Here is a 54,402-nt window from a genome sequence, read left to right as displayed (position 1 = left end):
TGTAACGAGTGCAGAATCATTGAAAAGATTAAGTTCTTTCTTATTTGATGATGACCTTATTTTAAAAGAAAAACAAAAGGCGCCTATCTGTCTCTACTTTCAGACTGGAATCTTATGTGAGAACAAACACATACACACACACACACACACACACACACACGCACACATACATAATAGGCCTATATATATAAATATCTATGTATGTATATATATATGTATATATATATATCATATATATGTATATATCATATATATATGTATATATATGTATATATATATATGTATATATCATATATATTTATATAATATAGGCGTACCTGTGTTTTGGTGCCTTGTCTGCTACCGGCGGTTTCACGCTGTCGCGATCTTCAGGTAGACTGACAAAGTGGTGTGTTTCTGTGCTCATGTGGGGCTTTGGATCGGTTTGACGCATGGATGGTTTTTCTTTTCCGGTGTCTGCATTTGGGTAAGAGTTCGGACCTTTTATTGAGTGCGTTTTTGTTTCGGATGATGATGGCCTTCTCATCGAGGCAGAGGTTGCACAGGCCATTCCTTCTTAAAGCAGAAATTTATAGAGAATCTAGAAATATGACAAGTTTGATATCTACGGAAAGCTAAGAAGCTAGTTAGCAAAACTGGATATCTTTTAGACGGTGTAACTTTACCCCCAAACTGTTTTCGCGATTGAAAAAACACCCAATTTCCATGACCACGTAGCTCCGTTCGCTACAAGAAACATCGGATTTGAGCGACGTCACCAAATGTGTATGGGCTGATATGCCGTACGGCTATATGAGACCCGCTCTGGCAAAACCCGAAACTTCTCGGCAAATGTGATTTCGCGCTACAGCCCGAAAAAGGTCAAAAAGTGACTTACCTCAGGGACCAAATTGATATTTTGATATCACGTTGTAGGGGAAATTTTCTAGTTTCTGAGTGATATCAACAACATTTCGAAATACAACCTACAAAATGTGGAATTTTGAAGAGAAAAGTGGGATGTCAATCTCAAAAGTTGGCCAAAATCTTACGTCTAAAGACCAAATCGCCTTCGCTTACGGCGAAAATGACTGTTCTTTTGGCGATCATGTCTTCGATATTCTGCGTTGAACCCTGACACATTTTGTACCTACAGAAAGCTCTATCTCTGCTTATTCCAAATATGGTCATGGCATGATGTCATGCTACTCACTTTCATTCATAAATTCGTCTGTAGCATGCGTAAGTTTATGCAAATCGTCTCCCAGACGCGTAAACAGCCTTGTTGCTTACCAAGACACGTGATCGAAATACGTGTTCACGATTGGTCAACTGTGCAGAGGACCCCCTTGTTTACAAGCAACCTACGTGTTATACTATGGGGATCGCTGCAGCAGCGGTGCATGCTTGCATGCAACACGTGTATCGTGACTGCTGCTCAGCACGGAAATGTTGCAGTTTCCCGCTTTGTTAGACTGTTGTTTTTTAGCGAGTTGAGGTAGAAATTAGAATTTAAACCAACACACAAGAGAAAAAGAAGTTCACATTTATCTAACAAACCTTCATCATGCCATTTCGAAGAAGAATCAAGCTGAAATCACGGCATCAAGGAATACCTCTTCATTGCCGATTCTGCTGGTACTGTTGTGCGTACACCTGATCACGGCAATCGCGAATCTTGGGCTGATTACGGTAGGTTTTGTGCTTTTCAAAATGATTTCCAATCAATTACAGCTCTTTGACTTAGTTATCATCCTTCATGAGTATGTAAGATCACCTCAGCTATACGCAATTCCGCCACAATGATCGATTTGTTGTGTCAATAATAACAGCAAATTGTGGCTATACGAAGGAACAGCTGATCACGACAATCGTGAATCTTGAGCTGACGATAGGTTTTGTGCTTTTAAAACTTTGTTTTTCCCTAAATTTATGGGTGTAAAAAAATGATTCCAATGAACATAAACAAACAAACAATTTCACGACGTGAATATATAGTTTTGGCGGACGATTTATTCTAGATTGACAACAAATTACACACCAATTTCCTGAAAAGTGCACAGAGTTTGCCTTTTAGATACGTAAATCCCAGTGGGTTGCATACACATTTAGTGACGTCGCAGATTTGGCACTTTTCGTAGCCGCATCGAACTTTTTCCAGTGCTCAAATTTGGTAAAAATAAAGATTCTTATATTCAAAGCAGAGACAATTTTATTGCATGATTTATGTCAGAAATTAATCAAAATAACATTAAATGATGGAAAACAATCCATTTATATGATAATATTTCCTATAAATTTCTTCTTTAAAGTTATTTTTTATTTTTTTGGATGTCCCATGTCAGTGTGAAGTTTACGCGTTTTTCTTTCAGGCTCCAGATGTAATTTGAGAGTTGGGTTTCGTTTTTGTATTTCTCGTTCTTGATGGATTTAACATGATTCCTACATCTGTCTTTGAAGGTACACCCCGCCAGCCCGTAGTAGCACTTCCTCGTTGTCATACTTGACGGTTGCCTTATACACAAGAGTCGTTTCCATGCATCTTCCTCTCAACGGGCATTGGTCTTTTTGGCGGCAGTTGCATTTGGGTATGGGTTCGATGTCACGTGACTTGGATTGTCTGATAACTCTTTGGTTGTGGGATTTTATGACTGCATCCATGTTTTTCATGCAGCTGTAGCTCACTTTTACCGTATTCTTATTGAATATTGGGTTCAGTTTGTGCCCTTTGGGAAAGTGTTTGTTGATGAGCTTCAAAAATCTACCCCCCACATTTGTCTTGGCCGCTGCATTGTAAGGTGTGTTGAACCATGTGATATTCGTATGACATAGGCAGAAACAATGATATATATATAATATATATATATATATATATATATATATATATATTCATTATTGAAATCAGTTAGTAGGCCTACATATTGTTTGAGTAAATGTAATGAATGCTCAATTTACCGGAAACTGTTGATTTTGTTGACGCGTATGACATAGGCAGAAACAATGATTAGGTTTTGCCAACTGATCAAATTCTAGGGGTGACACAGCTTGTGAAGAATTTCATGTTCTTGCTATACTACTTCTTTCTCCCTGTTGTATAATCAAAGAGTTGTCATAATGGGTATACTACATGTCACGCCAATTTACTACAAAATTATTGATCAATTGAACAAAAAAAATGTGTATGAATGCGTTTTATGGTTTTCCCGGAATCAGACCGAAGGGTTTTCACTGTTTTGTTTGTTTTATTACGTCGTACACTAAGACGAATCCCTTTCTGTCGACGGAAAACCAATTTGTCGATGACTGGGACTGACGTCATTGCTTTCAATCGGAGACAAAGTCTGCCTCTCATTATTTTTTCTCTGTGTTTGCCTAACGGAGAACGAGGCATGCTACCGCCAGATACCAGATAAACATTTTCTCTGTCCCCACCCCCTGTGCTCGTACTCACATGCTTAAACCTTTCTATGCCAGTGACAGTGTGTAGCCCCTACAGTGCTATGGGGTTTTCTTTGTCAATCTGCACTCAAGGCATACAAAGGGTTAACTGCCCGCAAAGTGGGAGCCCTGCTGGGATGCTCAACAGGGTTGAGTATGGTGGGGTGATCCCGGTGACCGGGTATAGTACACTATAGAGCGCTTTGAGCGCCTCTACACGGTGATAATGCGCTAATATCCTCTTCCTCCAGATGATCTAGACTGCCTTAATATTTTGCTCTCAAAAATTATGATAATTGAATTAATTTCATCATGATCAAAAAGTAAATGTACAGAGCATGCATAATACTGTGTCATAACTAGTCATGGGGCTATGAAGTCTCCTGTCTCAGAATTTCTTTTTTCCAATGATTGAAAAAGACGTGATTATATGTATGTACATTTTATAATGTATACACATTAAGATTTACATTAACATGTCTTCTAAATCATTAGAAAAGGGCATTCATTGAGATCCTATCCTATCCTGTACGATTGTCCTAATGAAGTAAAAACTTGAAAGGTGAATAGAATATTTCAAGATTTATAAATAAATTGGTTAGTTAAATCTTTGACAATGGATAATAGACTTGTTCAAGAGCTTGGACAGTCCTCAGATGAATACACTCCCAATTATATATACATATGATTTTGCACTTCTGGAAATATCTAATGGTTTAAAGGGATGGTACAGTTTCGGTTGAGATGGGGTTTGAGGTGTCCAAAGTTTTGTGTGGTTTTTTTTTTTTCTATGATGATCCTTTTTCGAGATAATGAGATGAAAGACCATATAAGAGGAATGCAAAGTTTATTTGATGAAAATTGGTTTTGATATGGCTGACATATCGAAAATAAAGCAATCCTAACACAAGATGGGACCCACCTTTTATCACTATCCCTCTGTTTTATTCTATTATTTTATTATTTCAAAGCTGTTCTTAATCAAACTTTGAATTCCTCTTTAATAGCAAAGGAGGCTTTTTAACATGATTATCATTAAGTGGCTTCCAGATATCTTGCAAAAAGTCACTTCAACCAAGACTACACCTTCTCATTAATCATTATCATTAGAAAACTAATCAAACATGGTTGATTTATCAACATACCAACTTGCCTGAACCATTAAAAAATTTCCTAGATTCGTGCATTTGAAAAAAAAACACACGATTCAGCAAACATGAATGCTATACTTCCATGATAATATTAGCTTTCGTGTTCTTATCTTTTTTTATGTTTTGAGTTTTTATTCTTTTATTTAACGGTTATGATGTAAAATCTTTGTTGAAAAGTTTGACTCACTAAAGTGGACACTTAGATTCAGTAGATTCAACTATTCCATTTATCGCTGTTGGATCACTTATCACTGTTGGGTCATTACAACGATCACAATGACTCACTGTTAGTTATGTAGATGTATGCTGACATCATCAGGAATAAAAGAAACTGTAATAAAGATTCTAAAGCCTATAACACAGCAAATCTAGGTCGAATTTAGACAGAACTTCCATCACTCTATATATTTGGTCAATTTAACACCAATCAAAAACGGAGGAAAGTGGCCAAGAATTCCAGAATAATGATAGTTGGCGCATCGTTATGCATTTTCTCCTAAGTATTGTTTTGATGTTGTTGTTGTTGTTGTTTTTTGTTTCGTTTTGTCTTTTGGGTTCACTTAAGTGTTTCATGCGTTGATGGTGATGTTCTAGAGGCAACTCACTATCAATGTCGACTCGGCTGAATAGTTTTTGACGTTTATTACCGAATCATGTACAAAACGACCCAGCATCAGTGGGCTCTGATTGACACTTATTGATGTTGTAATGTGTGCGGGGTTTGTTGTCACGTGTATACCGAGGGTTCTTCTCGGGCTTTCTGTTATTGTTGTTGTTGCTGTTGTTCTGTACTGTTTAATGCTTCTGTCATGTTGTCTTTTTGGAAAGACAGGGCGGGAGAGGGAGTTCCCTCTCTGTAATTAACAGGGACGATAGGCGAATTTAATTCTTGTACAGTCACGAACACCCTTCAGTATGTCCTTGTCAGTTGTATCATGCAAACGCTACACGCGAGATCATTTTGTGCAGCAGGTGAGTTTGGTTGTTGGTTTTTGTTTTTTACTCGACCAATGGGAGTTCCTGCATGCAAAAGGAACATTGACAGCGCTGATATTTGCATATGAGAGAAGAGAGAGAAAAAAAAGAGAGAGTAAGAGAAAGATACAGTGACACAAGAAAGAGGCGGTCATGAAAAACGTGTGAATTGCCTCTTCTTAAATATCACATGTTTATTGGGCGTGGTTTAGGAGACTTTGAGTTCAATATGTCACGTAAAGAGGACCCCACATATCAGCTGCTGATAGGCGTGCTGTGCTGTTTCTCACGTAGTCATGCAAGACAACATGGTTTGATTCAGGTTTTGTTTTTTTTTTTAACATTCAGACAAGTCTTGAATGCACACGTTTTGAAAGTATAAAAGTTAAATGAAAGCTATTCAAATCAAGAAAAAGCTATTGAATTATCATTATTGTGATATAAAATGTTCAACTAACTTTTTAGCCCAATGCTTCAAATTTCAAAATAAGCAATCAAATTAAACGTTGCATAAAAAAAAACTCATTAAACAACTTTGATTCAAGTTCAGGCATAAAGGTCTTTATCGCTGAACATTTAGTTAAAAAGAAATGGAAATGATTACGCCAAGATTTCTAAAATGTTAACTTGTACAAGGTGTGAAAATTTTGTTAGGAACAGTATGACTTGTGTGCCCTCACCATTTTTAAAGTCGGACGATCGTCACCCCAAATGGTACGTTATTGCGTAACTCTTCCGAACGACCGAAGTTTGTGCATGCAATTTCGCAATGCCAGACTGCCGTGCTATCCTGTGCTGCCACTGAGACACGTGTGTGTGTGTACGCATCATACACAAACATTGTGACCACGAGCTGCGGTGATTGGAGGAGAGAGGCCAGAAGACGCGTGGCTCTTTTGGCCTCTCTTCATGCGCATGCGCACTGTGAGTGTGCGTCCATTCGGCACTGATCGGAAGCTCTCGTGGCTCGGACAGCCACTTTTGGCCTGGTGATTTAGACTCCAGCGTGTGTTCGCTGACACATTGAGCCAGCGCTATTCTCATTCGGTGTCACGGCACATGATACAGAATGGGGGGAGACAGCGTGTTGCATTCGTCTCCGTGCCGCACAAACCACTAGCCACGATTGTAAGGCTTTAAGTTAATGACGGTCAAATTGCTTTGATTTTTCAGGAGCAGCATGATATTGATTTTGATTCATATTTTCATCATATCTTATATTAAATCGTATTTTCGATTAATTGAACGAATGAACGAAAACTGTAGAAAAAAAATTAATACCGAATTAAAGATATTAAGCCCTAGTATTGTGCGCTTGGTGTTGATTAGAACTACAGGAAAGATCGTTTTTTTGTTTTTTGTTTTTAATTCGCAGCACAGTCTTCAGCACTAGTATACCTATTGACAAAGATTTGTGTTCCGGGGTTATTGTCATATTATAAGATGTCTTTTTGGTGCGAACGGAACATTGCGAGATGGATAGGTTGCCCCTCGAGGTATAAGCAATGGAGCCATAGGGAGCTTTTAAACCATTGTCGTTTGACAGAACATCTCTCTCACTCTCTATCTGACTCCCTGATTCTTCAATGTGTTTTTTTATGGCTCTTCAAACGCCATCTAGTTATCGAGGGTTCGATTAAACTCAGTGATGTCGGATACGCTCCGGACCTCTTCGGGAGTTTGAAAAGTATTGCGACGACTGCGACTATTGATCAAAAAACAGCTGTGTGACTTCGTGACGGTAAACAGTATAGGAGTTTGACATTAATTCGCCATTGTTCCCCACGTTGTCAAACAACTCTATCCTGTTGCACGATTATACAGTAAACATGCTAAGCCAACTCTTTACGATCATGAATTCGTTATCGATAGCACGCTTTTTTTTTCCATCATCATCTTCTTCTTCTTCTTCTTCTTCTTCTTCTTCTTCTTCTTCTTCTTTTTTGGTGGTGGATGTTTCATTCAATTCCGTTTCCTGTGATTAGAATACAATTTCGAGTCAAGTCTCAGTGATGGATGGCACTTGAAATATCAAAAGGAAGAAGAAATTCCTATCTCGAGCAAAACAGCTGACTGAGGTCAGGTTCAAGAGGTTCTCCAAGGAGACAAAATGCACAATTGTCAGTATACAAACCCTTTCAGTTAAGACATGTCGTAAGATGCGGACGTGGCATTACGTTGCATTACATATTGTATTCCAGATTAGCGCGGGAAGTTGTTGGAGGTTGTCGTGGCGACAAATTCTAATCAAATCAAATCAAATCAAATTAAATCGAATCAAATCTTTTTCCCAATATCACATTTTGTTTTCGATATAATTTCAAGGAAAATCAACGATAGCCATACAAGATATATAAACCTATTTGTTTAAAGTAATAATTGTATAATTGAAAAGAAAGGCTCTAGTTAAAGACGAGCATGTAGATAATGTAGAATTTACAAATTGAATTGAATAACTGAAACTGCACTGGTCTTGCACTCGAGACACAGTGAACAGTTCCAACACGTTTATTTTCATATTTCTCTCGACATCAAAATACATCCAAAAAGAATACAAACCAAGCAAGATACACAACATGTCATACGTCGGGACATGAACAGAAAGTGTGTCAGCATTCATAATGTACATAAGACTAATTCTCTATAACTTGTGAAATATGATGGAACCGCAAAAGCAAAGCTTGTAAGCGCAGGTTCCATGAAAAAATACCGGTGTAAATTTGCTATGCAATCAATGGAGATAGGACACAAAGTAATAATGACGAAACGATATGAAAGCTAAAATATTAAAGTACAAAGGGAAAAAGAAATAAGAGAATAAAGAGAAAAAGTGAAAAAAAAAAAAAAACAAGAACCCAAAGAATAAGAACTGAGTGAAAATATGGCATATAGGTACACAAGTATATACGTGCACATTATCTATAATCAACTTCATAGTGAGTTCTAAATGTTGATACAAATACGGATGCAGTGATTATATAACGGGAGCATAAACCAGAAATATACATTGAACGAGGATACTGCGCATATAACATATTGAAATATTCTAATCAGACTGATTATATTCATTTATTAACATTAATTTCAATTTTTGTTTAAATGTAAACATACTAGAACAATTGATTAAATCGGCGGGAAGATCATTCCAGAATTTAGGTCCGGTAAAAACAATTATTTTTTGAGCAAGGAGTGTGCGGGTACGTGGAAGGTGAAATGATTCCCTTTGTCTTGTGGGGTAAGCATGGGTAAGCAAATGAAAAAAAAAGAAAAGAAAAAAAGAGTATATTATACATATACATATATATATACACATAATATACATATATTTATATATACATGCACATTATATACATACATATATATACATATATACATATATACATATACATATATTTATATATATATATATATATTAATTTGAAAGCGAGAAATCAAAACAAGTATTGGGGTATACAACTTCCTTTTGCAGATTGATTTCCTAATAACGTCTACATCAAATTACAACGTTTGCATCTGAAACTTTCGTGCTAAGCAAGTTGCAGGTAGGTACATGAACGCATTCATTTCATGATTATAAGGTTACATCATAGATGGTAGAGACGAAACGATATTTAATGGTGACAACATTATCAAAGAGTGCAAAATTCGATTGGCACTTAATAATGGTACACTGAGTGTCTTGGCACATTTGCCGAAGAGAAAATATTTTGAGACTCCCCTTTAAGGAAAAATATAAATCCAAAAATAAATTTCGAAGGGGACCATAGATTTTTAGACGTCAAGCTTTTAGGTGCGAAAGAGAGCCTTAGGGCAACATGGAACTGATACTCTTGCGGAAGAAAATAACTTGTTTAACACGTTGGTAATGTGGGGTGCGAACGGCAGACAATTATGATAGACTGTAATTAATGTGTTGAAAGTCCCGTTCTGACACGTTGGTGGCGTTATTACTCCCCTGGTTCATTCCACGTGCTTGAGCGGAACGAAGAAATCCATCAAGCCAACGCGGACCTGGGGGAAGTGTATTGTCAAGCGCATACGACTCGCAGAATAAGGAACAAGAAACTCTTCCTTATCATCCCTGGGATTTAGAAACAAAATCGATATTTTGACTGAATTTGTTAACCATTTTTTTTTCTCTCTCTCGTACAAAGTACTGAGTAGCGAAAAGACGAAAATATCATCCTATTATAGAACCGTCCTGTTCTAAAAGGCGCTGCAGTCCAGCATCGTAAATGTCTGATCCAATGAAATCAACGAATCCGGTATTGCGTTCGTGTATATGAATGTGTGCTTTTGCGGCAAGCAAGCCGTGAACTATTCAAAACGCCTGTATGCACGCACAGCTCTGGTGGAAAATATTATGCTGCAAACTCTAGAGCGTTACCCAAAACATCAAAGTTTCAAAGATGAAAGGGGGAAATCGCATAAGCCAGTTTTAACACTACTCTAACAATTCAAGAATATTTCAATATTTCAAGAAATAGAATATCAGCATAGGTGGGTATTTTAATGTTACACCTTCTAATTTCTGTCAACGATCTGCAATAAGCTCAACTCGTGTTCCGGCCGTGAGATTGTGTCATTAGATATGAAATTAAAAAATGCATGGGTGTACCTCAAAAAAAAATATATATTTTGATGAAATACAAATCAATTACCACAGTGGATATAGCATTCATCGATGGCCAATATCAGCACGGTTGATTTATACGTCCCTTCATGGCCGTTTACTCTATCCTTACGTCATGGGACACCTCTGAAGAAAGTACCTTTATTTTCAATTCACGTGAAATTTCTTTTCTAATATCACAATTCGTCCAGATGAAAAAAAAAATATATAGCAAATCTATTTGATATGCAATAATACATACATTACATTTGAAGGCGGAAGAAAAAAAAAATAAGTAAGTGCATATCCTATAGCATTTAACTGTTCAAGGTCATTGGAAAAGATAGGCCCGAGAAGAAGACAAGCGTGCATAGATATGTGAGCCACTCAATAAATTGAACTTACAAAAGAAAACAGAAGGTAAAGTAATGGAAGCACACAGAAAGACACTCACGCGCGCGCGCGCGCGCACGCACACACACACACACACACACACACATTCGTACACACAAACAAAACGCACATACACGCACACAAACGGGAAGCAGACGCGAAAGGTGACTCGCAAAATGACAATGTGCAATCAGAAAAACAATGATTAGATCTTCATAAACGTTAGAAATGATATATAGGCAGGAACGTTAAAATTCCGTATGCTTTAACAAGTGTATGCAAATGAGAAAAAATGACGTTATTACCTCACAAATTTAGTAATTTCCATATTTTGTTTTGAAATCAAGACATAACACACAATTAAAAGAAAAACTATTGGGAGAATTGGGTGATTACTTCATTACATTGTTTATATTGTATGTGAATATATATAATAGGCCTAATATATATATATATGTTTATTCAATTCATAGTTTAGATCAGACTTTCATAAAACTGCTACCATTCAAGTCGTCTTGTTTTACTCTGTTGATTTAAACATGGCGTTTATTGCACTCTAAGGGGAATCCCAGTACGATAACCATGATTTCATTACAGATGAAGTTTCCCCCAAACCGCCAAACACGGATGTGAATTCCGTGACAGCAGATAAGTTGGAGACAAAAATGTAAGAAAATAAAACAGAAAGTCCGTCCTGAAGTTATAAATTTCTACAGTTTGGGGTTATCTGTACATGGTTCTATATAGTTTATGACATTACAAACTGATACAGCGTTTAGATCCCAAAGGGAGCGGCGCATGGAATACACAAAATCATTAGAATTCATCACTTTTGAAGGGATCGTCCGACTTTCCTTTAAAAAAAAGATACACTGGTTGGCACGTTAATATTCTGCGTTCACCCACCCCACAATGATATTTAAGGATCCGTCATCTTAAAAGAATTATTTAACATTTGTAGATGAAGCAGAAACCCAGCTATGGTGCTTCCAAACAGTTCTAAAATGCGAGTTAGGAATAAAGCAATCAATGTAAAGATGTTAATCAGTATAATCAATGTTAAGTATTGTTACATATACAAAATGTTAATAATAGTTATATATAATAAACAGATCAAATTGTTCCTGGAATAAACTGTCTACAGTTATGGTTTATTGAGAAAAAACATGACATCATATTACATTTTTGGCGTTATTACAAAATGTTTGTATGGTAGGGTGTTTTGTGATACAACTGATCTACACATATGCATCATATATTATAACTCGAACATTTTTAAATCACCGCTCCCAATGGTAAACAATACCTTTATAAATTCACTTTGTGATATACAATCACAGTCATGAGATTCACAATTCGAGTCGGGATCTTTCTCACGCTCACACGCCTGACAGTTTTGTTTGTTGTTGTTCTTTCACATCTTAAAAAAGAAACAAATACATCCCCACCCACAAAAAAGGAGCAAAACATGGACTTCTATGTACCATGAAAGTCACATTTTGGAGACAATCTTCTTTTTCTTTAAGTCAACATTTCATGTTAAGTATGCAGCAGATTGCACGATTTTAGATGAAAAGACTCCTTACCGTGTGATGGGAAAGGAGCTCATTCTCGCCAAGAAAATTCGGTTGCTTCGATCACGCGGGAGACAAAAAAACAAAAAACAAAAAACCTTACGCTTACTTCCTGCTCTCCGACCTTGACATCTCTGGAAATATTGGCATCTCTAGGCCCTGTTGCATAAAAAGATGCAATCAAACGTAATTTAGAAAATCAACCATAAATCAGGTATCAGAATTGAGTATTCAAAGTGTTATGTTTGATTTTCTGACTTATGTTTGATCTCAATTTTTATGCAACAGGCCCTTGCCGCTTTTATCCGAATTGCAGATTTAATGAAGACAGTCATCTCCGCTTTAGTTGATCTTACATTGTAATAACACATAGGGCTATAATGTAAATTGGGACTTTTCGTTTCATCAACTTAACCAATTACAGTGGACTCCCGTTATATGAAGTTTTCTTTCGTTATATCGAAATTTTGTTATAACCGAACAAAAAAAAACAATTATAAATAAGCGGATAATATTGTGGCCTGATTTTTTATTTTGTTGTAACCGGGATTTCGTTGTAACCGTGTTAGTTACAACGGGAGTGCACTTTAGCGCCGTCGACTAACGCGGAGTTGACTGTACCTCATCACAACAGCAGCTGATGACAACGTCAAAATGAATGCACTTTGACCTTTTTCGTATTCACTCATGAGATCGACACAAAAAAAAATGTATAAACGAGCATATTACAAATACAATCACATGAAGGATATATATATATATATATATATATATATATATAGGCCTACATATGTATAAATATACATATATCTATGTGAGTGATACATCATTTTAAAGCTTAGAGTCTCCTCTTTCAGAATCTGCTCTTAACTAAAAATCCAAGTCTGGCAACTTTTTGTTGGTTTTGTGATGCAGGGTCATATATATATATATATGTTATATACATGCGTTGCTTGTATGTGTATGTGTGTGCGTGTATTTCATAATTTCACATAGTATCTACATGTATATATCATTTTGTATTTCATTTGATCTTTAGATGCATTTTATTATTATTATAAAAAGCTCTGCAAAACAGCACCGTCCTTTGAACTAATGAGCGATATCTTTAAGTAGTGTCTTTAAAAACATATTTGACATGGGGGGGGGGGGGCTCGCAGACAAATAAAGAATATAAATAGAGTGGAAAATGTCACACTTTATTGCATCAGTAATGAAATGATGTTAAAAATAATTGACAAAACAAAACACCTTTATGAAGACAAAATATTTGAAATCATATATTCACTACCGGGACAATGATAAGTATCCTTCTCCTAATTACCTGTTCCAAAGTGAACTATTGTTACACTTTGCTGTTTATGAGAATAACTGAGTATCGTGAATGAATAGGAGTTTTTTTAGGCATTTTTAAAGTATTCCACAGCATATTTTGATAGATTATTTTTCATTCAACATAATCATAAGAGACATATGTAGCGCACATAGAAAGACATGCAGCTCAAACATATCAAACTAGATGCACTGCAAAAAAAAAGTATGCCGCAATAAGCGGAAGAAAATTTATTATTTCCCAATTTCAAAGCCCAAATGCGATCCTGCATAACAAAACCACCACAAATATCGGCATTACGAGGACTATAAACAGTAAATAGTAACGTAAGTGATGTAAAAACAATCTTCGTCACAGCAGCGATATAGTGTATACACTGTGCAAAAATAAAGCTTTAAATAATGAAAAGCTTTTTCATCAACACTGGCTGTCCATTTAATCCAAAAATGAATAGAAAGTGGGTATTAACGAACCTTTGGAGTTAGGAATCTTATTTCGTTATTATCGTTATATTATATTATATCGTTATTATTAACGAATATTTGGAAAAACGAAGCTTATTTTTGTCTTCTTCTTTTGCATTTTCGTATGAACGAATCTTCGGAATCAAGAACTGTAACAACATTAACAGTACAAACGAAGTTCTAATTTCTGATAGTATTTAGTTATCATTTACAAGGCTATGCAATAAAATACTGTCAATATTATTGTTGTCATGTATTTTCTAGAACTGTGTCATAGCATTTGCTCTGTAACCATTATTCAACATTATAAAGTAGTCATTATCCGTTTTGACTGTGAGTGAATTTGTATTCAATAGAAGTTGCGTCTTTTGATGAAAACGTACACAAAACTTCCTTGGTGTTTTTGGTCTTGTTCAGTAATTAGTCATTTTTGTCTTGGCTTTTCAGCACGACTCCTTCATTTCCTGAAACTTTAATTTTCATTTAATATCATCAGAAAGTGACGGGTTAATTTCACAGTATTTTTATTCGTTACTACATTTGAATTGTATTGATATTGTGTTATTATGTGTATGGAAATGTTTTGTATTGTTGGAAATGAAATAAAATGAAAGGAATGAATGAAAACAGTTTTACAACTCTGGTGTATCTGATTGAGGGAAGGATGTCTTTACATTCTGCTGTTTTAAGCAACTTGTTTATGTATTATCATCCATCAGGGACCATTTAATAGTAAGTTATCCCCCACCCCTCTCCCAGGGGAGTAATGACCTATCCGATCATGATAGTTCTCATTTTTCTGATATCAATTAACCGCGTTGAAATCATCAGAGCATTAATGCATCGGTGATACGAATGGACTAAAAGTTGAAGGTATCAACTTAATCACGTTGATGGAGTCTACACTGCAAAAAGCCCGGTGTTAAATAGTGAACACCGAGCTGGTATTAAATTTTCGGTGCTCATTTATGGTGTTAAATTAACACCTCCGGGTGTCATTTCCAAATTTTAAACTGTTTTTGAAGAGTTTCTCAGTAACTGCACTTCTTGTTGATTTTTGATTTAAACAAGACAATCAAGAATTTTACATTAAAAAACTAGATTTTTGAAAAAGATAATGTGAAAATAAATTTATACTAAAGTAACACCAGCTGGTGTGGTCTCTTATTGAAGCTGGACGGGTGTTAAAACATTGATATTAACACCAACAAATATCAAATCAACACCATGTGGTGTCATTTTTGAATTAACACCAGTACAGTGTCAAAATAACACCAGGTACAGTGTCAAATTAACACCACGAAGTATCAGGTGAACACTTTTCAACACCATCACAGTGCATTTTTAACACCTGTGGGTGTGGTCCTTTAGTGAAGTTTGATCGGTGTTAGATTTAACACCCGTGGTGTTAAATCTAACACCGATGTTTTTACAGTGTATGAACATTAAGATTTTGAACGAATGTTGACGGAATATGAAAAGATAGCACAATACCCTGGATATCTCAAATATGAACAATTCATAAATTTTTAATCAAAATATCACTGGGCAATTAATTGATGGTTGATATATCAGTTGCAATATGCAGTAGGATATGCACTTAATGCTGATTTTTTTTTTTCAAAATAAAGATACTCCAAAATGTAAACACCATTAAATACTTGTAATAGACATAGTCATATATCATATCTATACTATTAGCTGTGTCATTACGTTACTGCGAAAGTTTTTAACATAGAAAGAAAACAAAAATCACACTTTTTACGATAGGCACATATAGGATTACATAGGGTGAAATAAGTATGTGTATTTGTGTGCGCGCAAATAATATGGGAGTAGAAAATGACAGAAGAATACTCGATCAATTTTATATATTGTTTTGCATTGTATCTCTTATTTTACCTTTTGATCTTGATTTTTAGTGCGGGTCAATATATTCTCATCTGAACATATGCATGTTCAAATCTCCGTTTTAACGCTTGTGTAGAAATCATCAGCGGGAAAATATCCTTCTATCCATCGTGGAAATTGCCATTTTTTTCCTTTTTATGTCGAATAGAAAGAGAAATTCCTTTCTTTATAACAGTTCATAGATGGTAGAATTTTTGTTTGAACAACTTTTCTCGTGTCCATGATTGTAGACGACTATCAGTTGTAAGTTACTACTTCTTGGTGTTCTTCTACAATTATTGCAGCATTTCTGATCTCGCTGTTCTTTTCTTTTTCTTACTAATGAGAGTTGATACGTCGAAAACGAATAATATTGGCTAGTAATTTCAGGTGATATCTATCTCATCACTTCTAAGTATAAGTGTAATAGCAGAGGCTACTGCTCTGGTATTTCGTAGTACTTATCTTATATACTTTCTCTAACTGGCTTGAAGCCAATCAATGTAAAAGTTTCACGAATGAGGGCACTTTCTTGAAGGCAATACTGTAGGAGAACTCATGACTGTAAAGGCAGAGGCGTAAGACACTGCTCATGCCCAGGAAGTAGGCAATTTCGTCGATGTGGCAGACGATGTCAAAGACGACGGGTGATGTCGGAGAAGCTGTCGAAGACGACGGTCGTTCAGTCGTCCTCGTCTTCCCACGCGCTGTCGTCGCTCGAAAACGTACTGCTAGTCTCCTCGTCAGAGCTCACCTCCATGGCGATACGGCGTCTCAAGATGGCCTCGACGCTGTTCGCTTCCGGTTCAGCCGCCCGCTGCTTCTCGACGTTCACGTCCACCTTTCGCAGCTTCATTCCTGTGAATAGTGAGAGCAAAAATGACGATACAGAAAGTAGCAAGCAATGTTTATACAACGTCATAGCTGTCAATTTATTTAAACCTTAAACACCGTAAATATTGCAATATGAATTAATCAAATAATAATCATAGTAAATATTGTGGAGAAAATAACTGTTTCATGAGGGTGGCGATATGAAACAGGTGTCATGGATTTTTTCAGCACTTTATAGATATTTTGTGGTCGATATGCAGATCTATTTATACTCTCTAGGGGGAAAAGCGGGTATAGTTTCACCGCTTTGCTCATTTTGCTGTCTTCAAACTATTCGAGCAATATTTTAAAATTTTACAATGGAGACATGTAGGTCTTCACCAGAAAGGAAGTAAATTCGTGGAAATTCAGGAACTTAAATTTGGTCCATGTTGTTTACAAGATATATCCCGCTTAAAAGATGCCAGTCTTTTCTTGAAGCTTGAAGACATATTCATCATCTTCTTCTTCTTCTTCTTTTTCTTCTTGCAGCATGAAGATAAGTGTGATCACGTACAAATTTGAGTTTTGAATCACCAAATCCACACATGACGTAGCGTCTGAAACAAAATCTAAATGCTTCAATTAAAGTACATTATCCCCCGCTCACTATAGAAGTTTCCCATCTTGAATATTGTTGCATCTCAATGTCATATTTGTTTTGACTGTGAATAATCATCTCCGAAATGTGCATATATAATCACCAGAGTCAAAAAAGAAAAATCAATGCATTGTCATGTATTTTCATCTGTGATTACTTCAAAGAAAACTATGATCTGATCGAGAACTAAATGAAATATAATTTAGAGAGAGAGAAAAAAATATATATATATATTATTTCATGAGACTGTATTTCAAATGGCATCGGTTTCATTCTAACTAGCTCTCCTGTCACGACAAAGTTTATATTTAATCTGCCGAACTACCTCATTACCTCATTGTTGGACAAAGAAGTCAAATCGCGTGAAAGAAAGAAACTCGATTTTTAATAGCAAAGCTCATTCTGCTTCAAGGAAGCCATTCAAGTCCAAAGCATTATGGACCTCCAGTGTTATAGAGAAAACACAAAATCGACATTCATATTTGAACCAGTCCTCAAAAAGATAAGGTCTCATGATTAATCGGGGTCATCCACAAGCTCAGCACACACGAGTCATACGGACCACGAGTTAGACATCGGAAAAATTGGTTCACAAGTCATACAGCCCACGAGCTAGATATTATAAAGCAAAACAGGCCCACCAACTAGGCAGTAATTAAAACAGGCCAATAATCTTGACACTAGGCAAATAGGGCTCACGACCTCGACACTAGGCAAACAAGGCCCACGAGCTCGACGCTACGTACAGTAAGCCCTATGATGTGATGTCGAGCTGTTTCTTTTTCTTTTTTTTTCTTTTCTTTTTTTAGTGTCGAGCTCGCGGGCCTTGCTTGACTAGTGTCGAGTTCATGGGAATCATCTGTCTAGCGTCTGGCTCGTGTACCGTATAGCTCGTGGGGCTTGTTCACTTAGTGATTAGCTCGTGGGCTGTATAACTAGTGGGTGTTGAGCTCGTGACGTGCACCCGTGTAATCAAATTCAATGGAAAGAAGCCGTTTCAGGTTTCTTTGCCTCGTTTTATACTTGCCCTGTCTGATGGCCGAGAGGATGTCGTCTCGCGTGTCTTGGACTACCGTAATGGGCTCGGGGATTTTCGAGGTTCGATCAATATGTAGAGGGTTTGGGATGAAGGCCGGTATGGGAGGAGGTGCAGGAGGGGCGGGGCCTGCCCTTTGGTTGGGTGGAGGCAAGTTTGGAGGAGGAGGCGGAGGCGGAGGAACGTTGCCAGGCAACGAAGAGGATGGTGGCTGTGGAAATGCCTGCGCGTCGTCCATTAAGGAGTCCATGTCGGAATAGAGTGCGTCTGACGGGTCTGAAGGAGGTGGGGGCAATAGGTCCTCCGATGGGGGAGGAGGAGGCATGGGTAGCTCGCCGGGGAACGCCTCCATAGGTGATGAGGGTGCGCTGAAGTCACCGCCGTCTCCTATTGGTAGCTGTGGTGGAGGCGGTAGTGGATCTTCTTCTAGTGGTCGTTCTGCGATCTCTCCGTTTTCTAGAGGTTTGGAGGCATCTTGCTGCTCCTGCCCAGCTTGCTCTTCGTGGTTACCGGTCGTACCCTGAGATGTTTGCCTACGGCGTGTTGATTTCGGGCGCTCCTGCCTCTCTCTGTCAATGTCATCAAGCTCCTTTCCCCTACCTTTCCCGGCTTTACGCGTCTTCACCACTTTGGTCGGTCCTTTACCAATGTTTGACACCGGCCTTTTCTATTAAAGTCATAAAAGAACAAAGAGAGCACACACTACTTCAGTGCACATTAACTTTCTTTAAGAGAGTTTCCAACGGCACCTCATCATTCCCTTGTTATTGTCAGAAAATAATAGTTATTGCAAACACAGTCGCTATATAGGCCTACAAAAATAATGTAAATATAATGTATAACATATCGGGCTTTACCTGAACTTTTTTTCTCTGCTGTCCCTTTAGAGCCAGTAATATCTTCAAATTTCAAATTTGGTAGCCACCAAAAGGCAACCTTTTTGGAAATTTGTCGGCCCACCATCAATTTTAGTGGCCCGGACCACCGCTAATACTGAGCCTGGTATGAATGCATTCATTATATGTATATTATATACATATATATATATATATATATATATATATATATATATATATATATACACACTATACAGAGAGAGTGAGAGAGGTAAGAAAACAGAGAGAGTGGGAAAGGAGATACACAGAATGTTACTATCTGCAGAACGCGTTTGTTGATGATCACTGATGAAAATAATGATACATGTGTGATATTTTGTTGATAACTATTATTCAATTCAATAGTGTATTGATTTCCATCATCAAAAAGAAAAGAAAAAGTTGACATAATCCAAAGTGATACAATTTTTTTTTCATTTTTCTTACACTCGTCTGTTAAAGGATTTTTTTTTCAAATACAATATATATGCACGAATGATATCATAAAAAGAAACAGTGGACTTTGCCATGGCAACAAAAATAGTAAATAATCAAAATGATAGAAAACAGTGTTCCACTAAGAAAGCCAAGCTTGTAAGACGTGGAACACTGAGATGAGGAAGAATTCTTCAAGAAGATGCCCTTGGTTTGTGTCTTTCCGTGTGTGTGTGTGTGTGTGTGTGTGTGTGTGTGTGTGTTGTGTGTGCGTGTGTGTGTGTGTGTGTGGTGTGTGGTGTGTGTGTGTGTGTGTGTGTAGCGAATACCATATACATTCTTTTTTTCATCTGATTTTGAAATAAGAGTAAATAGAAATGGCGTTCATAATCAATTCTTGAAGGAACTTTACAAGTTAGTAGTATCCGGCAAAACAATGAATTTACCATTCGCTTTTTCTTCTTCTTCATGATGTCTTTCTTCTGTTCAGTCAACCATCGCTCGAAGAAGAACTTGGGATCGGTGTAAAACTTCATCGCATCTTTGTCATCCTCTCTGCAATTGAAAAGAAGAAAAACAGTTTAAAAAAGGTGTGCTTTCCATGTGAAATTGCATTATCTCATTCATAATATGAATGAGAGCACTCTGATAGAGTTCAACCAGTTTCATTACGCATATTTTACCGGCAAGAATTTTCTATCGTATAGATATAGTGTGTGGTGAGTAGCAATAGTTGTTATCACGTTGTAGCTCGATTTGTAGAGCGGCTTTCCTTTCTCTATCTGCCTGTCTGTCTGTCTCTGTCCGTCAGTCTGCTGTCTGTCTGTCTGTCTGTCTGTCTTTCTGTCTGTCTATCTCTCTCTCTCTCTTTGAGGGGTCACCTGGGGTCAAATCGATTTATTTCTATAACAATCTCCCCAAAACATCGTGCTCGTTTCATGTGTTTTTGTCTGAAAAGTTTTAGTCTTGTACGTCGTAAGGCAGTGTCAATCTTATCCGATTGCCTGAGTTTTCACTTATCACTGCTGCAGTTGTGCAAACGCATTACTCGGTTAGCACTGCAGTGAGTAAGAGTATAGCCCTATCTTATCTTTTCTGTGGGTTCAATTTGAGTTCACTTGATCGCAAGGAAAGACTGAAAGCTAAAAATGGAAATGATTATAAATACATTGATTAATGGTATCTCGTAATATAAATCTCGACTTATAAATCATCTGTCATTATCTAGATCGGTTCTGCCTCATCAACTGAGCGGGAGCGAGAGGACTAAGGTGGAAGAATCCCCCTATATTGTGGATTAGGAGGACTGGGTTGTTCGAACCCCTTTCGGTGCTCTCATCTTTGAAGAAGACGTTTGAAATACCTCTGATGCCTCTATCGGCAATATTGGGGACGGTATTCATGGTGGCAGGGTCATCACGCGTAATTACGCGTTAATCAAATTCAGGTGACTCAAGTTCCACAATACCATTAATCAAAAGCATTGTCTTGACAAGGTTTCCATTCTGAAAATGATATGAGGTATATGTATCGCTGCTACTGGTAGCTTTGATATTGGTTGAAAACACAAACAAACACACAAATAAACAAACAACATCATTAAAATCTAATGAGATAAAGGTAAGAGATTATTAAGCAGATGGGAAAAGACATGTGCAATGAGTTTTCTGCAATTTGTCTCTGTACAAACGAAATTTGTAAGATTGCAACTGCTGACTCAATGTACGGAGGGAGACCCAAAAAAAAAAAAATCATGCCACAAGATAAAGAAACTTTGAATTTTGTCTATGAAGGTGGTAGGTTAGTTTGCAGAGTTCTATGTGTTAAATTCATATCTCACCATAATACGTGTCTCATCAACAATCATGGAGTCCTTCTATGCTTTATTCAGTTCTATTTGTCCTGTTGTCAATGGAAAAGGAAAACTTTCGTGTGTGTTTTTTTTCTTTTCTTTTTAATGCACGCGTGCATATTCGGGTGAGTGTCTGTGAGTGTTAATATATCGTGTTTGAATATGAAATGCGTGCGTGCTTGTTTTTGTTTTCATGTTTTGTGTAGGTTTTGATTGTGTTTTGTTTTGTTTTTTTGCCTGTCAGTGTGATTCCGAAAAAGGTTCGGCATGTCAACACATCGTTCTTTATGTGCCTTTTTCCCTTCCTTCCGTTTCCAGCTGGTTTCCTGCAAACCCCATCCCCGGTGAATTCAGGATGTGCGATCTTTCAGAGAGTATGAATTATAGAAATATATACTTATATATATATTCATAAATGTATACATATAGATAGATATACGAGTATGTAGGGCCTACCTGTATTTGCTGAGAAGGTTAAGAGGTGGCGGCTTCTGGCATCGCTCGTACGTCTCCTTCATAGCTGACGGCATGGTGGGCGAAGACACGACCTTGGTATCCATGATGAGGCCACTCTTGAAGTTTATCCGGGTGTTGATGTCTCGCATTGATACTGCAAATAAAACGAGGACGAGGAAAATTGTACTGAAAAAAAAATGATGTCAACTTATGTGTACAAAAAAAAAGATAAATGCAAATAGATACATGCATATAACGTTTATGTATGTACACACACACACACACACACACACACACACACACACACACACACACACACACACACACACACACACACACACACACACACACACACACACACAGATTTATTATATATACATAACCAAAATTTTCGGCCCGCCTCGGACCGTCGTCATTGTATACACTGATGAAGGCCCGAGGTTCGGTGGGTATAAGCAGAACTGAACAGAACGTACCTCTTAAAAGATGTTGTGAATAAAAAGATAAATAATAAGTAATAAATATGCATACTTGTCGTATTGGTGCTCAAGGGAATTTTTTTTCGATTTTCAAACGTGAGAAATCTAAATGAAACATCGAATCTGAATGACAGACTAGCCAGTCGATATCAGCTCCCACATGCTACAGTCATTTCGTCAGGTCACACAGTAAGAGTGCGTTGATACCAGAACACTATTATACATGTTAGATTAAACACACACACACACACACACACACACACACACACACACACTCATAAATACAAACAAAACAGGGTATAACAATTCCCATCAAGTCAACTTGAATTTCCTTAACACTTAGTGAACTTCATTTTGTTTTGTATACAAGTACAAGCACCAAAACATTTTGCGGAATTTCCTTTTTCTCCATGTGGTGGCCTAATAATCTGATTTCATTCTCGAGGGAGATTTGAGGGATTTCCCCGACCTCGCTTTATGTCAATAAGGCGCGAGCCTGTGCCGTTTACTCCTTTTTCTACACGTATTATATACTTCATCTTCGAATGATCCCGTAGACACTCTTTCCCACGGGAGTTTTTTAATTGCTCAATTGTGAATTGCTCTTCCTCTTCAATTTAGATGCACAATATTATTATGTGGGTCATGCTGCATAAAGACAAAGTGTGGTGTGCTTCAACATCCTATATAATAGCGGGCACATTTTGGCAGAGAGGTGGTGCAGTTATCACGTACAACTATAGTGGTATATGTCATGGACACTTGGTTCTCTTGGAGACTTTCAGTCTGAAAGTTATATCGTATAAAGGGTTTATATAGCGTCATACGTCGGGTTTTATTCCGTTGTTGTTTACGTGTTGTTGTCTTAGGGGCGCTGTGGGGGCGCTGTGGCATAGTGGATAAGACTCCCGACTCCCAATCGGAGGACCTGAGTTCGATTCTCGCCCAGTGCTTACGTCCTTGGACAAGATGTTTTTACCCACCATGTCCCTCTCGATACATGGGTACCTCCCTCTCTATAAATGGGTACGTGGCAACGCTAGGGTAATAATGATGGCAGGGCCCTATGGTCGAACAGTGGCAACTCTGAAAAGGCTACCCTGGATATTCAAAGCGAGACCTTATTATTTTTATCTTCAAGGCTCGTTCCGGACATGCGAAAAGCGACAAGCGATTAAATTCTGGCACATTCTAATCGAGAATGCATGGGATTCCGAGCAAATTGTCTAGACTTTTATTGCAGACAACATTATCACATTCTTATTCAACTCATCAACGGCGGCAGACGGACAGGTGTACTGTTCCTCGCCGCGATGTTAAATATCGAGCGCTCTGCTCTATTAACCGCAGAACATTTTCTTTCCTGTGAACACTGACAAGAAGGGGGAATGATCACGTGGTTTACTAATGAGAATGGCCCATGATGAGTAACGAAGTAAAATGTCCAGTGAGTGTTTCCTTTCAAGTGGACGAAAGGACGAATACCATCATTTCAGATAGGAATTCACTCTACAATGCCCTATGCTCGAGTTGATTCAATTGAACAGAAATAGTAACACTCAACTAAACCGAATAGTGGAGGTTTGGTCAAAGCCATCCATTATGGTACGAAAGTTTGTTTGTTTGTTTTTTTTTTAATGCTAATGTGACGCAGGATAAACGCACTCATAGGCCGAAGTTACGTTTCATCTCTTTTTATTCCGCTCAAAAGTAAATAAAGGAAAAACCTGTGTTTGGAGTAAACAAACAGAAAACAAGTAAATGAATATTTACAAGTTATTGAAACACGTTCATAAACACGTTCAACATAGAGAAAGATAAATAACATGAGTTACTGTACCAAAGAGGCATCATGTACTGTGAATAACAAACTGAACGTATGATGTTTACTCAACAATACATCATAGTATGTAACCATGTAAAAGAAAAGAATGATTCAATGAGAATTCTCAGCTAAGCCAGCTATCAAATCACAATGCATCACTGCATAAGTCCATATGAAACAGTGTATGTAAAAGACTATCAAACCCATCATTCACTCAACAGAAGTGAAGATAACAAAATACAAAGCAAAAAGAATGTGACGTCAAGAAGACTTCCATATCAGTAAACTGTAAACTAGGCGTTAACAATGTTTACCAATACATTATATTCAATATTCCATAATGATTGTATCTTTGTAGTCTGACACATCAACTAGTCTCTCCATACTAAACACTATTTCCCATTCATCATAGCTAAATGCAAGTAAAGCATGAGAAACCATTAAAACCATAGAAATAATCATAGCTCTGGATTACAGATAATCCAACTGAAACATAGACAAGTATAGAATTACAGAAACTCTACTCACTGTCTGGAAAATACATGTTGACACAAATGATCTAATAAACCAACAAAACATCTTTATGAGACTCACCCTGGCTACCTAGCCTGTGCTCATAAGGAATGTACAGTAACTGGCAAGTGAGTGTCCAGTTACAGAATTACAGGAATTCTGTTGGCCCCACGTTTGCAGAACCTAGTAAATTAATAACACAGCATGAAACAATAAACATATGGACAAACTACAAGTGGCAAAAGAACATCAAAACTCTAACAGAAATCGGCTTACAATATACCACTGTTTTGGAGATATAGTTTCATGTGTCGTAAACCAAATAAGTTGTTAAACAATCAGTTTGACAGAAGAATGCACAAGATCATATAAGTTAAGAAATGCTACAAAAAGCCATAAATCCAAGTTCATACTATTTCTTTGACCAAAAGCCATGCAACTTGAAATTTGCTTCATAAATACATAAATGGCTAATCTTATTCTGCACTCTTACCAAACGATGAATAATATACAACTAAGGTACATATGTGGCATCTAAAACACTATTAATGAAATTGGCAAACCGATATCCAAAAAAAAAGTATTAACTTCACCTGTCCACAACTCTACTTAAACAAGGAGAACTAAGGTAACAAAGTATTCAGCCATACAGTGCATGTGTACAAAGCACACTCCTTCCTTGGCTGTACTGAGTCTTATCTCGTTGCCATAGTAACAAGAGGGACTGGTCAGCGAGAGTAGGCACACAAAGTCACTGCACTCTGTGCCATTGCACTCTGCACTATGTCCTATTACCTAATTCCACAGATATATACAATGTATGTACAACGCCTTCCTACACACACGCACACTGAGGTAACCAATCTCTCTCCTTCTCTCTCTCCAGTCTCTCTCATCCTGTCTCTCTCTCTCTCCAATCTCTCTCATCCTGTCTCTCCCTCTCCACCTCACTCTTTCTCTCTCTGCCAGCTTGCACTCTCCACTCACATCCAAACTTCCATCTAATTTGCATATATATGCTTCCATGTAGTAATCAGTAGGCCTACACATTGCCCTATGAGGTGGAATATATACACACTCTCTTTCATACACACAGCCACACACAGCTTAGCATCAAGTACAAACAACTAGTCCTTTGTTCTTGCATCTCAAAGTTCCTTGCAACATAGCATGGTATACCCTGTGAGACAACTCTTTGAACTCTTCAAAAGTTTGATCTACTACCTAACGCATACTCTAGCTACAAATATATAAATGTATACTACCTTAGCACGCATCATATATTTCTGTACTACAATGTAACATGTTACTAATATATATGACTAACACAAGTTCAATTTTGTTCACTTATTCCCTCCAGTCATATAACATATAACTATGCACAAGTTGTACAGTACAACACTCAAACTTGCATGAGTTGGAAACTTTCATCATCAATACTTTAAATATTACCCTTAAATCAAGTTGAACATGTATACAACTTTCAGTATTTATATTCTGTGAATGGAACTAACAGGAAATCGATAAAAGATACAGAAACATACCTTTGGGCTGCAGATTTTCTGGGCAAATTTCAGATTTGAGGAGATGCTCAGTGGGAGATGTTCACCTTGGTAGAGCAGCTAGAACAATGGCAAATTTGGGGTCTTTGTGCACCCACAAAGAACTCTCTAGCAGCTCTTGACTGGCTTGGGATTAAATATGCAAATTAAGCTACTTGCAGACTGCTCCACTCTTAATGATTGGGGGGGGGTGCATCTCAGGAGGGGGCATCTGCAGGGTCAAATATACTGGGGACAACTTTACTGCTGCACTTTTGCAATGTTACACTAAAATGAAATCAGTCATGTACCACAGGGTCGTAACCACATTGCTTTAGGAGGTGTATAGTATCGAAACTAGGACACTGAATTAAACTGATACAAATGAATAGATAAATAATTTTGATATAAATCACTGATTGAAAATATCAATAATATAAATAACTAAAGTGATGAATAAACAAGTTCACGAATATAATACAGGAATAAATAAAACATGCCATTACTTTTGTCAGCAATTTAGAAACTTTGAACCGTATCCCTTGAAAGTCATTCTTGTCACGTAACCTAGTTTGTTGCCAAAGATACTTCAATAGTTCAGTTAGCAAACTGTGTATTTCATTTTGACAAAGAAGTATATAATTATAGTGTTGATTAATAAGCAAGTTAGTGGGAAACATGTTTATGGTGAAATCATAATTATCTCATATACTAGTAGGTTTAATTTTCAAATGTGCGTGTAACCAATATCAATAATGTGAAACTCTTAAAGTTCCATAAATTCGCATCATTATGAAAACTGCCCAAATATTGTTTGACTGCAATATATTCACATAATTTATCGGACAGAGATAAGAAATGATCGTCAGTATTAAGCAGCACATTCTTCTCAGTGCGGATAAGATGTAATACAAATCGTTCTCTTTAAGACAGGAAGTAACAATGGGTGTGGGTGTTGTTCTTCTTTTCGATATAAAATTTATGGAACCGTACGTGTAAATCTTGAAACAGACATTTGAAATTTTAATTCGGGAAAAAATGTGGCTTTAGGTGTTTGCCTTCAAAGTCTGAGCATCGCTTTGAAATGCGACGTTATTACACGTGGTTCTATCTGACGAGACCAATTGCCCCAACCTATACTTTCAAAAAATGGACGCATTTTCCTTGTTTTCTTAATCAAGAGGGTACAAGGGGTGAAACAGACTGGACAAAAGTTTGGAGAGTTGAAATACATAAGGTAGGTCATCGGATGATGTACACGCAACATCTTCCTATTCTACTTGATAAGAATACAGTAATGACCGCCAATTTCGTCCACCTCCGCTTGATCTGCGTGTAACGTTCGTGCATTTACAGGGCATTTTAGAAATACGGATTTGCATAAAGCAGTAGTCGTGATTACTTTACGACATCATCTTACATAATTATCACCCGTATGCATGTCGGGTACACCTCAACCAAGGAGGTATAGGCCTACTACGCGAGTACCTCTTTGATTCAACGATTCAACACTCCACAAGTGGTGTAAAATAAAAACGTCGAAGTTCCAAGTGATCCATCTTTGTATTTTACTGCTTCTGAGGAGCTCTTTGTTTCTTTTTTTTTCTTTTCATCGATCTGTATTGCGATCATTTTACCTATGATTAGCATTTGCAGTTATAATTCATTTCTTGATAAACATGATATTTGTGCCATATCGTCACACAATGCGTCGTGTTTTGCGACTGCTTACTCTATTGTACGTTGATATAGTTCTTATAAGGCAAACAACAAGAACATATTGCTTGAAATTTTTTTTTCTAGAAGAGACGTATTTGAAATGAGAACGCCAGAAGACGATTTGTTGTGATTCGCATAGGTGTTTCAGTCATGACGTATTGGTGAAAGAGCGATTTGCTCCAACTCGCCGATGAGCATTGTCAAGGGCCAGAAGGTGACTTGTAATAAATCCCATTGTTGAAGAAGAACTCTTTTATGAGATTTATGAAGGTAAGCTTGAATAGTGGCCCTCTCGTCCGAAACAAGGCACCTATAGCCAAGTTACAACATGTCGCCTTCTCACGGCATGTACAAGCTTCCTTGCGTTGTCCTACACATTTATGACATCCTTCATTGGCAGTAAATTATTATTTCTACTGTATCAAAATTTAAGAGCATATCAAGTTTGACTTAATTATGACTTGTGAAACATGCCTCTCCTATACATTGATCCTCTTCTGCTAAAGATTCTAAAGTGCTTGACACGTAATGAAATACCCCCAAGCGCGCGCATACACACACACACACACACACACACACACACACGCACGCTCAACGATCACTATTCCAAGGAGTCAAAAGTCTTGAGACTTTGCCAATGAGCAAAGGAATTTGACAATAAACCAAAAGAAAAAAATGGGAACAAGGAAGGAAGGGAGGCAAGCAAGCAGAATAGACCTGCAGAATCACAGGTTTAGAAAGAATGGCAGTGATATATAGAAATTTAAATGGAGAGATCGACAAATATGAATAAAAGTGTTTATAGTTATAATACAAGAAATTTACATCATTTTCATTTGCCACAAATTAGAACATCTGTGTATAGGAGATCTGTATTTTTCTCAGGACCGCTTATTTGGAATCATTTGCCAGAAATTATCCAGAAAAGTCAAAGTTTAAACTGTTTTAAAAGGAGATATAAACAATATTTGTTAAATAATGTGTAATAATTTTCATAGGAAATTATATCATTTATAAGATTGGAACATTGTCTGCGTGTATGATCAGGTATTTTGTACATTGTAATTCCATCCAGGTATAGTGTTATGTGATTACTGCGTGTGTGTGTGAGTGTGTGTGTGTGTGTGTGTGTTTGTATGTGTATTGCGTTTAGGTTATAAGTGTTATGATTATCTCAGGGTCTCAGCTTTTATATAAGGCCTCGGCCTTTCTGCTGATTCCTTACACTTGCATAATTTCTCCTTTTTCTGTACAAGTGTCATGATCTTTGTATTGTCTTATTTCGTGATGTATCTTTGTATGTTTTATGCCAAGTGTTAAATAACTGAACTGAACTGAACTGAACTGAACTGAAATAGAATGATAGATATCGAAGGATATAAGGGAATTAAGTAACTTCCATGGATAACCACTCAGGTGGATGCGTACATTAAAAGGCGCGGTCAGACTAGCAAAAGATTGAGAATTTTTGAGGGGTGGCATGGGAGGGGATATCCTTAATTTGAGTGGGAAGTTTCTCTAGAAGTCAAAAGATTCGAGATCTTCAAGATCGCAATTTTAAATTTCTTTCGATCTTTTGCCAGTCTGACCGTGCCTACACTACTGGCTTGCTTGCTTGTTTGAGTGCTGGTTGGTTAATTAGTTGAATGGTAGGTTGGCTGGTTGGTTGGTTGGCTGGTTGTTTGGTTGATCACATATTGGTTTTGTATTACCAGGGAGGTTATTCCACCTCCGTGGTATTAATTTTGACTTTCCAGTTGTTAGGTTTCTGTACCATAAAATGTGTAACTGACGATTGATTACCAATGATGGCTGATCTTTTTTTTTTTTCGATTTACGTCATTTTTTTTTTTACATGTCATGAAACTTTCTCCTGATGGTAGACTCAGGAAAATCAAAACAATTTCTTTTCTTATCGTTTACAGTTTCCCCCATAGCTTTCTTCACTCTGCAATTTCTTTGAGAGAAAGAAGTTGGAAGGCAATAGAGGAACTTATAGAGAGCAAACAAAGCTAAAAATCAAACAGCTCGAAAAAAAAAACAATTAGAAATTGCTCGTTAGCATTTTATTACATGTGACCGGAAACGTGGGATTTGTGTCTCTGTATCCAACGGCTAAGCATGCTCCTTAGAATTTAGATCAAGTCCATGAAGATTATTGCTGATATCGCATAATGAGCCGACACTGCCATGATGGACTCATATGGTGATGAGAAGAAAATCGCTTTTAAAGAGGGTTTTCTGATTTAAACGTCTCTCCTGGATACAGACATTACTCCTATACTAATAATGAAGGAATTAGAGGCTTCTCTAACGGAGATACAGATAATGTCAACCTGCTAGATAGGCAAAACGCAACGAAAGCGTAGGCTCAAATGTAATATATGGATAATAATAGAGTATAATGAAGGGAGATTGGATGGCCGAGCATCAGAGCAGTATACGAAGCTTATTGACGGGATCTACGAACGTGAACAGTTTGGTCGAGGGCATAAAGAAGTCATCTGCGATAGGAATAAATAGATGATTGAGGAGATTACTGTGTAGAGGTAGACATGATTATGTTTCATAATATATAACATGTACGTATAGATATCATTTAATATATAGTTTCAATAGTTTGATTTTTAATGCCTCAGACAGACGTGTATTTGTGGGCATATGTGTGTGTGTGTGTCTGCGTGTGTGTGTCTGGGCGTGCGTTGTGTTGATACAACTGTACTTTGTGTTATGGTGGTATGTCAATTGTCAATACCTACATAGATATAAATAGACGAGAAAAGTATGAATACAAAGAAACACATGACAGGATTTACTTTTAATTCAAAGTATTGTATACTAACCCGTGTCCTTGAGCGGATCCATCTGGCTCACGGCCCGGCTTATGGCGTCCATGCGGTTCTGAATGTTGCCGGCTCGGGTCGAGATGGCCATCGACTCTTGGAACAGGTCGCCGAAGATGTCCTCGGCGTGCTTGCTCAGGTTGCCCAGCTGGCGGATGATGCTGGCCAGGGTGTAGTTGCTGACGCACTCGAGCTCATTGTCGATGTCCTTTCCGATGTCGAGCTGACTTACGAAGACAGGCTCGACCTCTCTCTTTATCAGCGGCATCTTGACTCCCTAGTTATCTACCTCTGACTTACCCTAAATCCCGGATCCCAATAAACGATAGTCAAGCAGCTATCTCGGTGAGATCGTAGACTGCGTCTTCTGTGCAAGTAGGAAGTATCGAAAGTAATCAGCAGCCATGAGCGTAGCCAAAGGAAACTGAATGAGGAGTGCAACGCTATGCTTGTGGATAAAGAATCAAAGCACCCTTTCACTTCACGTTTTGACCATCTTGTGAAACCTGTAGTCTTTAGTCACAGATGGAGAGAGATAGATGTCATTACCTTGGAGTATGATAATTAACTGTCAGAGGAATTATTAGCTCTGATGTGGCGAGAGAACTATCGCTTTCGATGGTGGACTTCAGGAAGATATTATGACATTCATACACTGGGATACATGCAGCAACAGTATAAAGGGACAAAGGCTCAGCATACATGTGAAGTTTTCTTTGATATTACTCAAACCACTGTTCATTACGAAGAAGATATTGTAACATCAGGCACTAACATTTCATACAAAATTGCACACCTACCAGATACAGGGTCAGGCTTGGTGAGAAGAAAGAAAGGAGAGAGATAGAGGAGACAAAACAATGTGGCAGGAAAATTTATAGGTTTCATAAACTCATATGCCCCTTGCTCAGTTGTTCATACAGAAATGGTTGTCGGGTTTGTTTGTTTATTTTTTCTCCTCTGGATTCCTTTAGAGCTATTTCGTTTGACGGTCAAGCAGTAATCACATATGAAGAGTAAACATTTCATATATTTTCAGACTTCAATATAATGCTACAATTCTTCTCTCAAAGTCCCAAAAGTAGCCGCTTTGATTAGTGTTCCACTGAACCCTTGAAGCGCAAAGGCACGCGCTACATTATAATAATTATGTAGATTATGCGTAATCAATTCAAGCATATAAAAGGAAGGCATAGTTAACAATGTTGTGCCGATGCAAAATGATCCCATTTCAGCCATTACTTACACTATCACTATACTCACCTTCATTTACCAAGACTGGGCGTACTTCCCAATGCACTACCTGTTGATCGTGCTGTCAATTTGGCTGTGCTCCTCTGCTGCGGTATATACGCGAAGGCTGCCGTGAACCTGTACTTCCTCGGAATAACAGGCTAGTGGAAGTGAACGTCAACAAGGACGAGCTCGCCTACTCAAGAGTTCACGCGTTGCCAAAGAAAGACGGTACCCGTCAAAAACAGTCAAAAGATATTCACTCACTGTGAGTGCATTATATTCTTATAAATACCAGCAAACCGATGCCAACGTGTGAGTACCACCACAATACCCTCTCTCAATGTTGTGTGTGTGTCCTCTGATCCTCGCTAAAGACGATTTATTTAGTGCGGTTGACTTCCTATTCGGTTGTGAATCCACCTACAAGCAGCATACTTCCCTATTGTAGAAATTCTTCCAAGTGAGATAATAACTACATGTGTATATTTATTGAAAGGTATAGGTATGCATTGAACTTCACATGCACTTTACAGGGGCCGCGGAATCAAGGGGCTGCAGCCATCCCCACCCCATCCACCCCCCCCCCCCACACACACACAAACACACTTTTGGCTATTGATACCCCCCCCCCCCTTCAAAAATATATATAAAAAGAAAAAATCTGAAAACAATTTTGACTTTTCGAATATTCTGTTTATACAGATTCTACCCCGTCGAAGCTGTGGGTAACCATTGACCCATGACTGTTGACAGCAAGAAGGGTGTTGATTCCTTTTTTCACACTGCCCATCAAAAAAAAAAAAAAAATAGATACTCCTCCTGACGGGGTGGGGGTGGGGTAACCATTGACCCTCCCCCTCTCGCCCATAACAGCCCCCCCCCCCCCCCACACACACACACACACATAAACTCAAAAACGTTCCGCGGTCTCTGCTTCATTCCGTCATTACATTTGCAGGGGCGAATCCAGGAATTCTGCAAAGGGGGGGGGGGCAACTGATATTTCTGGTGCCACTTCCGAGTTTCATTTCCTTTTCTTTTCTTTTTATTTCTTTTGTTTTTCACGAAAAATAAAGGGGGCGTGCGCCGGTTGCGCCCCCTCTGGACCCGCCACTGCATTTGTTGTTGTTGTCTTTTTGTTTTGTTTTTAAACAGCAGGAAGGGTTTTGATTCTCTACACACTAACTACCAAGTAGGCCTACATGTAATAAAGCCTCTCCGGATCTGGCGATTTATAGGCCTATATCAATATCACTTTATATCAGAAGAGTCCACTCGTTTTGAGCATCGAACTGGCACGAACCCAAAGGGGATGGGAGTTAGAATGTACGGCAAATCGAAAGCAGACTATTCTCTGACACTATCTTCTGGAACCCGTGATAGTTGAGTTGTCTGCAACAAGCGCAAGAAGTTTTGTCATACTAAAAGCATACAACAAATTACATGAAAACAACGAACACAACGAGATCAAAACAAAACAGTAAAACTGAATAATTAGGACCAATATTTACGAGTAGTTAGGGAAGTAGGGGTCACACCTGGTCAGAATCTTTAAACGTAAAGTAACCCATCAAAGGCGCCGTCCTTCGTTGCGATGTCACGTTACGTTGCTGTCAATGACATGGCTGTCCGAGATATGATTTAAAGACGGTACACCTAAGACCGGCATCATTTGCCATAAATACATGTAATGGGAGGTACAAATTGCAGCAAAGATCGTGGACGAATGAATCGTTCCGAAAATGTGCAAAGGAGTGTGGTTATCAATGTTGAAAAGTACTTTTGATAAACTAATATTAAACAGACGTGGTACATGACTTTAATGTTTGCCCGAACTAATCGATTTCAATCTGCACTTTTCGTTTTATTCCCTTATGTTTTCCAAAGTCATATATTCATTCCACTCCCCCCCCCCCCCCCCCTCCACTCTTGTTTGGCATGTTGACGTAAAATATATGGCTCGAAAACAGTTTGGTAGCTTAATCTGAAAGAAGAGGAAGTTTCAGATGGAATGAACTTTGACCACTCCATGAGTATGAACACACTCTGTGGCCTGTAGTAAATTCCTTGCATATTTTCTTTTTATTATACACTTCAGTCAAGATGTGGCCTTTTGCAAAAGGCAGTTCGCAATAATTTGTGGACGTGCACAGTCACATCGAGCCCAGCGAGCTCCGATCGCTGTGTGCGAATCCACAAGTTATTGCGAGCTGCCTTTGCAAAAGTCTAGTCAAGACGAAGGGGGGGGGGGGGGGGGGGCGGGGGGGGAGGGTACTTGATACGCTGTAGTGCATTACAGAAAGAGCTTCCTACCACTTGATGTAAGTATCAGTAACTCTGTTGAGATATCGAACAATGATCGAGTTGTATCATAACGATCATACGAGTTATTGGATACTGTTCCTTCCGCTGCTTTCTCTAGACCGGAAAAAAAAAAAGTACAAGGGGGGGGGGGGGGGGGTATAAGCAATTCATTGCGCTTGTATTGCAGCTCTTAGAATATCTTGTCATACTTCCCACAACAGAATACCCTCATTGTCAAGCTGTGTATTGTTCATTGTGTATTGCGCATTGTGAATCCTACTCCCTCATTAATTTTTATCCCTCCACGTATTTCCCCATAGGCTGCCTATTTTTACTGTTATTGTTCTTCCTCTTTATAGATGCCTGTGGGTTCTGTTGGCAACAACGAGCTGGCAAAAGCCCGTGATTGTATAATAAACCCGGTCTGCACCAGGTTTCATTATTGAAAACATGAAATGCATCCTTACAGTTGATTCATCGCTAGTGTTGTTCATAAGCAAATTCTCGCAATTACACCCAAATTCCTTCACTACTTGATCCAGGTAAACCAATTTAAGACCCCCCCCCCCCCCCCTCATGCAATATTTTTCAAATTTGGCAAGACATGGAGGAATAACAATGTAAGGTACTATATTAGCTAACATTCAACACACTCGCACTAATATATAGGCCTACCCCCACCCCTACCCCTCCCCCCCCCCCCACTGGCATTCTCTTCTCATAATACCCTCCATTCTCACACAAACGTCAACATTCGCTAACACAGAACCTCAGCGAAACTACGTACATCATGAAACGTGAGAGGGCCATAAAAAGACAGTTACCCTAGATTTATTAATAAATACAAATATACATGTACATGACAAACAATGATCCACTCTCCAGCTCACAACTTACAGCCTTCTTTACACAACAGGAAAACAATCTAAATTGTAACAACTGAACTTTGCATTCCTAAATTATGAAAACAAAGCTATGTTCTGCATTGATACACTCTTTACAGCACCTCTAGTAAGATCGCGGAAATCGATCGCAGAAATAAACGTCAGGTCATCAATATGTGCACATACAGGTTCGTTCGCAGCTAACAAGTTCATAGTGCGTGCGTGTGTGTGGGTGTGTGTGTGTGTGTGGGTGTGTGTGTGTGTGTGTGTGTGTGTGTGTTGTGTGTGACTGTGTGTGTGCGTGTGTGTGTGTAAGTGAGTGTGTGTTTTCTGCTGTTGCATATGATGCTCCAAATGGGGCAAATGCATCTGTTAGTGGAGATTTTTAAGTAAAAGACGCAAGATTTATGAGGTTCGAAAGGTTGATGAGCCGGTGCCATGATGAGTAAACTGAAGAAAACAGGTCAATTCAGAAGCAAATGAAAGCTGCTTCACAGGAAATCATGCCTTTCATTTTGAGTCACCTTAGCTGGTCGTAGAGTTGTAAAAGTTCACATCAATCGATGGAAATACCCCCAAAAAAAAAGAAATGGTCAAGCAATAAGGAAGTGACTGCTTTGCCAAAAAAGTAACAAAATAGCAATCACCATGGGTCAAAAATGAAACTGGGGACAAGCTGCTGCTAACTCTCATTCATATACTGTAGTCAGCAAAATTTTGTAAAATTTGACTTCTTTTATCAGATTTGCACATTCTTACAGTCTGACCTCCTGACATTAGGTCAAAAAGAATGCATTTCTGCATGCCATGCAGTCATTGACATACAGTCATTAACACCGGAAGAGATTATTAATTTCATTTCACAAAGACAGTAGAAGCACACAAAATTCAAGATGGGAAAAGTTGTTCATGCCTTGTCATACGGTTGGACTATGGCCAACAACTAATTGCTAGATTTGGAAAAGAAGTAACTTCCATATTTCTTCACACAAATCTATAAAAACTTCATTGATTCCATTAAAGTTACACTTGTAAGTCATGACCTGATACAGAGCATCCTTTACAAGGCCTTATGTCATTCATCCACACAACATGACTGGTCCTGAAACATAGTAATGAATGATGGTGGTTATGTGCTGAAAATGTTATATTTCAAAGTATGAACATTGCCGCATATTTTGCACTCTGCTACACTAGGTAAAAATAAGAACACATGAATATTTTGGGAAGTATTGAAATATGCACAAATTACTCTCATCCACAAAATTCTGGAGAGGCGAATTTCACTGAAATTGGCCCAGCATAAATAATTTATCATACAAAAGTTTCTACTTTTACAGTATTCAGCATTGTAGCGCGCAAGTAACACACTAGAACATGAAGATGTTCACTGTGCATGTCTATCTGTACACAAACATGGCACATTCAGGAAATACATTGTATGTAGGGAAAATACATTGTATATAGGGATCTGACTCCCCAAATTCATCTCTCTGTGATGTTGACTACTAGAACATGCTGGCATATCACAGGTTCATCAGAGTGACACTGTCTTGCTAACATTGCGACCTATTGACAGGCATGTTTTTAAAACTACAACACCTTTAAAGAATGTAGCTGTCTGATTGGTCAATTGCCCATCATGTGACATGCAGTTAAAAATAACATTGCAGGCTGTGGCTGTCAGCCATGCAATTCTGTTTGAGCAAAACAGGACATCGCACAGCTGACATCACCAATTTCCATTTACTCCCATGTTAAACTCATGATCATCTTGTAGTTTTTGTTCAACTGCATGGCTCTGATGTCACAATAAACAAACCTTTGCCACTTGCACTAAACAGTTACAAGAACACATTAACTACTTCAACTGCTCAGTTTTGCATACGACTGAGTGAGACTGTGCCACTCAATCACCTTTCACAAAAAATGGTCGCCGTTTCTGTACCAATCTACGAATCTGTGTGAACCACATCTTCTGACGTCCGAGGTGTTGTACAAGATAGTGTATGGTCTTTACTTGTTTAATGGAACAAGATTTCGCACTAGGTGAAAGATGAGGCACATCATTACCTCTATCTTTTACCTCATGCGAGAACTTGTACCATCGTACTAGTAACCATTTACTATTTGTATAATATTGAACATGCTACGTAAACTAGAAGATGTCTTCCGTTTCCATTACCCCTCCTCCTTTGTCCAATCTCCAACAACCTCCCCCTCTCCCCACAACCATTCCACAATTATCATTCAACCTAACTCAGAGAGCGTCTATGCGCTTTTAATCATACATGTATTATGTTCCTTGTGTTATCATAGACTTTTCCTGAAAGTTTCATTGAAATCCATACAAAACTTTTTGAGTTATTTTGGCAAACAGACATACAGACAAACCAACACTGCCAAGAACATTACCTCCTTGGTGGAGGTAGCAACTGCATGATTTCAGTGCTTTGTACTGCTTTCATAGAATGGCCTTTAGCTGGAAATGTTTCACAAGTCCGTAATACAAATCAGTGATATGCAAGAATCATTGACTGCAACAATTCCTCTACCATTTCTATGGAGGTATGTCACTCTTGTTCAAAGGTGTACTTTGAAAACAATTAAATGAATACAAGACCATTATAAAGGAACATCAAAACTCCCAATCAAAATCATGGAATTGTAATGATGGTAGTCAAGCCTTACAGTTCCAGTTCTATTACAACATGCACGGGAACATATATGACAATATGTATCCTGCATCTTAAACACTACTTTCTCAACCGGGCTTCCACATTTTGTCACATATTCAAGTAGTAGAACAAAAGATTTAGAAAGGATTTTCATGGCTTCCTTGTTGTCAGCATCTTCAGCATAAAAACCCAAAATTTGGCTTTGAATGAAGACTATTGAGTTTGGTCCCGACCATTGACAAAATATCCATTTGCCCGGGTATCCTTGATGAACCTGTGAAGGTGTTTTCTGCAGGATAGCCAATGTTACACCTGCTGCTCAGAATTTGGCTAGAATGGCCATATTAGTTCTTCCTCAGTTACTGCACATAAATCCTCAACACTTTGTGTGTCCTGTCCGCATGCCCAACTTATTCGACGGCTTTCCAACTTCGCATATCTTGCTCAAACGAATAACTGTGCACAAACCGACCAATAAATCCCTGCATGCCACAATATATATGATTAGCTTCATAGCCATACTCTTGTCGTAAAATTCACACCATGGCAAAGCCTGCAGTTTTCTCTACAACTTTATCGTACTGCATTTCTAGAATAAATGCTTCTATAAAGAGTTACATGGCTTTGAAAAACCCAAAAGCACTCATGGATTGCTATCTCAGAATACTGTGGCACACCAGGGCTCCATTTCATAAAAGACGTTAGGATGTCAACTCTTGCTGGAATGGCAACTTCCCATAGCAACAGCCAATCAGGAAGCTGGATTTTTGTCATTACCATGACAATTGCCACTCCAGCATGAGTTGCTATCATATTAACTTTTTATGAAATGAGGCCCAGGGGTTTTACATCTTGGCACATAAAGAGATATTAAGCAACGTGACAAAACTATTTATCAGTGCTGAGATGACCAAGAGGAGACCCTCTGTCCAGAGGGGGCTATGACAGGGGGGGTGGGGTGGGGTTGGACTGAAGCGGTCATCACGCTTCGCTCTCGGTGGTCGACTGACTATCCTCCAGAATGGGAACGATGAGGTTGTCCTTGGGCATCAGGTTGTACTTGGTAACGAACGTTGTGAAGCGGCGGCAGAGGAAAGTCTCATTCTAAATATGGGGGGGGGGGGGGGTCAGTGGAGGGAAGGAGGGAAAGAGAGAATAATGACGCTTGCATGTAATGAATTCAAAAGAACTAGATTACAACAACACTAGCCAGGTGATCAAAGTGTGGTCACTTTCTAACTTAAAGGACAAGTTCACCTTCATATACATGTGGATTGAGTGAATACAACAATATTAGTTGAAGACATCAGTGAAAGATTTGGGGAAATCCGACAATCCGTTCAAAAGTTATGAATTTTCAAAGTATCTGCGCAATCACAGTGTATGATGTCACATGCGAATAACGATATAAGGAAAATAAAAAGAGAATTTCACAAAACTTGGCTTTTTGAATAAAGTGCACATTTCTTTGACTTGTTACTGATGTATGTTAAGGGTAATATTATTCCCCCTGACTTCTGAAAGAGAGAAGTCGAGTGTTCTTTTGTTATGTGAGAAAAGTGAGAATATCTTGAATTTTCTTTATACTTTCTTCATATCGTTGTACACATACAACATCACAAGCTATAGTAGTCTTCTCATCCAGCCGTAACTGAGCAGAAACTTCAAAAATTCATAACTTTTGAACGGATTGTCCGATTCTCCTCAAACTCTCATTGTTGTGTTCTACTATTATTGCTACATTCACTCAACCCACATGTCAATGAAGGTGAACTTGTCCTTTAATGTAATGGTTGGAAGTTCAAACATGGTGTTTACTTGCCACCTTCAACCGGAGCAAAAAGTTGACATTCAATACACTACTGACATAAATGAAAAGTGCAGCACATAGGAACATTTTTGTAGGTGGTGTTTCATTAGCTTTGTTCTTTTAAGCGTCTTTTAGTACATTCTCCACTAGAATGGTGCAGATTGTACACATGAAACATCATAGAACCAATGAGAGTGTACAAAAACATTTTTGCTACATCCTTCCTCTACACGGACTTACCTCATACTCGTCAAAGAGGGTTCTATGGTGGAAGTAGGCATGGGAGAATATCCTGTAGATGCGTCTGCACACTGAACCAAGCTTGGCTACCGATGACTCCTTGATGCTCACCCTGCCAAAATATTGCTGCATGCATTAGTCTACAAGCATTAACCATTTCAGTACTGGGTACTTTGGATAGTATCATACAACAGCTAAAAAGAATGTAGCTATCCCATTGGTTGATTGGGTTACAGCTCGTTATTCCGAAGGTTCGTTATTCCGAAGGCTCTTTATTCCTAAGATTCTTTATTCCGAAGGTTCATTGTTTCGAATTTCATTTTCGGATTAACCAATCTTCGGAATAACGAACCTTCGGAATAACGCCACAAATTTTCGGATTAACGAACCCTTTTTCATTTTCGGATTAACGAACCACTAGGTATAGGGAATTGGCATGTTTCGGATTAACGACCCTTTGGAATAACGAACCTTCGGAATAGCGAACCTTCGGATTAACGAACAGCACCCGGTTGATTGCCCCATCATGTGACATGTAGTTGAAGTACAATACCATAGCACACTGTCTTTGTCAGTCGTGCGATTTGGTGCCAGCAAAAATGGATATCGCATGGCTGACGTCACCGATTTCCATTGACTCCCATGCTAAACTCACCGTTGACTCAAAGTTTTTGCGCCATCGCACGGCTCTGATGTCTCAATAAACAAACATTTGCCGGGTGCACTCAACCATTTGAAGATAGTTTGTCACTCAGTTTTGTAAACAACTTCAACTGATCAGTTCCATGTACGTGTCCACCGCTGACTGTAACTGTGCTACTCAGTCGCCTTTCAGGGAAAATGGTTGCCACTCAAGGAAAGATGAGGCGCACTATTCAACTCAGCTTTGCCTCATCAAATAGAGCACCTCTATCTTTCACCTCGTGCAAAATATTGTACCATCTCACTCATGACCATTTACTATCTGTATACCATGCTATGGTGTTTTCTGAGCCAATCAGCTCTCAAAGCACACAAAATGTTAGATATGTTCCTAATTCACCTGTTCATATTTAGTCATACATGTATTCCTACTTATTTAACACTGAGAGTTAATCCTCAACTTGTGAGTGGAGGAGCATTATGAATCTACAAGATGGCTTGCCAAATTGTAAAACCGATGAAACCATAAAATCATTTTCATGTTACAAACTGTTGAAATATTTTATGTATCAAGCATACCTAATTCTACTTCTCCACCTAAATCTAGTATTTACAAAGGCTCTTCACAAGCTTCAGTAAGTACAACAGCTAAAAAGTATTCTACAACAAAGGAAGTTGTCCTTTTTTATCCAACTGAAAAACACACAAACATAATGTGTCTTCATGTGCACTCACACGTACAGAGAATTCTACACCATGGATGTTACCATCATGTGACCGCAATGTCTATTTCCTAATGGAACACCATGTCATATGACTCACAGACAGTTTAAAAGCTGCACTCTCACTTGGCACTCTTTGTTGTTGTTTTTTTACAGCATCGTATTTTTGCTTTATATTTTCTTTTCTTTATATCATTGTACACACCTGACATCACAAACTGTAGTAGTCTTCCCATACACAGATGGCTGTGCAGAAGCTTTGAAAATTCTTAACTTTTGAATGGATTGTCCGATTTTCCTCAAGCTTTCACTGATATGTTCTACTAGTATTGCTGCATTCACTCACTCCACATGTATATTTGGGTGAACTTGTCCTTTCACCCTGAAAGAGCCAAAGGTGGTAATTATTGTCGCAAGCCAAATCATGGCATACAGCAACAGCTGTCCAGAAAGGCTTGAATCTTTCAAATCTAATTTTACACTTTGCTACAGTGTACACCAGAAGAGCCAATGGGTAGTCACTACAAAGATGTTGATGCTGGAGTGAAGCCAGCAATTAAGATATGCTCGTCAACTCCACAAGCACTTGTGGCCTGTTGGAGGCGACAAGCAAATTGCCATTTTAACATACAAATATTACTTACCGACTCGGGAAGTACTTGTTGCTGTTTAGGAGACAAGCCGCTCCATCCAGAGTGTGTCTGGTGTAGTCAATCGCAGGGCACTGCAGGACAAATTTACAGATAGCAATCATCAGGTTCATTCCTGTTGCTTGGCATCTGCTTACGCCATGTCACATTACTGTAAAAGTGGATATTTTTGTGCGACTAGTTTTTTGCGCTTGGCTGGGTAAGAAGAGTTTCGCGTGTTATTAATTCCGCGGAATCAAGACTTAAACTACTGAAACATATGGCACGCAAAAATATTTCCATGCTTTTATTTTCGCACCAGCTTCTGGTTGCATGAAGTGCACGAAAATTTCAACACCGCGAAAATGTCCACTTTTACCATATTTGATTATCTATCAAAGTAACTCTGTACCTCAATGCTGAAATAAATAATACTTTCACTGCATTCAACAGTAAGATGTACCAGATGACAAAAACATAATTTCATTATGATGTATATTATGTAAGAATGCCTGTAATGTAAAACTTATATTCAATATTTTTAAAATGGTAAATAAAAGACAGTAATACTATAAAGGATAGAGAAAATCGAGAGTAAAGTCATAACAATGATAAGTGCTCCAGTTGATAATAAACATGCACTATCTAATCAACACACTATATGTAAATGGAATACAGTAAAAGTAACACACTGTCTATCACTGTTTACAAGACCCAGATAAAACAGCAAGGTGAAAGGGTTTTTGTTGTGCTTTGTCTTGTTTTGTTTTGTTTTTATATATAGACACATCAGTGCAAAGAATGACAATTACAGAATTCGCCATCAGGAATAGCAAAGGACAGACTGTCTGGAATGCTGGACACATTTGAAAAGAAGACAAGCCTTGTGACTTCATCTCGAGCCTTTACAAACGTCCCACTGTGCCATCTGTAATCCTTTACAAGGCCCATTCCCTCATACATGTACAATGTATTTTTATCATCCCTTTCAATACATTCATGTTGAGCCTATACTTAACTCTCTGCGTGCCACGCTCGCATGCAAACTTTGCATACTATATTGCACAAACGCACAATCACACACAAACCGATGGATGAATTAATCGCAACATGCCACAGTCCATTCAAAGCGTAATACGTGATTCCATTCCTCACACATATAGCTTGTAGTGTGGGGTGATCCATAGGGATTTTCCAAGCAGATTTTCATCTTCTCTCAAGCTTGTGCCTTCAACAATTCATGCCTCCCAGACCTACTTTACTTGATAGCACAGTTACAGAGTGTAATCGGACCAAAAATACAATTTTGAATTCTGCTTTGGGGTTATGTTTTGAATACTAGCCATTTGCAAGAAATCTAGCTGCTGCTCTGTCAAAAAAATCTATGTGTATATTACAGCAAAGCTTGCAATTTTGTCTACAACTATGCTGTGCTGCATTTCTAGCAATACGCTTTGATGAATTTAATTAAATGGATTTGAAAACTAAGTTTTTGTGGGGTTTTTTTCCAGGAGCACTAAAATGCTGCAATCTCAGAAGAATGTGGCACACTGGGGGTTTACATTGTGACATGCAAACAGTCAAACACCGCATACACTGCAGGATGCTGAAATTGCCAGAGGATTGTGAAAGAAAGTACTTTGAATACCTATATACAGAGGGAAATTGCAAATGTTGTATCTGAAACTGCAGTACGAATGCTTACCTCCTTCGGAGTCTTGTGAGCGGCACATAGGAAGATCCACTGCTCTGTAGCTGTCATCTGGGTGCAAGTGTCTGGATTGCATTCTTTCTGTTATGAGAGTACACATACAATGGATAAAAAGCAGTGATAGAGTGATAAAGCCTTTAACCCAAACTAGGCCGGGGAGACCCCCCTCGACATTCTGCACAAAATGTTGCTGTGATATTTCATTACTTTTTTCTTTTGAGTCTCCCGCATCTTTTGACACCAAATTTGCAATGCTCAGGCATGCGGTTTCAAAGTTATGCATAAATACATTGTATGCACATGCATGTCAGACCAAAAATTGCTCAAAAACGTGAATTCATACTGTGTACAATTCCGATGCAAATTGTGCTTTCAGTCAAATTTCAAGACTATTTTTTTTTTGCTTTCATTGATAACGATCAATTAGGGTTAACCGAACAGTGGTATAGACATTTATTCCTTCATGCTCAAGTTTAATTGATGAATATACAGCTAGCTGTAAATGCATTTTACTTCAAGCATGTACAATGTATTAACTTACTGCAGAAGGTCCGTCACAACTGACGGACAGTTTGTTTCATCTAGAAATGTATTAAGCAAAGTAAAAATTTTGGGGTGTTTGTAAAATGTATCAAAGTCAAAATCACATCATATCTGAGGTGTCAAAACAGGACAGTACCTATTCCAGTTTCCTCAAATAGAATACAGTACCAGGTAAACAAACTGTATACATGTATACCAGCAAGAAAATCAAAAATTTCAAAGTCCAAGAAGTCATATGACTGTTGGTCACATGTTGTGGCTACACAATCAATATATGAAAGTAAAATTAAAAAATTAAAAAATTAAAAATAAACATCAATCATAGTACTCGTTATAAACGAAGAGTTGAAACCTGATACAAAGTGTTGACTTACTTGGAGCTTCACAGCAAGCCCATTGAGCTCGAGGCAGAACTGCCTCAGGTGCTCATACTTCCACACCCCCTCATCCTGCCCCTCCGGTGGGTGGAGAATACCATCAATATTGCTGATGTCCTTACGGATGCTCTGCTGAATGTACTGGTTGTGCAGGAATTCACAGGATACAAAATATTTAGCACAAGTTTAAAACAAATTGAAATATATATATGAACAGTTGCAATACAATATATCTACCTACAATATCTCAACATCAAAAGTTGACTGACGAACATATTAATGCTTTGTCAGATGATGATATCTAATACTTTAACATGCTTACATGTATGTACATATATATGAGGACAAGTTCGTCTGTACACATCCAGCTGCCCACTTTTTGAAAGAAAAGCTGTTGATCAGACCACGCACAAACACTGCGGCATGGAGCCAGATGAACTGTTTATGAACCCAGCTACACTGTACATGTTTTTTTAAAGCAATGTTTGTTTCTGTTTTGTTATGTTATGTTTTGTTTTGTTTTGTTTTGTGTTGTGTTGTGCTGTTATTATATTTTGGCACATGCACTGCAAGCTACACTGTACAGTGGACAAATCCGTGATGAAAAATTACAGCTCAAGGTACTCATCAACTCCTCAATTTGGCAAGAGGAAAAGAAGACTCATTATTCCCTTTCCCTCTACATTCTGTTCAAGACATTTCAGTCATCTTTCAGATGTTCTTGACATTAAAATCCTAGCTTTCATGCACATGTTACCCTAATGTTATCATTGTTTTAGAACTTCTAATATGGTCTATTGCTTTTTATTTCAAAATCTTTCAGATGCTCTTGCTATATAAGAGACTCTAGCTTTCATTCAGATGTTACTTTAATGTTACTGTTCTTATCTTCAAATATGGTTTATTGCTTCTCATTTCAAACAAAGTCACCTTTTGTGCACCTCATGCCAAAAGGCATTTCTTAAAAGGTCCACTTCTTTAAAACAGAATTAACAATAAATAAAGTAAAAGCTACGGGTACACATCCATCAAAATAGTGCCAAGTAGATATTGGCAAGGAGGTAATAGCAAAAATGAATTGTGTTTATTTAGTGAACATCCAGGGCAAGGCACTAACCTGTTGTACAGCCAGGGTACTGTCCATTTCATCAAAGGATTGCTCCTCCCATGAGAAAAAGTCCTGCCATAATGCAAAATGAATGAAAAACAATGAAGAAATGTGTATTTATAATAACATAGTGTACAAGCACAAGTACAGCCTGTACAGTGTATGTACACTACATTGGCTAATAGAATGTCCACTACTAACAGGATAAAGTGTAAAATCACAGTCACACATCAGAGACATGTAAGTGTAGTTGTAATTTATTCAACACAAATGATGAACAATATTGATAATACAGATAATAATTATGATGATGATGATGATGATGATGATGATGATGATGTTTAGAATGGTAAATTGAGGAGCTCAATCCAAACTCTTGTAGGGCAATACCTCCTAGATAATTTTCATTGACAATAAGCCTTGAAAATATGTATGCTTCATTTTGTCTGATTGTTTAAATCAATTTCAGGAGATGTACAGTCATACAATCAGGGGGGTGTTTCATCAACGTTTGTCAGCATTGGCAACTGTCAGCGCTGACAATTTCAGCAAAATCCTTGGTTTTGATTGACTGAGATGCTCTGGTCACTGACTGTTACTATGGTGATTCAAGTTGTCAGCGCTGACAAACGTTGATGAAACACCCCCAGGGCTTGATACATTTTCTCTGGTGGGCCTTTTAGGCTACTGAAATCTTTTGGTGGTGTGAAAAAGAAATGCTGTGGCCAAACATAAAAAGATACTGTCACAAATGTACACACTAGTAGTTATGTACATGTATGATGTACTGTATGCATGGTTGTTTTAATGTGTCACAGGTTGACCAGATTAATGGAGAACATTCTATGTGGTATAGATTATATAGTACATACAGGCTGACCAGATAAGTGGAGAATTTTCTAGGTGGTATACAATGTAGCTATACAGTACATGCATGTAGCAGGAAATACATTATAGCTCACTCAATCTAGAATGATTTCACCCATTCCAGAAAGTTCTGGGAAGTGCTTACATGTTTGGCTGAGTGAGGCACTGTCCCTGTAGCCCAAGGTGATTGGTAGTTATTCTTGGTAATGATGTTTTGTACATAGTTAGGCAGTGAGTCATCCAGGTTTCCTGGAACTCGGACTGGCTAGTAGGTTGGAGAGAGTTATAGAATGTGCTAGAAGGGGGTGAATGGATAGTATATAAGCCAGAGAAATTCTGCAGTAGGCAGAGTACCCAACACCTCTGCTCTGAGAGTTACGTCACTTCTGGCTCTGAAGCGACTTGTTATAGTCAGTCCTGTGTTACCTGCTGACCTGTTATGTTTGTGGAGATAAGGCCTGGGAGACATTTTGCCTGCAGAGAATTAATGTGCCTTCATTGGACTCCATATTTTAATGTCAACGGACATTGCTACGGCAAAGCTGTGACGGGCTGGATTCCTAGCTGGACAATGTAAAGTGAATCATTATTCAACGCATCAACTGGACGTGGTCGTCACAACATTTGGACTCTGCACGTTTCGCTGTGGACGTATATCGTGGATTTTACCCCGGATCTATACCGTGGACTATCGTAACCTGTACCTCTGGAGTTACGTCAGAGGAATCATTCATCGGTGCATCGCGGATCATTCGTTTGTGCATCGAGCATCATATTTGGACATTTCCAGGGATATTGCGTGTAATGCGTACGTAAGTGATTCCATTACTGACTGTATTTGTTTCTATTGATCATTATTGTACTGATGTGAAAACCGATTACGAGTCTGTACCTACAATATCACTATTAATAAACCGCCTAAACATCAGTTGATTGTTTCTTTTGTGCGATCATTCTCAGAGTGATTTTGGTCGTAACAAAATTGGGGGCTTGTGTCCGAGAATTGAATTAAAGCCAAAATTTAGAATTTGGAACGTTCCGGAATCCAGAATATTGGTACAGACAAAATACCAGTTGAGTTGATTGTTCAATTCTATATTATGTGTAATACATTGTGACAATGTCAATCAGTACAATGGATGTTCAGGCATTTGTTCAGAGGACAGATTTGTCCCTCAAAGACTTGCAAAGGTTACGCAAATGTGATTTGACTGCTATTGCACAGCATTTGAATGTAGATGTTCCACAAGGTGCAAGAAAGGCAGAGATTCTTGACTTAGTAGCTGGTCACATGGAGCTCAAAGAAGAAATTGACACTCCAGATCAAGCTCAAATTTCCGATCAAACACGGCTTGAACTTGCTAGATTGGAAATGGAGAAAGAGAAGATGAGATTAGAAATGAAGGAAAGAATAGAAATGAAGAGAATTGAAAAGGAAATGGAGCAACAACTGAAATTGCGTGAGATGGAATTGACTCATGCACAGACTGTTGGAAATCATGAAAGGGCTCCCTCTGAATTTGATTTGGCCAAGAACATTCGATTGGTGCCAAAGTTTGAAGAAAACAGAGTCGATGCATATTTTGTGTCATTTGAGAAGGTGGCTGACAGTTTGAACTGGCCACAGGAATTTTGGCCCTTGCTCCTTCAAAGTGTGTTTGTCGGCAAAGCAGCCGATGTCTACTCATCTCTTTCCAAAGAGCAATCACGTGACTATGCTACAGTCAAGAAAGCAGTGTTGAATGCATATGAGTTGGTGCCAGAGGCGTACAGACATAAGTTCAGAAATTCGTACCGCAAACCAGGCCAGACACATGTTGAGTTTGCTCGTGAAAAAGAAATGATGTTTGATAGGTGGTACAGATCCCTGAAAGTGGATCAGGATTTTGATAACCTACGTGAGGTTGTTCTCTTGGAAGAATTCAAAAAGAGTGTTGCTTTCAGTGTGAGGTTGCATCTGGAAGATCACAAAGTGACAAATTTGCATAAAGCAGCCTTGATGGCTGATGAGTATGAGCTGACCCACAGAAATGACAACAGACCACCTTTCAGGAATTTCTCTGGAAATAAGAGAGACAAAATTCAGTCGAGCAGTCCAAAGAATGTTGGTCCTGAAAAAGGCACGAGTTCTGACACTTCATCGGCACCAAAGCCTCAATCTGACAAAGGGTCCAGTACAAGTGCAAATGTCATCAAATGTTTTCACTGTAATAAGACAGGGCATGTAAAGTCACAGTGTTGGAAGTTGCAAAACAAAACAAAGAAGGACTTGGGATTTGTCATGTCAAAAAGTGTCCTACCTGAAAACAGTGTCCCGTTCAGTGAAACACAGGCCATTGAAAGTCAATCTCCCAAATTCAAAGATAGGCTGAAGCAGGTGGATGAGAGCTATCGTAGCTTTTTGTTTGATGGTGAGGTGACCCCATGTACTTCTGGTGAGGCAGGTAAGCCAGTGGTTATCCTGAGGGATACGGGGGCCTCTCAGTCGCTGATGGTGGATGGTGGTATGACTTTTCCACCAGATAGTGCAGTGAATGCAAAAGTCTTGATTCAGACTGTTGATGGCAGTTATATGTCAGTGCCACTGTATAGAGTGGATTTGAAGTGTGACCTAGTTTCTGGTCCTGTTACTGTTGGAGTTGTTCCTGAGTTGCCCATGGTAGGCATTGATTTCTTGTTGGGGAATGACTTGGCTGGGGACAAGGTGGTTGCGTCTCCAGTTGTTTCGGATAAACCAGTGGTGGTTGCTGAAACTGAGCAGTTGCAGGAGGAGTTTCCTGGGATTTTCCCAGATTGTGTTGTGACTAGGTCTCAGGCTCGTAGAGCTGTTCAAGATGATGCGGATTCTGTTGATGAGGAGGAGAATTCCGGTGTTTGGTTGGCAGAAACCTTTTTCAAGGATTTGAATGATGGGGTTGCTGTATTAGGCTCCGAGGCTAACAGTGATGGGCTGTTTAGCAAGTCTTCCTTGGTTGAAGCACAGCAGGCAGACTCTGAGTTGAATGGCTTGTCTCAGACGGCGTGTTCTGAGGCTGAGGCTGAAAAGGTCCCTGAGTGCTATTATGTCAAAGATGGCATTTTGATGAGGAAGTGGAGACCTCCCCATAGGCCAGCTGATGAGGATTGGACGGTGGTCCGTCAAGTTGTTGTCCCTCCTAGTTACCGCGGTGAGATCTTGAGGATTGCTCACGAGTTACCTGTTGGCGGCCATTTAGGCGTCAGAAAGACAAAGGATCGGATCATGAGGCATTTCTATTGGCCAGGGTTGAATGTGGATGTGGCTGAGTTTTGTAAGACTTGTCACACATGTCAGGTGGCTGGTAAACCACAGCATTCAGTGAAACCGGCGCCATTGATTCTGATTCCTGCGTTTGAAGAACCATTCAGTCGGGTTCTAGTCGACTGTGTTGGACCTTTGCCTAGGACTAGGTCGGGTCATAAGTACCTCTTGACAATCATGGATATGTCTACACGGTTTCCAGAGGCTATTCCATTGCGAAATATCACTGCTAAGACTGTGGTAGATGCTCTAGTGCAGTTTTTCACTAGGTATGGGTTGCCCAAGGAAGTGCAGTCTGACCAAGGGTCAAATTTCATGTCAGGCATATTTCAAGAGGTGATGTATCGTTTGGGTGTGAAGCAGCTGAAGTCGTCAGCTTATCATCCCCAATCCCAAGGTGCGTTGGAGCGCTACCACCAGACCCTAAAGACAATGATTAGGGCATTTTGTGAGGAGTATCCCGAGGATTGGGATAAGGGCATCCCTTTCCTGCTGTTTGCAACGAGGGACTCCCCAAATGAGTCGACAGGTTTCAGCCCATTTGAGTTGGTGTACGGTCATGAAGTTAGGGGCCCACTGAAGCTCATCAAAGAGAAATTCATGACTGAGGATGATGAGGTCCACCTACTTGACTATGTGTCAAAGTTTCGTGAAAGGCTTTCAAAGGCTTGTGAGGTAGCTAGGGAACACTTGAAAGTGTCACAAGACTCTATGAAGAGAAAGGCAGACAAAAATGCCAAAGCCCGAACTTTCAACCCAGGTGACAAAGTTCTTGTACTGCTGCCCCTACAAGGTGAACCACTGAAAGCCATGTTCAGTGGCCCATACTGTGTCAAAAAGAAATTCAATGATGTGAACTATGTGATCAGTACACCAGACAGAGGCGAAGAACAGAAAATGTGTCATGTCAACATGCTGAAAGAGTGCTATGACAGAAAGTCAGTTGGTGTGACATAGGTAGTGGATAGCACAGTAGAAGTTAAGGGTGAAAAGTTTTCACCTCAAATCACACATAATGTTCAGTTTATCCATTACTGATGTATGCAATTTGAGTTTGACGTGATTGTATAAGCTCCGTGAATCCAAGCAATATCATTATAAATGGTATCCATGAAAAGAGAACATGGAATTAATACAGCTATCCAAAAGGCATGTGATAGTATGTGATTATTGTAGCCTAACCTGGATTTTACCTCACATTCATTATAAATAATAATGAGAAATTGTGAAGGTAAAAGAAACCCTTGCTACGGCAAGGCTTTCTTTTTCCCATGGGGGATGGTGTCACAAATGTACACACTAGTAGTTATGTACATGTATGATGTACTGTATGCATGGTTGTTTTAATGTGTCACAGGTTGACCAGATTAATGGAGAACATTCTATGTGGTATAGATTATATAGTACATACAGGCTGACCAGATAAGTGGAGAATTTTCTAGGTGGTATACAATGTAGCTATACAGTACATGCATGTAGCAGGAAATACATTATAGCTCACTCAATCTAGAATGATTTCACCCATTCCAGAAAGTTCTGGGAAGTGCTTACATGTTTGGCTGAGTGAGGCACTGTCCCTGTAGCCCAAGGTGATTGGTAGTTATTCTTGGTAATGATGTTTTGTACATAGTTAGGCAGTGAGTCATCCAGGTTTCCTGGAACTCGGACTGGCTAGTAGGTTGGAGAGAGTTATAGAATGTGCTAGAAGGGGGTGAATGGATAGTATATAAGCCAGAGAAATTCTGCAGTAGGCAGAGTACCCAACACCTCTGCTCTGAGAGTTACGTCACTTCTGGCTCTGAAGCGACTTGTTATAGTCAGTCCTGTGTTACCTGCTGACCTGTTATGTTTGTGGAGATAAGGCCTGGGAGACATTTTGCCTGCAGAGAATTAATGTGCCTTCATTGGACTCCATATTTTAATGTCAACGGACATTGCTACGGCAAAGCTGTGACGGGCTGGATTCCTAGCTGGACAATGTAAAGTGAATCATTATTCAACGCATCAACTGGACGTGGTCGTCACAACATTTGGACTCTGCACGTTTCGCTGTGGACGTATATCGTGGATTTTACCCCGGATCTATACCGTGGACTATCGTAACCTGTACCTCTGGAGTTACGTCAGAGGAATCATTCATCGGTGCATCGCGGATCATTCGTTTGTGCATCGAGCATCATATTTGGACATTTCCAGGGATATTGCGTGTAATGCGTACGTAAGTGATTCCATTACTGACTATATTTGTTTCTATTGATCATTATTGTACTGATGTGAAAACCGATTACGAGTCTGTACCTACAATATCACTATTAATAAACCGCCTGAACATCAGTTGATTGTTTCTTTTGTGCGATCATTCTCAGAGTGATTTTGGTCGTAACAATACATAAAATTTCATGTTGAATTTAGTTTCCCAATTGGGCCACCAGAAGATAACCTTAAATTGGGAAATTTGGGGGCCCCGACATTGCAGCTCTGGACCACCTCGCCACCAGGCTAGGTCCTTGGGACTGGCAGTTTTCTTTTGTTAATATTGCAATTTTGCTATTAGTATATAATACCATAGTTGAAGTATGGCCAAGGGTAGCCCCGGAGACCGCGCCGCCAGGCGCGGTCCTGGCGGCTTCCCCGCAGTTTCGCTTATGTTATAGTTCAAGTATTCTGTGCGCTTGTGCAAGTGATTGTGAATTCTGTGAACATCGGTGAGCTGCTTATAAGACATCATTTTGTGCATCACAAGCAATGAAATGCATCAAACAGTCGCCGATGATAGTCATTTAGGTTTCATCGACCCATGTAAGTATTCCTAGTAGTTTCTGTTGAAAAATTAAGGAAATATAGCGCCGCAAAGGCACCCGTTTGTTCAACATGAAGATCTTTTATGGGAGCACGGCGCAGCCGCCACACTGCGTGTGGCGGCTGTCGCAGTTAGGCCAAGGGTAAACTCGGCCACTTGTAATGCATGCATTGGGGGCCAAGTTTACCCGCTAGGCCAAGTTTACCCATAACTACGGTATATCCAAACAAATAAACAATGAAAATACATAGACTGGATAACTGGCTGCCAATCAAAGTCATGTCCTGATGTACCAAGAATCAGAGTCAGACTGCATTGTAGCAATTTCTGATTGTGATCCTGTCCTACATTCAGTCTGAAGTCCCACCAATCAATTGTAAATTTGTTATTGATTTTAAAGCCATTTTGGCATTAAAACTAAGATGAGAAAGGAGGGAAAAAAACTACCATTGCATTGATGCATTGTAGGAAAATAAAGTTGTTGAAAAGGAATGGCTAACTTTACATAACACTAACTGGCACTGCGTTAGAATTATCTAAACAACGATAGAACAGCTTTGTAGATCTAAAGTCTACATAACCCCGTTGCGGGGCGGGCGCTGTAACGTGTTGGCGTCGCTGTTGCGGCGGTTAGAGTCTGAACAAATAGGCCTAACTTGTTAGATCTTCTAGTTGTATCTAATAATAGTAAATACTCAATACCCTATGTTAACGTTATGACCTTATGTCGTTAGATTAGAGATCCTAGAGCTAGACATATTATTTGGATGATTGCTTTTGCAACAACTGGAACCATAAATTACATCACACAAATGCAACATAGACCTTTCCGAAAGTGACAGGATAATCGGCAACTTGATTGTGGTTGCTATCATGGAAGAAGAAGTATATTAGGAAAGAAATGTTGAAGACACGCCCTAACATGATTTATGTTGCAGAGACCTCACAAACCTGAATTTCGATACACGGGACTATTAAGATGGGGTCCAATCAACCCTACATCGATCGGGACTAAATACGAACGGATTTTCCATGTTTACGAGATATATACTAGTCGAAAATCAAATTTCTATTAAAATTGGCTTGTATTCAAAGTACTGCAAATGTAAGAGGGCAATCCTTACCTCGGATCGGGTTCCCGAGCGGATACGCCGCAGAATTCCAATCTCACTTTCCGCCATGATTGTTGTGACAGTAAATTGTTATAATGTTGTGACCAATAGATGGCGTCTGTCTATGCACGGCTGCTGCATGCATGCAGTGCATAGGTCTTGCACCGCCGGGCGGCCTTGGGCCTTGTTGGTGTCCGAATTAGTTTTGTAAACAATAAGTTTATTAGTGCTGGAGAATCATAAACAAGGATTATCTCTCCTGAAAAGAGTTCCTTATGTCCCCCCCCCCCCACACACACACACTAAATTACTATTTTTTTTTACTAGTAATAAACTAAATAAAGGTTATGCCATTTACGGGAAGACTTCCTTTTGAGACATAGATCGAACCCTAGCATAACCTTTATTATTTTAATTTATTATTAGTAAAAAAGAAATAGTGATTTATTTATTTTGTGCAAATTAGTGGGGGGGGGGACATAAGGAACTCTTTCCTCTCTCCTTAAGCAGAAGGACAGGTTCATCATAGAGAGATTTCATTTTCTTCTCATTTTATTTCTTTCCTATTCTGCCAATGTCTTGTGTATCTACATTGAACAGGA

The 54,402-nt window shown here is 38.8% G+C and overlaps 2 protein-coding genes across 2 annotated transcripts; both read right to left on the bottom strand.

The window, feature by feature from the left end:
• Nucleotides 1-16,001: 16,001 nt before the first annotated feature.
• Nucleotides 16,002-31,125, bottom strand: LOC139738887 (uncharacterized). The gene is made up of 5 exons (XM_071649517.1): nucleotides 30,858-31,125; nucleotides 21,938-22,091; nucleotides 20,076-20,184; nucleotides 18,311-18,986; nucleotides 16,002-16,667 (listed from the first exon to the last, which is right to left on the bottom strand). The coding sequence occupies exons 1-5, from the start codon at nucleotides 31,123-31,125 to the stop codon at nucleotides 16,492-16,494; spliced, it is 1,383 nt and encodes a 460-aa protein (XP_071505618.1). The 3' UTR covers nucleotides 16,002-16,491.
• A 7,727-nt stretch (nucleotides 31,126-38,852) lies between these two features.
• On the bottom strand, nucleotides 38,853-53,881 carry LOC139738893 (MOB-like protein phocein). Its single transcript, XM_071649523.1, has 7 exons — nucleotides 53,813-53,881; nucleotides 45,751-45,813; nucleotides 44,631-44,774; nucleotides 43,708-43,794; nucleotides 42,018-42,097; nucleotides 40,010-40,121; nucleotides 38,853-39,063 (listed from the first exon to the last, which is right to left on the bottom strand). The coding sequence occupies exons 1-7, from the start codon at nucleotides 53,867-53,869 to the stop codon at nucleotides 38,941-38,943; spliced, it is 666 nt and encodes a 221-aa protein (XP_071505624.1). The 5' UTR covers nucleotides 53,870-53,881; the 3' UTR covers nucleotides 38,853-38,940.
• Between the last annotated feature and the right edge of the window lie 521 nt (nucleotides 53,882-54,402).

Source organism: Diadema antillarum, unplaced genomic scaffold (genome assembly GCF_040938485.1).
Source record: "Diadema antillarum isolate AM-2024a unplaced genomic scaffold, OU_Dant_1.0 seq00000772_RagTag, whole genome shotgun sequence".
In the NCBI taxonomy this organism is placed as follows: Eukaryota; Metazoa; Echinodermata; class Echinoidea; order Diadematoida; family Diadematidae; genus Diadema; species Diadema antillarum.
The sequence above is the reverse complement of the archived record's forward strand: the minus strand, read 5'-3'. Positions and strand labels throughout refer to the sequence as shown.

Coding starts and splice junctions, on each gene's coding strand:
- LOC139738893 (XM_071649523.1), bottom strand. CDS start 53,869: ATGGCGGAAAGTGAGATTGGAATTCTGCGGCGTATCCGCTCGGGAACC. Junction 44,775..45,750: donor GTACCCTGGCTGTACAACAG/GTTAGTGCCTTG, acceptor CTGCACAACCAG/TACATTCAGCAGAGCATCCG. Junction 39,064..40,009: donor CCCTCTTTGACGAGTATGAG/GTAAGTCCGTGT, acceptor CCCCATATTTAG/AATGAGACTTTCCTCTGCCG.
- LOC139738887 (XM_071649517.1), bottom strand. CDS start 31,125: ATGCCGCTGATAAAGAGAGAGGTCGAGCCTGTCTTCGTAAGTCAGCTC. Junction 22,092..30,857: donor GGATCCGCTCAAGGACACGG/GTTAGTATACAA, acceptor TTTTATTTGCAG/TATCAATGCGAGACATCAAC. Junction 20,185..21,937: donor AACCTTCTCAGCAAATACAG/GTAGGCCCTACA, acceptor TTTCAATTGCAG/AGAGGATGACAAAGATGCGA.